Consider the following 72,089-nt stretch of genomic DNA (forward strand, 5'->3'; position numbering starts at 1 on the left):
AATGAAATGTATCACAGAAAACTTTCTTTGTAATTCAAAAATCTTGAAAAATAAATGGTTTAAGTACAAAATTAATCACTCAAATACGTGTCCTATAGCGGTAAATCTGCGTCTTGCTGTAAGATAATTCTGTGGAAATGTCGTAATTATCGTCCTCCGAAAGCTAATTTCTGCAGAAGTCAATGTACTTACCTCATGATAAACAAAAGTGAAATGCTTTGAGTATAGATATCTTAGTTATTACGCTTATTGCCGTGATGAAGAAAGTACTGTGCTGTAACATATTGTTGTGCTACAGAAAAGGCTGTCTCCTTGTGGCTATACCACAAAAGTTACTACTAAAATATGTTTTACTTTCCAGAAGAATTCAGAAAAACTGTGCAGATATAAAACAGATACACCGCAAAAGCAATAATATAAGTTGTGTCACTCATTAGTAGCGATGTGATATAATCGTGTAGCTGCCAAATAAACTAACCACTGTGTCATCTGATATCTCCTAGAAAGTACTTTAAATCCAGAATGTATTTTCAAGTAAACCAAAATGTTGCATTAAAATCTCATTAGCAGTACTGGTAAATGTTCTAAGTATGTGAGCCTTATAGTCGTTACATAATCGTGCAACTAACAAGCAAGAATGCACACACACAATAACACTGTGTCGTCTCTTCACAATAACAATGCATTCGTAATTTCTGTTTAAATAAGTTCTCTTGGTTCTTGACTGGATATTTAACTTCAAACATTGTTGCATGTTAAGAGATTCTAAGTCTGACAAAGCATACTAGAAATGTGAAGCGAAAAATTTTATGGCAAAGACTAAGTTAAAAAGCAGATTATCTTTCTATAAACGGTTTTACAAGTGAAATGTGGTGTAAACCTTTACTCTTCCTAGTGCACAGAGTTTCAACTTCAAAGCAATTATCATGTTGTATACATCGGTAAAGAATGCTAAAATTTTTCTCAAGGCTAGCGTCTTATGTTATTTTTCTCGGAGCCAGCGGGCACACACGGCTGCCTGCTGTGCGAGTCATTGTCTGTCTCTTTGTTGGCGTGCGCCGTTATTGGGATTAGGAGACCTAACTTCTACAAATTCACTCTGACGAGAAGGCCCTGCCCTGTTTGAATCCCGCCAGTTCTGATGCAATTCAGGTCTGTCGTTACGATCATATCGTCTGTCGTCATGTCGGTAGATTCCATAGTTTCTTTCTTGTCGGTCACGTGGTGGAGGATTTCTCCCTGAATCGTAACTGCGCGCTGGACCGTTGCGTCTAAAGTTATTCTGTCTCCCGTAATAATAATTGTTTTGGTTCCCATATTGTCTGTTTCTCTGTTTGTCTCTGTGATAGTCATTACCACGGAGAGGTGATCTTTCCCTGTAATTATTACTACTCTGCCAACGATTGTCATACGGGTGGTGTCTGTTTTGGTCACGATATGTGTTGTGAGAATAGCCTTGTCATGTCCAGTTATTATTTCTTTCATCGCGGAATTGTGATGAATGTGATCTGTAATTGTTGTACTCCTGTTTTCGGGTTCCGCGATTGTCAGTGTCAATTTCCAGTTCTTGTAACAGTCCCTGAAAAGCTTCAATGTCGTCTTTGCAACGTCCTGCTAAAATAATATGTCGTAAATGTTCAGGCAATTTGAGTAAGCAAATGCGGATGAGTTCTGAGGGGCTGTATGGGTTTGAAAGATACTGATTCTTATGCAACATGTCTTCAAAATATGTCACAAGACTGGAAAATTCAGATTGTTCGAAATGTTTCATCATTATGATGCTATGTTTTACTCGGTCTTGTGTAGCTTGAGACCAATATGCTGAGAGGAAGGCATGATAAAAATCTCCTTCACTGCGACAATCGTGAATGACCGACCACATTCTTACAGCTGGTTCATTCTCCAAGTAGCCACACATAAATTCTAACCTGTGCTCCAATGTCCAGTTGGGAGGAAAACAATGAGAGAATTGATGAAGCCACGCTTGTGGATGAATGTTGTTGCCAGAATTCTTAAATGTTTTGAATTTACGTGTAGTAATGAACAGCTTACAGTCAAAATCATCGTGTCGGCGAGTCGCATATCGGTCATTGTTAGATCGTGTCGGCGGTTCCATCTCAAAATTCGGTGCAAATTGCCAGTTTCTTTCGTAACTTCCGAAATGCCCTGTGTTATTATTTTGCGTCTTTTCCGTATTTTTAAGTCCCTCTTCCCGTGTTGAAGCGCGAATGTCCTCTGAAATTTGTAATTTTTGTATTACTTGTGCCAACTGATCTTGTACTTCCCGGATTTCTCTTTTGTGCTGTATATTGATTTGATTTTGATTGAATTTACTAATTTTTTGCACTCTTCTGTGTCATTAAAGACTACCGGTTTTGTGTCATTCAGATTATCATCTACCTTCGTAGATAAATTAGTGAACTGATCCGAAAGTTCGGCTACTTTCTCCGATAGTGTACTTATTTCCTCAGTGTATTTTTCTGAACCAAGTTTCAGAGTATCTACTGTGTCCTTTAAGTTTTCCTGAGTTTTTGCAAGTTGCGTAACTGAATCGGTAGATGCAACTGAGTCAAATTTAGCTTGCAAGGTCTCATGATTTTCATGAACAATAGTTTGCAGTTCTTTTATGGCTGCTTCGTGATTCTGTAATGCATTTTCATGCCGCGAAAAAATAGGTTGAAAATGCTCACAAATTTGAGTTTTTACGTCATTACAGACTTTTTGACATTTCGATTCAATGTTATGTAACTCAGTAGTTAAATCTTCACGTGTTTGTTCAAGAGTTTGTTCCAATGAGTCTAACTTTTTAAGATTTTGTTCCACTGTGTCCAACTTTTTAAGATTTTGTTTCACTGTGTCTAACTTTTGAAGCTTTTGCTGTGTTTGTCTCTGATTTTGTTCCATTGTGTCTAACTTTTGAAGCTTTTGCTGTGTTTGTCTCTGATTTTGTTCCATTGTGTCTAACTGTTGCTGTGTTTGTCTCTGATTTTGTTCCACTGTGTCTAACTTTTCAAGCTTTTGTCACATTTGTTGCATTAATTGTAATAACAATGCACTGGTGTCTGAAACATGTTCCTCAGTGCTTTTCGGCAGTGAATTTGCTCCGGCAACATTCACATTTTGACAAGCGGAAAATGTGTCTTGACTCATTTGAGAAAACGGTGAGGACGCAAAACCTGAATCTACAGTATTTACAAAATTGTGTCCTGTCATTTCGGATTCCTGAGGCGAGCTGTTGCCGAGCGATCGATCGATAATGCTTCCCTGTTCACTACCTATTTCACTGTCTACTCCATTGTTTGCAGCCCACTCCATTTCCCTATGCACAGTTACCAAATTACTACTCTGAATGTCTGTTAATTCATTACACAGTGGTGCTGGCAAGCTACGCTCATCGTCACTATTATTTCTCAGTTTACTTTGGAGCGTAGTGTTACGTTTTTCACACGCCATTATTGTCACAATATTTCACACGATAACACAGAAAAACAAAATTTGAAGAGCAAAAATAAGAGAACACATTAACATAGCACTGAAAATAATATGTAGTTAATTGCAAGCGCAGCTGCGAAATACTTGGTGCAAATTAACATGCATGCCACAACAACAATGAAAGACTGCAACTACAAAGGAGATTCTCTCTACAATTACGCGCTAGCAATAAACAAAAGCTACACTAATTACACAAACTACAAGAAAAAATCAGAAGATTCCAGTGAGGTATCCTCGGCTAAGGGTCGACATATGAAACGTCCCCTTAGAACAATTATACAAGACTGTGCTTAAACTGACACACAATATTTTTTTAGCGCAACGCAATCTGACTTTCAATAATCCCTACAAAAGAATGGCCCTGACTAACATTAAACTATACCTTTCACAAATCACTTACCTCACAAAAATCTTGGTTACTCGAACTACTGCAATACAGCGAGCGCCACTACTGCCAGCTAAATAAAAGATTCAAACTACGGAAGGCACTAACTACTGATATGCATAGCAAATGAAAGATTTTAATAGAGAACAAACAATGTATTTACCTTAATAGTCATAATATATATAGCAGTTCATGACAGTCTTACAAATTTCAAAACTCCGCCATCTCTCTCCCCACATCCATCACTGCTGGCGGCTCACCTCCAACTGCGCAACGCTACGCGCTGTTCACAGCCAGCTGCCTAACACTACAATGGCGAGTATTACAACAATGCAAAGCAGCCACAGACTGCACACAGCACAGCCAGTGATTTTCATACAGAGGTGGCGTTACCAATAAAGAAAACCTAAACAGCCTACTTACAAGAGTAGCATGGAGAGCTGCATCAAACCAGTCTCAGGACTGACGACCACAACAACAACAACAACATATACACACGGGACAATCGACTGCACAATGTTAAAGAATAGTAAAATCAATCTGACTTATAGGACGTTAATAAAATTTGAGAGCATCGCTCTTGTTGCCTAGAGTAACTTTACATTACACATAAGTGCAAGCTACTGCGCCCAAACGAACAATGAGTGGCAGTAGAAATAAACTCATACAGTGAGTGCAGCTATCGAACCACCAGTGCTTAACATGTTGGGTTCATTTCACTTTAGGGAACCGAACCAGTGAACGGCCGCCCGCGGAAATATTCAAGATAATAATCACAGTGAAAAAATGATTGCAAGGTGAAACAGTATATCAGACAGGCGTCGCACAACCTACACGAGCGCTCTGACCCACTGTCGCTTGAAACAACCAGCCATCAGCAGATTCAGGGGTATGAAAATAACATACCAGCAGAGTACACTAGCCGCTCCCGAGGAGACACTCTGACAGGTCTCGCCGGATGTCCACAGCACAGGCGCCTGTCGCTCATTGGTGTTGGTTGCTCACCCTTTACCATCCGGAGCCACTCCTCCCAGCTGCACGAGACGGCCAGCAGATGGAGCTGCACGCAACGGAAGGATAACGCAAAGTGCTCACTCCGAGAAATCTCACGCGAGCCACGCGGTTCACCTACACTTTGTTTTCTATGGTCATTCCACTTTAGATCTCTCTGGACGGTTACTCTTTCGTATTTTACAATTGCTACTGTTTCTGATTCTTTTTCATCAGTAGCACAGTCGAGCGGTAATGGGTCTCTTCTCCTGTTTATGATCAATACTTTGCATTCATTTACGTTCAGAGACAACTGCCAGTCCCTGCAACAGTCATCGATCCTCTACGCGTCATTCCGCATTTCGCTACAGTCTTCTGTCGTTGCAACTTTCTTATAGACATCATACTCTGTGAACAGCTTCGAGTAGCTTCCCATATATGCTGGATGGCTCTCAAAATTACTTTAGATCTGTCGATTTTTTCCGACTAAGCACTAAGAATAACGTGTTGAGTTCTGTCTGCTGGGATGTCCTGATTCCAGTCACTGATCTGATGCAAAGCTAGATAAGCTCCCATTTTGCTTCCTAAACAATAGTACGCAACTGTATCGATGTCCACCAGAAGTCAAGGAACACGCCATAAACCTGGGCGCCTTTGTCTATGATGCTATTGATTTAATACATGTTTTTCTCGTTTTGATGCTTCGTGAGATCTGAGTAAAATCTTGAGCTTTGCACCATCACCTCTGCTACTCCCCAGAATGATATTCGAGGAGGATGTGAAAAAAGCGATCACTGGCCAGCGCCAGCCCCATAGCTGAGGCCAAGGCAGGCAGTATCTAGATTGGAGTGCAAGCAAGGAAGAACGGCCAGTGTTTCTCGTAGAATGGGCTGACTGCCACACACCACCCGAGCTGAAGACCGAGGTGCCGATACAGGAGAGTGACCTCACGGAGAAAGGACGGCACGGAGAAGGGAGCGTAACGTCATACCACACACACTGAAATAACAATGCTTTTCGGCACACACGCTGCAGAGGTAACCAAACTGAAACCGTGAAGAGAGGAGATGGGACACGGCGCCGTGGCGTAGAGCGCTGACAGATCCAGAAAACTACGCCACATTCACACATTCTTGCCACACGATAACGTCACAGTCGTAGATCGACCGGTAGAAATACATATACCGAGTGGTATAAATACTCTGACTTCCCAAACGAAGTACTCATTTTGTGGACATGCAGTTCTGAGGTGGGACCTGCGACGTACCTTCCATGGTCTGCCAAGATAACTTTGATCTACGATGCAACAGCAACCTGATCCGAATGACTTGGCTGCCGAAGGCTGCTGCCACTTCGTTTTCGCCTTTGCTGGTGAGAAGACTTGGGTGTCTCAACTACCAGGACCTCTGGAGGCCTATCTGATGGTACCTGGTGACCTACCAAACTACGATCCTCCCAGATTGAGCGCAGCAGCTTCTGGCACCTAACCAGCATTGCTGACCTTTCTTTCGCTGAGAGGCCGTGCGTAACACTTTATGATTTCGGTCACCTCATACAGAGCGGTGCGGTCTCTTTTCGGGGCATCCTTATACGAAGTCAACCAGAGTACCATGGTAGCCTGCTAGTCTGCTGCAACCGCCCGTGACGTAGCTGCCCACTGTGTGTGCAGTTCCATCACTGCAACCACCTAGACTGCAAGGCCGTCGGTGCATACCGACATGGCTAGCGTCCTCATGTTCACTACTGGCAACCGCGGAAGAAGACAGCTGTGTAACCATGAATAATAAATGCGTATTCTGTTAACAGTGTCTTACTAGTGCGTCCATACGTTCGGCAGATCCTCATTACCGCACTTCGCTCCACGCTATCCTGGCAATAGTAGAGGCCACAGCTCCTGTCTGCTATGCGCCCTTCGTCGTCGCCAGGAACCACTGACTGTCCTAGCTCTCGCTGCTGTTGTAGTGGCCTCTTGCAGCCCACATAGGATTTGCGATTCGTTGGCATACACCATAATTACTTCATGCCGCCGAAGATTCTGCAAATGTCTGCGTCGCTTCATGTATAAGCATGGCACAAGATAAAGTTTCATACAACATTATTCTGTGTTCACTGTGTTTATTCGCTAAGCTGTGCTCAGTAACTGCGAATTTCTCAAGATCTAGGTTTCCAGTGTGCCTCTTTTTTATTGCATGACACGGAACTATCTGTATGTTTTTTATTATCACCATTAGTTCTCATTTTAAATCCTTCTGTTTGTAATAAATGCACGCATCCAGGCTCAATGGAACTGCAACTGTCCAACATAAAAGTGACTAACAGTTTGTTTGTAGTACCAATTTCGACATTACTCAACTAGTGAAGTTTAATGTTTTAGTATCTCCCTTTTTCTGTCACTTTTTCTCTTTCAGTGCAAATATTTATGCGTAACTGTGCAAGTGATCTATGTGTATCAAAGACTTACTACGATTGCAAGAGATACATTGGCTCTGACTCGTGATATAAACACTCTGTGGATATAATGTGGAACCTTATGTGTACTGTGGACTTACTTACTTCTGATTTAGCAATTGTTGAGAGGAGGGTCGCAGCGGAACTGTAATTGTCCGCATTGTTGTAAGCTGCAAAAAAAAAAAAAAAAAAAAAAAAAAGTGGCTCTGAGTACTATGGGACTCAACATCTCTGGTCATCAGTCCCCTAGAACTTAGAACTACTTAAACCTAACTAACCTAAGGACATCACACTCCTGTCTGTTACTACTGTACCATAACCTTAAAGCTGGAAACAGGTTTTGAAATAAAACTATTTTGTTATAGCAATTATGGTATAAAGCAACAGAGCAGTGTTACCCTCTGAGAGGAATTTTGTCATGTTGACCGTGTTATTCCAAACGGAGGTGGCTTATCGGAAATGAAAGTCAGAATTACGTAAATAATTAAACAGTGACAAACAAAATTTTGCCTAGCTACACTGTTTAATTGATAAAGAAAACGGTCGCCACCCTAATTAGGCTAGAGAAAGGTTAACGTTCTCGTTTATGAAAGTAGGTATAAGTAACTATAATGGGTAAACACAACCTATACTTGACCACAGGCGAGTGCAATTAACTCTGGCACATACATATGTTTACGGTAAGGTTGAAACTAACAGTTAGAGCAGCACAAACTATTTGCCAAATTATAACAGCTACCGAAACACACTATTACCTTCAGGGCTTACACAAAGTGAGTGGTCTTTATACTGTTAATATGCACACAAGAGAGACAAACGCTTAGTAATCATGAACATATAATTTCCTACTATGCAATTTTCCACTTTTACTACCCTGAGACATAAAATTAACATTTATGTAAGATACTAACTCACTTTCTGCGATTAACAACAGGTAGTAATGTGATCATTTACTAAGCAAAACTTTATAAGTCTTGGTCTTAAGAACTTTTACTTTGAAGTTGGCAACAACACATTAATAAGCATTTTTACTAAGAAAATTATTTTCAGCAAGCAACATTAACTCTAACTCACTCTCTTGCCACATTAACTTTAACTTTCACTTTACTATGTTCAAGAGGCACTAATTAGAAAACTGGGTTTTAACGTACTTTCATTAAGGACAATCGGTAATCACTTTAGTTCAAACGGAGAGGACCCTAAGAGGTGTTATGATGAGAAGAAAAGTCAAGGTAGGTACATAAATTCAGATATAAATTACCTTCTATTTCAGCACATTAGCACATCCATCAAGCTGATCCTTCACTGTACATCATTATAGTATTACATTACAGTGATTGCGCAACGTGGTGGCAACTGCATGTTGGTAGGTGGATTCGCAGACTGAATTGCTGGACTCTGTCATTTCTTGGTGGCGACGACAGATACAAATTCCAGAATAGTTCCAACTATTTATCCATCCATCCGAGGCCTTGGAAAGAAGCAGGAAAAGCCTCTCTCGGAATCAGCACAATATGCATCTTTTACATAGCAGTGCACGGACTCATAGCTCGTCTCCGACTCGTGGCTCGTCCCCGACTGACTTTCAGTTCCACCTTTTCCACATAGGCCAACCACAATTTGCGCGCGCTACACAGTTCCGTTCCCGAGGGGAACCACTACACCTCTTATACACAGAATACTAAGAGCCCTAAGTGAGGATCAGCAATTTACATAACAGTAAACAACCATTTTAAACAAAACAGAACATTTACACATATAGACATTTCTACAAAAAATTATTCACACAAAATTACAATTATATACAGTAAGCTTTGTTCCCTCCAAATGGGACAAAGAATATAAATTGCAGATACACTACTTTGCATAGAATCAAATCACGACATCAAAGGTTTGACAAAGAAAAGAGTATACAATTTTGTGTTATCTGTTCAATCAAACACATTTACAGATACTCAATGTTGTAACATTAAATAAAACAAAACAAAAAAAAACAAAATAAATCCATACAGCATAAGAGCTGTGGTGTTACACATGCTCCATATTTCGTTGAAGTTTCCTGTAAGGGATACTTCAAGGAAACATCAATAACACCTAAGTAGCGTTGTTTGCAAAAAAAAATTATTCCATCCAACTTTAGTTGGGACAAAAAAAAAACAAAATACACGTATTACAAATAAATAGTATATACTCTAAGAAATTTCATACATTTTTTTTCAAAATTATGACATTTACAGTAATTTTCATGTCTACACTGGTTTAAGGAGACTAATTTTGCATCTTTACACAAGATATCTTTAAGCATGTTCATTTCATACACATACAGTTCAAGTAACAGACAAACAGTACACAAATAATCTGCATATTAGTAGAATAGGTATAGCCTTCTAAAAAAATAAATATACATACACAACAGCACAATAACATTCTAAATCAACAAAACACAAATTAGACTCTCAATATTTTCAAAGAAAGTAAATATTCACACACATACAAGCATGTTAATGATCATAGTACATTTCACTAGGTTCAGCAATCAATGAAATATTGAAAATTTCATTTTGCGTCCACATATGCACAAATATTTACACAAAACAGCTATGAAAACCTTTTCCAACTAACTCTTTAAATACAAATTTAACTTTTCAAGGTTTTTTCAAAATAATTAACTTTAAACCTGCCCTTCATTGGTAGCAGTCCAAAATATTTGTTGCACATAAACATATTAACCTATTCATACCCTATCTTTAATCATCACTGCTGTGTTTTAAAACAGTCCAAAACTTTAAGTTATTCCAAAAAACCTAGCATCAAAACATCTACATCCATTTGAATGAGAATGCATATATATTTTTAATACATTTTCATTGACTTCAGAAAAATAGTCAGTTCATAATACATTGACCAATAAATCTAACTAAGTTCACTGCTTGCCTCAGCACTAGCAGTCCATGTTACACATTCTGCCCGCTATTGGTTTGGCAGTCTTTATAATCATTTAGGCACAAAAACACAATTTAGATTAAAAACACTAAAGAAAACACATTTTCAAATTGACACACTGCCCCATCCTCTGGGTTTGGCAGTTCATGCCCACTTATCAGCTCCTTGCCCCATAATGGCAAGTCCTTTGGCTATTGCGCAACACAGCATATTTGGTAGCCCTCAACTTCAGGACCATGGCATTTTTTGGTTGTTTTGTCTTGTTTTTCTGCCCAACAGCATATTTTTGAGCAATTTATTGTCATCATCTCCAAGTTTTCCATCATTATGTCATATCTTTGTTATCAATTGCATTAATGGTATAAAACATAAAATCTGCAACTTTGAAACAGTAATTAGACACTGGCAGCAAAACTATTTCTTTTCAAATGACAACATCACAAAACATATAGATTAGTCAAGAAAATTTTAAATGACATTTTTGGCATAATGACAATATTCAGGGGTTATTTGAGTCCCTGATTTGTGGTTTTTCTCCCCACTTCCTTACTCAGTAATATTTCTTATGAAGTCAGTATTTAGTTTAATTATTTTTTCACACATTTAGGTCATCAGATATGTCAAGATCAGAACAATAACTTTAAATCCTACTGTGACTTCTGCCTACTCTTTGTGGCACTGGACACACATATCTCATATTTACTTTACACACATTAATCAGGTTTCTCTCCTCAGTTTTGACACAGAACATTTTTCATCACCGTTCTTACCCATTTCTGTACAACCATCTTTAGACATTAATCATATTAGATTATTCACTTTAAACGCTACCTTTATTCACACTTGCATCTTTCTGCATAGAACCATTTATTCATTTACTTTAACTGCATGTTCCTATTCCTTTTTACTGTACCCACTATACTTTCATTATTCCTGGCCATTTTCCAGTGTACCCATATTATTTATCCATTTACTTGTCCACAAGCAATACACAGTATCGTACATTATTTCTACACTTTTCAGATTATTCTGATAGAGAAGAAGGAAAGAAGATAGTAAAAGTTCTGAATGATGAAGAGGGAAGGTTGGCAGCACGAAAAGAAATGGAAGTAGTGCTGGCAACTACTCGGGTCCCTGGTGCTCGTCAGGCACCTGACAATGCAAAGAGTGCATGTCCCCTGAGGGTTACTACATTTTATTCATTATTGGTTTCTGTGGACATACAATTTCAGGTCGACTATATTTCTACTCCTAAAGGCTTCCTTGACCTAGGGTACACAAGAAAATAAGCATTTGCATGTGGAGTTCCTTGCACTTCAAAAGGCCCATTGTAAATGTATTTGAATTTAGAAATTTCATTATTAATTTCACTAGATTTTTCATGGGTCTTCACTAAAACATAATCTCCAAGCTTAAATTTAGTTGTTTTGAGATTATTATCATGCCTTTTAGATCTAGCAGCCGCTTTCTCTTTCATTCTTTTCTTAACTAACTCTTTTTTCTCATGTAGGTTAATTCCTACAATAGGTGGGAATTGCAAGATCTCTTCAATAATACTTTTACTTTTACGGTCCAACAGAATTTCTTCAGGGGTAAATCCGGTGGTTTCATGGTATAAGGTGTTCATGGTCTTTTCAAAGTCATTTACAAATCTGCCCCAAGCCTTATGGTTATGGTGACAGTAGGTTCTACCTAACCTTCCTAATTCACGCATATATCTTTTGACAGGGTTACTAGCTAGGTGGTAAGCTGAAATATATTTAACTTGAACACCATGTTGCTTCATGCCTTCCTTCCAGATTTTTGAGATAAACTGTGGTCCATTATCAGACAAAACTGCTTTAGGTTTACCAATGGTGTTAAATTACTCAGTCATCTCGCTAAAGACTGCTTTAGCAGTGGCTTTCCTGATTGGATATAATTTAATAAATTTAGAGAACACTTCCAACACTACAACAATGTAAGACCAATTACCTGAGGTTTTAGGTAAAGGACCATACAAATCCACTGACAGTAATTCTAATGTGTCCTCTGGTACCGTATTCTGCATGAAACCTTGATTTACTATATTTGTTACTTTTGCCCTCTGACATACATCACAAGATCTTATTCTCTCAGTAATTTTCTTAGTAGCACCTACATTAATCGCAACCACATCAGTTAACTTTTCAATACACTTCTTGGGACCACAATGCCCTAAGGCAAGATGAAAATAATCAATCACTTCAGTCTCAAATTGCCTAGGCCAACACACCTTCCATTCTTCAGTGCTGGTATTCTTTCTCCTATATAAAATTCCATTAAATATCTTGTAAAATCTACAGATTTGTGGGTAATTTGGGTTACTAAAATTAACTTTCACTGACTTCCATATTTCATCCTCATTCTGATGGAACCTCATGCTTTTACAAATTTGCTCTATTCTTTTTCCACCTGGAACCTCCTTAATATATCTTATATGAAATTTGCCATCTTCATTACATTCCCTTGGTAAGTTGTTCATACCCTCAGGCAATCGTGATAAAGCGTCAGCTACATAATTGTCACTACCTTTAATGTATAATATCTCATAATCAAACTGTTGTAAGTACAGGGCCCATCGACTCAACCTGCCGGTAAACAGTCGACAGTTTTTCAAAAAGGTTAATGCTTTGTGGTCTGTATGAATTATGGTTTTATGCCCCCATAAATAAATCCTAAATTTCTTTAATCCCCAAATGATTGCTAAGGCCTCTTTCTCTGAAATAGTATAGTTTTTCTCATATTTAGTTAAAGTCCTACTAGGAAAAGCAATGGTATTATGTTCTGTTTCCCCAGATTCTGTGTTAATATTTCAACACCAATACCATAAGCACTACTGTCTGTAATCATGTGGAATGGCTCACTTAAAACTGGGTGATGTAAAATGTTTTCCCTTACTAACTCAGTTTTCAAATTTTCAAAATCTGTCTGACATTCAGATGTCCAAACATATACAGTATTTTTCTTCAACAAGCTATTCAAATGTGGGCTGTTAAAAGCTTGCCCCTTCACAAATTTGCGGTAAAACCCACACAGACCTAAAAACGCTTTCAGCTGTTTCCTGTTCTTTGGAGGAGGGCACTTTTCAATAGTATTAAGCTTTTCTGGGTCCTTGCCAATCCCAGATGTGGTTATTATGTGTCCTAAAAACTTAATTTCTTGTCTCACAAATTCACACTTTTTTAATTTTAAAGTCATGCCCCCTGTTTGAAGAGCAATAAGGGTTTTGTTTAATAGGTCACAATGTTCCTCCCACTTATCAGTAGCAATCAATAGGTCATCTACATATACAGTCAATCTGCCACAAAGTTCTTTTCCTAATACAGAATCCAAAGCCCTAATGAAAACAGAAAGAGAAGTGTTTAAACCAAATGGTACAACTTTGTATTGGTAACATTTTCCTGCAAACAAAATAGCTGTATATTTCCTAGAATCTTTGTGTAATGGGATCTGCCAATATCCAGCAGTGAGGTCTAAACTAGTTAGATACTTTACGTTATGGAACTTTTGTAATAAATCATCTAAATTTTCAGGCCTGTCTACTTCTCTCCTGACAATTTTATTCAATGTCCGTGCATCACTGACTACTCTTACACCTCCATCCTTTTTATTGACTATAATAAGTGGACTATTGTATTCACTATTGCTTCTTTCTATTACCCCCATTCCAACATTTTATCAATTTCAGCTTGTACTGCATCTTTCTTAGCTATAGGTATTGGATATGGTCTGACAAAGAATGGTTCATGTTCCAGGATATCCATACGGTATTCAAAGTTATTTATGACACCTGGTTTATCAGAGAAACACTTTATTATTATTATTCAAGATATTAAATAAATCATCTTTCTGTTCACATGATATTTCTTGGATAACATCAACAATTTCCCTAAAACTGTCAGTTTTTTGATCATCCTGCAATAAACCTCTCACATGGTATATTTCATATACACTCCTGGAAATGGAAAAAAGAACACATTGACACCGGTGTGTCAGACCCACCATACTTGCTCCGGACACTGCAAGAGGGCTGTACAAGCAATGATCACACGCACGGCACAGCGGACACACCAGGAACCGCGGTGTTGGCCGACGAATGGCGCTTGCTGCGCAGCATTTGTGCACCGCCGCCGTCAGTGTCAGCCAGTTTGCCGTGGCATACGGAGCTCCTTCGCAGTCTTTAACACTGGTAGCATGCCGCGACAGCGTGGACGTGAACCGTATATGCAGTTGACGGACTTTGAGCGAGGGCGTATAGTGGGCATGCGGGAGGCCGGGTGGACGTACCGCCGAATTGCTCAACACGTGGGGTGTGAGGTCTCCATAGTACATCGATGTTGTCGCCAGTGGTCGGCGGAAGGTGCACGTGCCCGTCGACCTGGGACCGGACCGCAGCGACGCACGGATGCACGCCAAGACCGTAGGATCCTACGCAGTGCCGTAGGGGACCGCACCGCCACTTCCCAGCAAATTAGGGACACTGTTGCTCCTGGGGTATCGGCGAGGACCATTCGCAACCGTCTCCATGAAGCTGGGCTACGGTCCCGCACACCGTTAGGCCGTCTTCCGCTCACGCCCCAACATCGTGCAGCCCGCCTCCAGTGGTGTCGCGACAGGCGTGAATGGAGGGACGAATGGAGACGTGTCGTCTTCAGCGATGAGAGTCGCTTCTGCCTTGGTGCCAATGATGGTCGTATGCGTGTTTGGCGCCGTGCAGGTGAGCGCCACAATCAGGACTGCATACGACCGAGGCACACAGGGCCAACACCCGGCATCATGGTGTGGGGAGCGATCTCCTACACTGGCCGTACACCACTGGTGATCGTCGAGGGGACACTGAATAGTGCACGGTACATCCAAACCGTCATCGAACCCATCGTTCTACCATTCCTAGACCGGCAAGGGAACTTGCTGTTCCAACAGGACAATGCACGTCCGCATGTATCCCGTGCCACCCAACGTGCTCTAGAAGGTGTAAGTCAACTACCCTGGCCAGCAAGATCTCCGGATCTGTCCCCCATTGAGCATGTTTGGGACTGGAAGAAGCGTCGTCTCACGCGGTCTGCATGTCCAGCACGAACGCTGGTCCAACTGAGGCGCCAGGTGGAAATGGCATGGCAAGCCGTTCCACAGGACTACATCCAGCATCTCTACGATCGTCTCCATGGGAGAATAGCAGCCTGCAATGCTGCGAAAGGTGGATATACACTGTACTAGTGCCGACATTGTGCATGCTCTGTTGCCTGTGTCTATGTGCCTGTGGTTCTGTCAGTGTGATCATGTGATGTATCTGACCCCAGGAATGTGTCAATGAAGTTTCCCCTTCCTGGGACAATGAATTCACGGTGTTCTTATTTCAATTTCCAGGAGTGTAGTTGGGATAAACCATCACTTTCAGATTCTATTTTTAACAAAATGGGTTCTACATTCACAGCTTGGACCTGGTTGTCACCTTCAAATTTAATTTCTATTGTTTTGGTTTCCCTATTAATCTTAACAGTTCCACTACCACAATCTAAAATTACGTTTCCTTGTCTAGGCAATCAATACCTAGAATCATTTCAGCACTTAGTTCAGGGATCACTAAAAAATCATGTTAAAATTTTTGGCTTCCTATTTCGAAGTCCATCAATACTTGTTTTTGAATGGGCTTGCTGGACCTACCAGTAGCTCCTATGCAGTTCGGTGTTACAAACATTTACAGGTATTATAGTTTGTTCAATAATTCTCTGTTCCTTTTCCTCCTGTTCTTCCCATAACAAATCCTGCTCAACCATAATGTCTTTCCAGGAAATATTACCTACTGATTTTAGTTGTATATCAGGTGGCTTTTTGGGTTTGTGGACCTCTACATCTTTACAGATCTTTAACAGTTCACGTTCTACTATATTTATCTCTGGACATTCTTTAGGTTTCTGTAAATCTATTTCTGTCATTACATTAAGTAAAGCCCGCCCTAATATAGTGCCATCCGGCGGCTCTTTCGGTTTTGTTTCAGTTACACATTCCGGATTTTGTTTCGAAAAGATGTTGTTAATTTTTTCGTAACCTCTTTCTGTAAAAGTGTAAGTATGTTTGTCTACCTCCGAAAACTCATCTGTATCTGAATCTGTCGTCTCTCCTTCGTCTGAGCTATCACTAGGTTCTATTTCGTTATCAGATTCGAGCAGTAAGGCAACTTTTAAACAGTGAGGCAGATTATCACTAGATGTTTCAGCCACTTCGTTTTTCGACTCATTTTCTACACAATGCACACCGTTTGGACAGTCAGACACTTCTGTTATATCACTCTGAACGATTTCAGCCTTAACTTCATATTTAGTATAATCGTCATATATTTCGATAACTTTCATTTCATTTTCCCCTTTGTTATCATTCTCAGGTAATCGTGCAAAATACATACTAGACCCTTCTGCATTAGAATCATAAAACACCTTTCCATCAACAACAATTTTGTCTGCACTGCTTATAATGTCATGTTCACTAACGTCCTCCTTTACATCATTTTCACCTAGTTTTAATTGTGCACTCGTCTTTTGCGTGGCATATTCTACCTCCCTTTCCTCTTTATTCATCATAATCTCCCCCACATCTACGTCTTTTACTTCATACACATCATTAACAGTGCCAATATTTCCCTTTTCACTCGCCTTTTCTGTCTCCCTTTCATTCTTTAATAAAGTCTTTTCGCACGATTCCGAAACTGAGTTATCTTTATCATATGACATATTAACTTTATTTTCATTTCTACATTCATCTACTACTGAAACCGGCCATCGGAAGTGTCCGATCCCGCCTCTCCTGTTTCTCTCTACGGCAGCCATCTTGTTCTGACGTCTGCCATTTGTGTCTGCTGCCAAGTGCAATGTATGCTGCTCCGGCAACCGCTGGCCCGAGCACGAACGGTCACGTGACTTCGCACTGTGAATGCCACTATGTATCACTCCGCGCCCGTCTGCTATGGGCGCGCCCTTAACCTTCCTGCCCCGTAGTTTACATCTTTCCTTCTCGAATCTAATATTTGACATCTTTTCTTTGGGCCCAAAACCGGTTTCCGCGTGAATGCGGCCCGTAACACACGCGGTTTTCAGTTTTCCATTTCTTCTCTGTTTTGGAAAATTCCGCGTCATGTATCCTCTGCCGCGCGTCGTGTAATTTCCTCTACCTCTCCCGCGACCTCTTTGAATCGTATTTACACGAAATCTATCATTTTCGTGTCGTTCAGCTTGGTCATTACTTTCTCGCGAATGATTGTTGTTATTATGGGGACGGTACTCGCGATTTCTTCGCCAGTGATCTTCATCCTCTGCCCTTTCCAAGAACGCAGAAAAACTTCTGTGGGTACTTCCAACATATCGTTTCGAATCCTCAGGCAATTTCTGCCAAAGAACCCAAACGATCTCGGCTTTAGTTCTTCTTGCTTTTAGGTGTATTAGTTTTCTGTACCATGATTCGCAAAACTCTTTCATGGTTTGCCTACCTCTGACATCATACAGTCTGGCCATTAGAAATTCACGCCACAACTGGTCTTGTTTTTGTTCTCACCAGTATTCGTCAATAAATTTTTGTTTAAAGGTTTCAAAAGACATCTGGTTAGTATCAAGATTCAACCCCCACCTTTTTGCTTCTCCCGTTAGTGCACTAATTACAACATTAATTTTTTCCTGGTCAGACAAATATTCAGGAAAATTTCTTTCGCAATTCTTTACATAGTCTAGGGGGTGCCAACCATTATGTCTTCTTGCTGGGTCGAAATTTTCCTCGCCCTCTAATATTTTACTGAAAGGCATTTTTTCAGCAAAATGTATAGGTCCTGATTGTAATTTTCTTTCCAAGTCATACATTTTGCCTTGGATTTGTGAAGTGTTATGTTCACACTTCTTTTCGCAAGTAACAATCTGTTTAGTTAATTCTCTACTTGTTTCTATTACAGATTGTTTAATCTGTGCAAATTCCACATTACATTCTGTTTGTATTTCGGATTTAATACCGAATACCTTTTCATCCACTTTAGTACAGACTAAGGGTTCTATTTGATCTTGAATTTTAATTACTTCCGTGTCAAATCTTTCGTTAATGTCATCAACTTGTCCCTGTATATTGGCAATATTGCCATTGATGACAGTAATTTCGCTTTTGAGGTTTTTAATTTCATTACTCTAAATGTCTACTTTTACATCAACTTTCTCAATCTGTTTACTAATATCACTACCCTGTGTTGTAATTAACTGCCCCTGTGCTGCAATTAGCTGTCTTTGTTCTACATTTTGTTGCCCCAATGCTGCAATTTGTTCCTTAATATTGTCATTTTGCGCAGACAGTATTCTAAGGAAGTCAGTCAGATCTAGTGTCTTTTCACTTTTGGTTTCTACCGCATTTTCAGGTTCAAGTCCTACTTCCCTCTCAGTTTCTGGTGATTCGAACATATCCCGCGATTCATTAACATAGCCACCGTCTTCCACAACATCGCTCATATTGTCTTGCTTAGTACGAGCGACATTCATAGCTTCTATCTGTTTATTTACTTCGGCGTGGTACCGTACGTAATTTAACTCGCGAGTAATGCCATCTGTTGGTGTGCTCCCTGAACTGCTCTCGATTGCTTCCTGTTCTCGCGTGTCTAGATTTATTTCTAATTTCCTGTCCATTTTAATTGCTATTAAGTACTGATACCTTTTATTTTCAATTTAAGCTGAACTTACACTATCCGTTCTGTGAACTAATGTACAGGTTCCTGCCGCTGGACGTTTTATGTTCACTTTATGTTTGTAAAATGCTTACTACTTATAATTTTTTTTTCCCGCTTGTAGGATTTAAATTGAACAACGTCCTGTCACGCGGCGCCACGTATAACACTCCTGTCTGTTACTACTGTACCATAACCTTAAAGCTGGAAACAGGTTTTGAAATAAAACTATTTTGTTATAGCAATTATGGTATAAAGTAACAGAGCAGTGTTACCCTCTGAGATGAATTTTGTTATGTTGACCATGTTATTCCTAACGGAGGTGGCTTATCGGAAATGAACGTCAGAATTGCGTAAATAATTAAACAGTGACAAACAAAATTTTGCCTAGCTACACTGTTTAATTGATAAAGAAAACGGTCGCCAGCCTAATTAGGCAAGAGAAAGGTTAACGTTCTCGTTTATGAAAGTAGGTATAAGTAACTATAATGGGTAAACACAACCTATACTTGACCACAAGCGAGTGCAATTAACTCTGGCACATACATATGTTTACGGTAAGGTTGAAACTAACAGTTAGAGCAGCACAAACTATTTGCCAAATTATAACAGCTACCAAACACACTATTACCTTCAGGGCTTACACAAAGTGAGTGGTCTTTATACTGTTAATATGCACACAAGAGAGACAAACGCTTAGTAATCATGAACATATAATTTCCTACTATGCAATTTTCCACTTTTACTACCCTGAGACATAAAATTAACATTTATGTAAGATACTAACTCACTTTCTGCGATTAACAACAGGTAGTAATGTGATCATTTACTAAGCAAAACTTTATAAGTCTTGGTCTTAAGAACTTTTACTTTGAAGTTGGCAACAACACATTAATAAGCATTTTTACTAAGAAAATTATTTTCAGCAAGCAACATTAACTCTAACTCACTCTCTTGCCACATTAACTTTAACTTTCACTTTACTATGTTCAAGAGGCACTAATTAGAAAACTGGGTTTTAACGTACTTTCATTAAGGACACTCGGTAATCACTTTAGTTCAAACGGAGAGGACCCTAAGAGGTGTTACGATGAGGAGAAAAGTCAAGGTAGGTACATAAATTCAGATATAAATTACCTTCTATTTCAGCACATTAGCACATCCATCAAGCTGATCCTTCACTGTACATCATTATAGTATTACATTACAGTGATTGCGCAACGTGGTGGCAACTGCATGTTGGTAGGTGGATTCGCAGACTGAATTGCTGGACTCTGTCATTTCTTGGTGGCGACGACAGATACAAATTCCAGAATAGTTCCAACTATTTATCCATCCATCCGAGGTCTTGGAAAGAAGCAGGAAAAGCCTCTCTCGGAATCAGCACAATATGCATCTTTTACATAGCAGTGCACGGACTCATAGCTCGTCTCCGACTCGTGGCTCGTCCCCGACTGACTTTCAGTTCCACCTTTTCCACATAGGCCAACCACAATTTGCGCGCGCTACACAGTTCCGTTCCCGAGGGGAACCACTACACCTCTTATACACAGAATACTAAGAGCCCTAAGTGAGGATCAGCAATTTACATAACAGTAAACAACCATTTTAAACAAAACAGAACATTTACACATATAGACATTTCTACAAAAAATTATTCACACAAAATTACAATTATATACAGTAAGCTTTGTTCCCTCCAAATGGGACAAAGAATATAAATTGCAGATACACTACTTTGCATAGAATCAAATCACGACATCAAAGGTTTGACAAAGAAAAGAGTATACAATTTTGTGTTATCTGTTCAATCAAACACATTTACAGATACTCAATGTTATAACATTAAATAAAACAAAAAAACAAAATAAATCCATACAGCATAAGAGCTGTGGTGTTACACACGCCCGAGGCAGGATTCGAACCCGCGACCGTAGCGGTCACGCGGTTCCAGACTGAAGCGTCTAGAACCGCACGGCCACACCGGCCGGCCGTAAGCTGCCATTTTGAATGTTGTGTTACTAGAGGAGGCCGAAATGCACGCGTTTTAGCTCACGGAGGCTGGCGTGAGGAGGGAAGGACTATACTGACATGAGGTCTGGAACATGACAAGGAATTAGAATTCAGAAAGCGGACGTAATTAGTTTGATACTTAACTTTAATTCATTAATGATAAACGTCGATCTTGACGGTACATGATTCACAATATTATCTGTTCAGAATACATTCTGGAAGTAACTGAATATGGCGCCTTGCTATGTCGTAGCAAATGACGTAGCTGAAGGCTATGCTAAACTGTCGTCTCGCCAAATGAGAGCGTATGTAGACAGTGAACCATCGCTAGCGAAGTCGGCTGTACAACTGGGACGGGTGCTAGGGTGTCTCTCTAGACTAGACCTGCCGTGTGGCGGCGCTCGGTCTGCAATCACTGATAGTGGCGACACGCTAGTCCGACGTATACTAACGGACCGCGGCCGATTTAAAGGCTACCACCTAGCAAGTGTGGTGTCTGGCGGTGACACCACATTGAATATGTAACGAAATTTGAATAAGTATAACATTTTATGTTATACAACGGGATGACGAATCCTGAGATACAGCTATGAAGAGCATTTATCGAAAAATATAATTTCATGGATGGGAAAGGTACTTTTAAGTCTCTGGTTATTTTAACTTCTCCCTTGTCTGTGGCTCGGAACATTATATGGTGTTTCGTGACTCGTAGGGAGCTTTGTGTCCTGTCGTTTATGCTCTATATTGATAGATTAATTTCTCGACTTTTATCCTAATTGATATATAACTTGCACAGTGATTCCCACGTTGCAGAGTGAGTACATCATAACATCCAAGATAGCTTCCCCACGGCGTACAGTTGGGCCTCTGTCTATTTTAGGAACCCTCAGAGTCGACGATCGCCGGAATTCTGTAGAGCCACAGAGATTTTGTTCCAGGTGCTGACTTCGACATGGAGAGGCAGACAGAGGATGATTATAAACTGTAACGGTCTAATCATTTTCTTTTCTACTCTTGAGAATTCAAAATAGGTACTCAGTTTATACCTGGGAATGTGAGAGATATTTGTGTTAAAATATTGTGGAAGTGATTTCTCTCGTCCAAAAGTTTCCATTCAGGTAACTAGATATTATTCAATGTCACGTCTCCTTTTCTCCCCAGGCACTTAACTTTATTTCATCAATGAGAATACACTGACCAAAAAAAGTGAAACTTCCGTTACCTCGAGCTCCGTGTTTTCGTGACGTCTCACGTGCCTCCACTGCAGCAGAGATGTGCGACGTGCGGCGTGTGAAACGAGCTATGAAACATTGTACACAGATGATTAGTTACGAAAACATTTATGACGAGCCGCGCGGAGTGGCCGCGCGGTTTGAGGCGCTGTGTCACGGATTGCGCGGCCACGCTCGCCGCAGGTTCGAGTCCTCCCTCGGGTATGGGTGTGTGAGTTGGTCATAGCGTAAGTTAGTTTAAGTAATGTGTAAATTTAGGGACCGATGACCTTAGCTGTTTGGTCCCTTAGAAACTCACATACATTTGATCATCTGAACTTATGAGGAACCCGGATCTGTTCTCTTCTCTTCGTCGCCGATGAGCAGCAGTCAGCATTGTTGCATGAACTAAGTGCCTGTTGCGGATGCCAATACGTGGAAACATTTGCTGAACGGTAGTTGAGGAGACACAGTTGGTTCCGTGGATCATCCGGGCAATCAGTTGCTCAACAGTCACTCACCTTTCCGCCCGTACATATCTCCGAAACCGCCGTTCATCCCTGTCATCTAAGGACCGTGGTCCAACACAGTTGCCTCGGCGACGGTTTTGGATAGCGCCATATTGCCGTACCCGTGTGTACTTCAGCTATGGTGTCCGGTGAATAGTTTATAAATTTAGCCATTTCGCAAATAATTCCACCTTTCGGCCGAAAGCCAATAGTCATGCCTATTTGGACGTCGAATCGCTCCGTTTCTTTATAACAACGACTGCACGGTTTTCCACACCCTCTGGCACGTTTCATATACCTCCACTGCTGTTACTGCCACCCCCTGTCTGTGAGTTGTTACTGCGAGTTGATGTGGAACGTAGGTTTTTGTCACACTACTGTGACAGGACCGAGTGTAGCCTGCACCAACGAGGGCTGCTGATCCAGTGCCAGATTTAGTGAACTCTCGTCTAACCACGAAATTCCAGAATGAATTTGCACCCTGCGGTGGAGTGTGCGCTGGTGGAAATAAAACTGTTAAGACAAGTCTTGGATTGGGCTTGGATAGCTCAGCCGGTAGAGCACTTGCATTAGAAAGGAAATAGTCCCACATTCGGGTCCCGGTCTGGCACACAGTTTTTCTCTGTTAGGAAAGTTTCAGATTCCGAAATTTTTTAAGCACTGATGTTTTTCAGCGATCCGATCCTGAGAATGATTCACTTTGGACTCAAATGTGGACATTGACACCGGTCACCCTCCCCTTCCTCCAATGATAGTGCTTGTGCTCTTTTTGTATTATTCTTCTCTCAGCTAGATTAACAGTTAAGGAAAAACTCTGATCGTGACTGTACACATAAGGTATGTCTCTACTTCCAGTTTATCAAATTGCAAAACGTTTGGAAACAATGAAAATAAGCAAATACTTCTGGTGTAGACCAAATTCCCATTTTTTAGATGTCTGAGTTTTTGTATTATTCTTTCCTCTGTTGACATAACAACACAAGCGGGATTCTGTTTACGACTAAGCACTTGCGTTTCTGTTTCTTTACTCAGTGTGTCATACTACCCCTTGGCGACGATGAAAAATAAACAAATAGCACCCATTTACTGATGAAGGTCGATATTACAACTTTTTATTTACATCGTTGCTTAGCTGCTACAACCACACAGCTTACAGTCGACAGTGCGAATCAGAACATGAGCAAAGCCTGTTACTGTGACCGAAATTGTCATTGATCCACACCGTATTTCACAACTGGCTCCGTTGCGTGATCTCCAGTCGTAAACAGTACGTGGCCAGTAAATTATGCGTTCGTGCCGCATACTTCCACTAATCAAATGTACGTGTGTTATCGTGATGACACATATTTCTCGCACTGTGCCTTTGCCACTTGCGTGTTGATATCAGATTTTCCTTTTCTTGTTTACTAGTCTTAAAAAAGAAAAAATCGTTCTGATGATATACTCTCAAGGAAAAAAGCGCGATACATATTAACATAACTAAAATATTCTATTAAATAGAGTTTTAGAGATCAGTTTATCGACGTATGGCGTCTTTTTTTCAGAATTCTGCTGGATTATAGAACGGTTAGTACCTCCCTCAACATTTGTGATTTCACAATGTATCACGAAGTGTCACATATGTCTGCTACTAAACTCCGTGCATTTCTGTTTACGCATCGTACGAACTATGGGACGTACCTCGCCACCATCTGTTCAAATAATATGGAAGGAGTCAATACTGCTTTGTATTCTGCTTAGTCACGTATTCCACTCTATGCGGCACATCAATTTGCACTTTTGTAATGAAATTTGCTAAAGAGGCTGTCAATTCCATTAACAGTTTGTAACTATTCTGCTTCCTGATAAGGGAAAGCAGCCTATTCAGTAGTATCATGGGCAACAGTCTGGATGATTGACTTATCCAGCCTTGTAACATTAACCAATTTGAAGATGCTATGTTCGTACTGCGGATCACAAACAGTAAAGAGGAACTACATCCGCTATACTTCACCTAAAACATTCAACCCTACTGTATGATTTAATGATAACAGCAGTGGAATACTTTTGGGTAAAAAATTCCAGAGGTAATATAGGTCCCCATTCGATTAGGATCTCTGAACGGAGACTATCGAGGAAGATACAAGATGTGGAAAAAGTAACCGTCTACGCAAAGCGTGTAATGTTAGTTTCAGCTTCTTAATGGCGTAGGTAGGTTAGAGAACTTGAAGAGAAAAGTGGATACGTTGAAGCCATAACGAGGATTAGTGAATTGTTATAGCAGCTTCAAGAGGATTTCTGGCCAGATGAGAACAACGTCATCAACATAAAATCAAATGGTGGTAAGACAGAAGTAGGTGTAATAATTAAACAGATATAGCAATACTGTTAAATTAATATGGGCAGTATGGCCAAAGCGTTATCGTATCCAAGACAAATTCAAAATAAAGACCCACCACGCTAGTACAGGTCCACAGGCTACTAGCTCCGCAGATCATTACTAGATTGAAAGAACATAACGTGATGTAAAAGAAATTATTCAGTTCAATAAGACAGATGGGAATTTTATTGTGGATGGGGACAAGAAGTCTATAATAGGCAAAGGAAGAGAAGGTGAAATACAATGAGAACATGAACTGGAGGAAAGGAACTAAAGGGGACTCTGCCTGGCACAATTATGAATAAAGCACGATTTAATCTTCGCCAACGCTGGGTTTAAGAATCATTTAAAAAAGGATATCTGGCTGGAGACACTGGAGGGTTTGTGACAGATTACATAATGTTAAGACAGATTTCAAAAAGAGATTTTGTACTGCAAAACATTTCTAGGGGTAGATGAGAAATCTGACGATAGTTATTCATTATGAACGACAAATTAAGGAGATGGGACTTGTTTATGTTGAAACAATCGATTTTTTTCAGAATCAAAGCGAGCATTAGGCAATGACCGACGGAAGTAGGCTACATAAATACAACTAAAAACCAATGGTTAGGTTGGAACATGAACTAGAGGAGATAGCAGAGGAACAACTAGGCAAAAAGCGACGGTCCAGTAGGAATTCTTGAGTTACACACGAGATACTAAATTTGAGTGATAAAAGGAGGTGATAAAAAGTAGCAAATGAAGTTGGCAGGAAGGAATACAGAGTTTTGAAAACGAGACTGACAGTAGATGCGAAGTATCAAGCTGGAATGGCTGTAGGAACAGTTCAATTCTGCAGAAGCGTGCAGGACTTTAGAAAAGGTAGATGCCAAAGGGCATAAAATTAAAGAAACCTTTGAAGGAACGAGAAGCAGCTATATAGAGGAGAGACACTTGAAGACAATGTTACAGAAAGGGAACAGGACTGGATAAAGTTAAGATGGAGGATGTAATACAGCGAGAATAATTTTACGTAGTACTGAAAGGCATAAATCTAATAAGACCCCTAGAGTAAACGACACTCCCTCAGAATAGCCCTGGGACAACAAGAGATGGCAAAACAGTTCCATCTGGTATGCAGGCTATATGAGACAGGGGAAACACCCTCCGACGTCAAGGAGAATTAATTCCAGCAGCAAAGACGACAAGTGCTGATAGGTCTGAATAGTGCAGAACTATCGTTTTTATGAACACTAACAAGAATTATTTACAGAAGAACGAAAAGGCAGGTAGATGCCGACCTCTGAGAAGATTTTATTTCCAGGAGAAGTGCAGCAACAGAAGAACGAAAAGACTGGTAGATGCCGATCTCTGAGAAGATTTTATTTCCAGGAGACGTGTAGGAACACGTGAGCAGTATTGACTCTTCGACTTATCTTTGAAGATCGCCTGACGAAAGGCAAACCCACATTTACAGCATTAGCAGATTTAGAAAAAAATGTTTCACATTGGTGGCTGGAACACGCTCTTTGGAAATTCGGAAGTGTTAGGGATAAAATATACAGTTTCAAAGATCATTTATAACTTGTATGGAAACCACACAGTAAACACAAGAGTCGAAGAATATGGTACGAACAGACGGAAGTGAGACTGGTTCGTAAGTTATGGCTCATATTATTCAATCTATACATCGAGCGAGCTCTAATGAAGACTGAGGAAGAATATAGAAAGGTAAAAAAGTTCTGGGAGAAGAAATAAAAGTTTTGAGGCTTGATAATCCCAATTCTGGCAGAGACGGTAAAGATCAGTTGAATGGAACAGGAATTATCTTAAGTAGAGGTTATAAGCTGAGTACCAACAAAAGTAATACAGGGTTAAGTTGGATATGATATTGCGACAAATAAATTGGTAAATGTGTCTCTAAAAGTAGTATACAAATTTTAGTATTTGGGCAGCAATATAACTGACGATGGCAGAAGTAAAGAGGATATAAATGCAGACTGGCAGTGGCGGAGAAAACTCTTGTGAAAAAGTAAAACCTTTAGTATCAGATAAAATCTAAGTGTGAGAAGTATTTCCAGAAAGTATTTTTCTGAGTTGTACTGATATATGGAAGTGAAATTTGGCGATAAACATCAGAGACTAGAAGAGCACAGAAGCTTTTTAAATACGTCGTAAATGAAGAGCGCTAATCGTATCATGGCTAGATAAAATAAACACTGGAGACGTACTGAATCGATGCAGAGGTAAAAGATCTTTATGTTATCATGGATAGGAGAAGTAGATAAATCCAGACGATAGCTACCTCCGCCTAAAGATTATCTCTAGCAGTCTAAAAAGTTCTGAAATAATCACTTGCAAGATAGATTCTGACACACTATATGACACACATACTAAATGAAAATAGAGTTATCGGAAAAGTAATACGGGACATTTCACAGACTTAACAGTCCTTCAGCAAAATATACAATAAAAAAAGAAATAAATAAATAAAATAAAAGACACCAGTCTGAAGTTGAGGTCCAGTATCGGAGCTGCACTGCTCTGAGCACTGCTATACAGACACAGCGATCACCTTCTTGGTGGTGTCAACTCCTCTTAATTCAATAGTTTCTTACCAACCATTTTTATGTGTATATCAATTACCCAGTTGTCATCTGGACATTTTTTTCGATAAATTAACAGAAGCTCTAGAATGAAAGTACAAAAATCAATGTAGTTTTATGTGGAGACATGAACATAAAGACATCAGAAAAGAAACTTTTAGCACCCTCATAAATATCCTTCGGAGTTTTGGCATGTTCCTGTTGGTTAATAGCACATAAAGGGTTACTACGATGGCTGAACCAGTAATCGACCCTGTGGCCACATATATGGACAGGGAAAAGTGTTGTGTAATAGTAAAGGATCTTGGACTATCAGATCATTTCTGCCATATAATAACAGTAAACTGCAGTCCCAAAAAAACGTTTATCAGAAATCAAAATACGAGATGTGAATCGAGAGACGTAACAAACCAAAGATGGGATGAAGTGTACAGAAAACTCAATGTAAATGTGAAATTCTCTAAATTCTCACACTATTTAAGTTGAACTTTGGAAAGATATTTCCAAAGGTATCCACATCAGTAACAATGTGTCACGAAAAATGGATAACATCAGGTATTAAAAAACTCTCCCAGTATATTAAGTACCTCAGTTTCATGAAAAAGGATCATAATGAGCCAGAGGTCTTAAATTTCTATAATAGGTACAAAAATACTTGTAGGAAAGGGCTGATTATTGCAGAAAAGCCAATTAAAAACAATATACAGTACGGAGAATAAAAGCAAAATGGTGTGGGAAACAGGGAGAGGCAAACAAAGGAATAATAACGTACCGGTACTGCAGGAGGGATAAATTAATAAATGATTCACACTACCTACCAATCTATGTGAATGAATGTTTTCTAAGTATTACAGAGAATTTACAAGACAAGTTCCCAGAAGACAATATAGCACTTGTAAATAATTAAACATCAATAAAATGGTGTCGCAGTCAGCCATAGAGCATGAAGTAAGTAAAAGTGTACAAAACCTAAAAAACAGTCATATCACTCGTAAGTAATTATACATTAATACAATGTGATTACTATCAGCCACAGAGCATGAATTCAGTAAAAGTGTATAAAACCTTAGAAATGAAAATTCAGTAAGCGCTGATGAATTTCCAATGTGTGTGCTAAAACAATGCATACAAAGATACAAGCTCCCTTAATAAACACAATAAATGAATAATTCACATGAATTCTGGAGTATTTAAAATAAACAAGAGTTGTACCTCTGAAAAACAAAAGTAATGCAGAAGACATAGAAAACTACTGGCCAATTTCTTTGTTGTCATCATTTTCAAATAAATACAACCTTTAAAATGAATCACAGTTAGTTTTCTGAAGTAGTAGATGTCCAGAATAAGCAACTGCAAAATTCAAGAAAGTGGTGCTTGAGTCATTTGACATGGATGACTATGGCTCAGGTATACTTTTAGTTCTGTTTAAGGTTTTTGATATTGTTGATAATGTTCTACTAAATAAGGTTTAGGAATAAGAGTAGTAGTTTCGATCATACCCAGCAGAAACGCTGTAAAGTATGGAGATAACAAATACCCCAAATAAGCCTAAACTTGAAGTAAAACACTTATGAGAACTAAAGTACATCAATGCAGAAGTTCCTCAGTGTAGGATTTTAGGCTCAATACTGTTCCTCATGTACATAAATGACTTTGCAATAGTGTAAGTTTCGGGGTAAAATATTTCCTTGCTGATGACAGTGGTATTATAGTCAGTGATAAAACGAGAACACCTTGTAGAAAAAGCAATTGAAACCTTCAAGGAAGTTTCCAAATGACCAATATGGAACAAAGTGAAGCTGAACATAAAGAAAGAGTTCAAATGACACTGTTAAATTAAATACAGATGGCACCTCTATATACTACGTAATAAACACGAAATTTCTAAGAATGATAATTGATTCTCAGCTGAAGTGGCACGATTGCAATAATAATGTCATCAGTTTTTTATGCCCTTAGAGTCCTGTCATTAGTGAGTAACATCCAGTGTCTTTTCTGGGGAACAAATGCACAACATATGAAAACAGTTTTCAAACTAAAAAAAAGACCACAACAATACTAATATAAACTAGTTGTTAACCTGTTCAAATAATTGCAGATTTTAACTACATGATGTGAGTACGTTTGCCTATCAGTTGTGCACATTAAAAATAACATTGATAATTATGGCACAAACAACTCTGTCTATGATCATGGAACAAGAGTTTGACCTACTTATGTTAATCAAGAAAGAATAAACATAAATCACAAAACAGCATTTTCTACCAAGTAATAAAACTGTACAATAACTTGCCCGGGGTGACTATAGACATTAATAAAACAAACTTATAATACATTGTTTTTGTAAAAATGTAATACAAATTAATACTATTAGCAGTAACATATAGTTAATAATGTTACATAACATGTTTTTCAGTCTGCACTTTTTACTGGAAAGCTTACTCTCAATGCTATGCAATATATAATACTAACATATTATCCTATTTCTGATATCAACATAAAACTTGTTACAGATGGTTGCTGACTCAATTTTTCAGCCTAGAAAATTGGAAGTTGCGGTAAACAAAATGGAAACCAGACACCATCGTTTGTCACGTCAGCTGACAGTGTGTGTTATGTCACAATATGAAACAATGTGAATCTATTGCGTGCAGTTACTGTGAGTAAGAACTGAATGAACAGTGTAGTTCTAGTCTATTACAATATTAAATAACTTCTTTGTAAAAAAGTTTGTGCACTAGGGATCAACCAAATGAAGTAGAAATGTTAAAGAGTCTAGGCAGGTATTCGGTAGTGTGGGGGCTCCATACTACATCCTGTCATCCTTATTTTGGTGTTCTGTGCTTTACCTAAATTACGTCAAGCATATGCTGCGATGGTTCCCACTATAATACCACACCCAACTACGTTCCATCATCATCAAGCTGGGGTTGTAAGTATGCAAATGCCTTTGTATATGAATTATGTTATTTTTATTTTTCTTAAATTGTAATACCAAAACATGTACAGTATCCTTGTAAACTGATCTACAGTAAATACTACTACTACTACCACTAAACTACGACTACTACTGCTACTTCTACAATGCCACAACTTGACTAAAAGATGGAGAGATTCACAGGACACACATTAAAGCATCATCATGTAGTTGATAGGGCAAAACACGTGAGCGAGTTGGATGAAAATTGTACGAATAGTCCAAGCTGGATATGCAGTCACACGAAAGAATAACGTAAGTAAAGGTCCAAGAGAAAAATGAGGAAATGGTACGTATGAGGATAAAGGATCTTCACAACGTCTTCTAAATGCGCCGCTTTTTCAACTATAATTCTGTGTTAGTTTTTAACATTATCATTTTTTTTCATGCGCCTTCACTCCCATTCCAGACTTCTTTTCCATTTTCCATATTTATTCACCGACAGAAAAATTAAACAACTGTGCAGATGTCATGCATCCAGATTATCATTCTTCGTATCTTTAGTTTCTCCATCTTTCAGTTTGTTATACTCAATCGATTTTCATCTGTAGTGAATGAAGATTACTTCATTACTTCTTCGATTACTGATGACAGCATCACGATTGTTTCTCTGACACCCATTCCAATTTTTATTTAGTGTAACTGATGTTCGACAATTTTCTCAACTATGCTTTCTCTTTTATGATACAGTATAACAAGTTTCAAGTGTTCTCGTCAAACGTTGATCCTAACAGATAAAAGTTGCTGGACGTAAAAAGATCCGTATTCGACCTCAAGTGTAATACATGTTTCTTCTGCCTCAGTGAAACGGTACGCCCCAGTTCCCAAAATCGTGAATAGTGAACTGCTAAATAATATGGTTCATATCATTTTCGTCAGGCAAATGTCTTGAACTGGTCTACATCCCTGTACAGGTAACAGACGATTGTTGGTCAAGACTGCGGGAATGCATGTGATCGCTTACACAAAATAATACAACTCAGCAAATGTGGATAAATAATCCTGTAATAAACTAGATATAAGAACAACAATTAAATATTGAAAATTAATTCTAATAAATGTATGTAACTAAATGTAACAGCAAAATAATTTCGGTGTTCAAGCTGCTACGAATATGAACGAATGGAGATACAACTGAGTCCATTTTACTTCGCGTTAATTATGTTTATTTGGACCATGAGTACATAAACTTCATGCTTCTATTGTCATTACCACATTTTTGAGCCCATAGCAGCCAGGAGCACAATTCATTTGGCTACCTTCGCAGTAGATAGTGATGCTCAAAAATTACTTAAAATTTAAGTTAAACTTCCCTTTCTACCGAAACTTTTCGAGGAGCTCTTTGCCTGGTCGATTTTTTGTTACGCGTTTTGTAAGTAGGTTGGTTAGTTGATTTGGAGGAAGGAGCATACAGCGAGATCATCGGTCCCATCGGATTAGGGGAGGTTAGGGAAGGAAGTCGACCGTGCACTTTCAAAGGAACAATCCCGGCGTTTGTCTGAAGCGATTTAGGGAGCTCACAGAAGACCTAAATCAAGATGAGTGGACGCGGGTTTGAACTGTCGTCCTCCCGAATGCGAGTCCAGTGTGCTAACTACTGCGCCACCTCGCTCGGTATATGTGGTAAGTGTTAGCGGCAATGGCTAGGAGACGCTTATTAGGGTGCACCACCCTGTCTTTGCCAGTTAGCGAGCACTGGCGGGGCAACTGGAGGCACTGAGCGACAGCAAGGTAGGAGCGGTGTGACGGTGGCTGTTGTGTTCCATGCAGGAGAGAGGTAGCTGCAGTTGAACGGGTCTAGGAACAGCGTTCCCTTGCACGAGGTCTACTCCTCAGTAATGTTTCGTTGACGATAGTGATACGTGTTCACCTGACCAGCCCTGTGTCAAGCTCTCTCAGAAATAGTGTTCGAGCAGCACTAAGTCAAAGAGCATTAAGTGAAAAATTACTCAACATGTTACTTACCATAAAAGTTTCTGACTTAAGGGGAGTTGGAACGGAAATTTTTTTTCACATTTGCGGATTCTTATCTCATAAAATTTGCAATTTTTGAATAAAATTATATATATATGGGAAGCATTTAATTTTTTTAAATACACTCCTGGAAATGGAAAAAAGAACACATTGACACCTGTGTGTCAGACCCACCATACTTGCTCCGGACACTGCGAGAGGGCTGTACAAGCAATGATCACACGCACGGCACAGCGGACACACCAGGAACCGCGGTGTTGGCCGTCGAATGGCGCTAGCTGCGCAGCATTTGTGCACCGCCGCCGTCAGTGTCAGCCAGTTTGCCGTGGCATACGGAGCTCCATCGCAGTCTTTAACACTGGTAGCATGCCGCGACAGCGTGGACGTGAACCGTATGTGCAGTTGACGGACTTTGAGCGAGGGCGTATAGTGGGCATGCAGGAGGCCGGGTGGACGTACCGCCGAATTGCTCAACACGTGGGGTGTGAGGTCTCCACAGTACATCGATGTTGTCGCCAGTGGTCGGCGGAAGGTGCACGTGCCCGTCGACCTGGGACCGGACCGCAGCGACGCACGGATGCACGCCAAGACCGTAGGATCCTACGCAGTGCCGTAGGGGACCGCACCGCCACTTCCCAGCAAATTAGGGACACTGTTGCTCCTGGGGTATCGGCGAGGACCATTCGCAACCGTCTCCATGAAGCTGGGCTACGGTCCCGCACACCGTTAGGCCGTCTTCCGCTCACGTCCCATCATCGTGCAGCCCGCCTCCAGTGGTGTCGCGACAGGCGTGAATGGAGGGACGAATGGAGACGTGTCGTCTTCAGCGATGAGAGTCGCTTCTGCCTTGGTGCCAATGATGGTCGTATGCGTGTTTGGCGCCGTGCAGGTGAGCGCCACAATCAGGACTGCATACGACCGAGGCACACAGGGCCAACACCCGGCATCATGGTGTGGGGAGCGATCTCCTACACTGGCCGCACACCACTGGTGATCGTCGAGGGGACACTGAATAGTGCACGGTACATCCAAACCGTCATCGAACCCATCGTTCTACCATTCCTAGACCGGCAAGGGAACTTGCTGTTCCAACAGGACAATGCACGTCCGCATGTATCCCGTGCCACCCAACGTGCTCTAGAAGGTGTAAGTCAACTACCCTGGCCAGCAAGATCTCCGGATCTGTCCCCCATTGAGCATGTTTGGGACTGGATGAAGCGTCGTCTCACGCGGTCTGCACGTCCAGCACGAACGCTGGTCCAACTGAGGCGCCAGGTGGAAATGGCATGGCAAGCCGTTCCACAGGACTACATCCAGCATCTCTACGATCGTCTCCATGGGAGAATAGCAGCCTGCATTGCTGCGAAAGGTGGATATACACTGTACTAGTGCCGACATTGTGCATGCTCTGTTGCCTGTGTCTATGTGCCTGTGGTTCTGTCAGTGTGATCATGTGATGTATCTGACCCCAGGAATGTGTCAATAAAGTTTCCCCTTCCTGGGACAATGAATTCACGGTGTTCTTATTTCAATTTCCAGGAGTGTATAATCTACACCGGGTGAAAATGTTAAATTTTTTACGCGCATTACTTCAAGATCTAATAAAATCGGTAATTCTTTTTATGTAGAAGGCTGTGGATTGCGGTGTTATAAAGGTTAAGTCCAGAAGAGGAAGTTCAAACAAAGTTTGAGAGACAAAGACTTTCCGATGGTAAAACCATAAGAGGCAGGCTCACAGACAAAATGACTGATGAACTACAGCAGTATTATGGTATGGTCATTAGAAATAATACTGAGGGTTTGTTGAAAATGAAGCAGTCAGTATGGGCTACCTTCTTCCACAAACTGTCAACTGATGAAAAACCAGTACACCACCTCTGCCCTCCTGAACCTGATTCATGGTGCAATTACCCCAATTCCCAGTACTCAAACAGTTCATACAGCCATAAATATTCCATCTCAGCAGCAGTCACGGATATTATTAAACCTTTTTACAGAGACTCGGCAAATCAGATCAAAACGTTGAGCGTTTCCGAAACACGTTCGAGTGGTGACCTAAAAATACGCAGAACAAAAAGCAAAGATATTTAAACTCCTCAATAAACAATATCACATCCATAAAGGCTATCTGCATATGCTGTGGAGTAAACTCTAGTTTCTGCAGGTAGTGATGTGTTATAATTTTTCATTGCGCACCTAATGGATGAAGAACGAGAGTTCTCGATCAAACCGTAACTTTCTTAAATTCCTATTTTAGCCATTAACTAGCGATCTTCACCAGACCCCAGTTTCCACTCACTCCCTACTATGCCCATTTCTTAGAAAATATCTGAATAAAAAACTCTGCGTGTACAGTTTTCCTCATTGAAAAATGGATATGCCAGTGTTAATCACTTCTCTTCTTAGCCCAATATACTTCAACAAGTATCTTTTCAAGATATTAAATTAGGCAAATATAAGGACAGTGTCCTGACTGACTGACTGACTGACCCATCATCACCCACCCCCAAACCGCTAATGACAGAAACTTGAAATTTGAAAGAAGTGTGGATCTTATACTGTAGGCATCATTTAAGAAGGGACTTTTCGAAATTTCAGCCCTAAGGGGATGAAATAAGGGATGAAGTTTTTTTTGAAAAATATCAGTATTAAGGCAATTTTGAAGCTATGCCTACGAAAATTGGTATTTGGATTCTCTGTCACAATACGTGTATCAACATTTTTGGCCAATTAACCCTATGTGGGTGAAATAGTGGGCGATTTTTTTTTCAAAATATGTTACTAAAGAACTAATAAAGTATTTTTAAAGCTACAGCTATGTATATTGGTATTTGACTTCTCGGTTACAAACAAAAGAATACATGTTTCAGTGTTTCTGAAAGTTCAACCCGAAAGGGGTTGAAATTGAGGAAGCGATCTTTTATGAAAATATCGTAATATGAAAGCAGTTTTAAACATAAGTCCATGAAAATTTAAGTTTGGCTTCCCAGTTAGAAATAAAAAAAATACGTGTTTCACTGTTTTGGAAATTCAACCCCTTAGGGGAGGTGAACCGAGGGACGAAAGTTTGTATGCGAATATTTCATTGTGCAAGCATTTTAGAAGCTAAATCAATGAAATTTCATATTTGGCTTTTCTGTTGTAAGTAAAGAATGCGCATGTCACTGTTATTGGAAATTCAACCCCTAAGGGGATGAAATAGGGGGTGAAACGTTTTATGAAAATATTTCACTGTGAAAGCGTCTTTAAATCTAAATCTTTGAAAATTGCTGTCTGACTTCTCGGTAAAATACGTCTTCCACTGTTTCTGGAAATTCAATCCCTAAGGGGTGAAATATGGCCATGCTGATTCGCTGACTCATCATCGCGCAGCCCAGACAGCTAAGGATTTGGAGAGGGTATGGATCTTATACTGTAGGCATCATTTAAAGAGGGATTGTCCGAAATTCCGCTCTTAAGCGGGTGATGTAGGGGATGAACGGCTTTTTGGAAGTATGTCGCTATTAAGGGAATTTTGAAGCTAGAGTTACGAAAACTGGTATTTGGTTTCTTAGACAGAAAGTAAAACACAAGTGTTTCAGCATTATTGGAAATTCAGCCACTAAGGAAGTAAAAACACTGGATGAAAGTTTTTTTGAAAATAAGTAATTGCAAAAGGACTACTAAAGGATTTTTAGGGTTACACCTATGACTTCTCGGTTAGAAGTTTGCAAAAAGGTGCTTCAGCGTTTCTGGAAACTCAATCCTTAGGGAGTGCAATAGAGGATGAAAATCTTTAAGAAAGTATTTCGTTACATTGAAAAAGTTATAAAGCTAAATTTATGAAAATCGGTATTTCACTTCTCGGTAGGAAATAAAGAAATATTTCCTAGGGTATGAAATTTGATATGAAAATATCTCCACAAGAACGCAAAGGAAAGATGAATAAAAACTTTGCACTTCAGCTACTAGAATCGCTTTTTGGTCAGAAGTACCTTCGGAAAAGACCATACTTAAGTGGCCTTAATTAGCGTGAAAGGCTTAGAAGGTGTTGCAATTTATGAACAACGCAAAAATTCGATTAATTAAAAACAAAAAAGGCTCTGCAGGCCATACAGTGTTCACGAGTGAAGAAGCGGACCTCATTGTATGATAACACAACAAATTCTGAGCGAACTGAAGATACCTAGAAAAGAGTAAGTTTAGAGAATTAAGTATATGATTTTGTTGCAAGGGGTAGCTGTAGAGCAGATCTGTTTTTATATAGGTAGCAAACGAACAGTTGAGTTGGTACGTGGGAAGGAGTGGAATGTGGGAGGATGGCGGTAATGATTAGGCCCATACGGTTGAGTAAATGATAAACACGCTGGAGATGAGACCATGGCTGTCAAGAGGAAAAGAAAGGAAGGAATGGGGAGGGACGTCAGACTCTTGGGATGAGAAGGAAAGTAAGGACTGGGTTGGATCCGACAGGAATCTGTCCGACTGGCAAGAATTCACCTCAGAGAAGGAAGATTAGGATTTAGCGTCCCATCGATTACAAGATCGTTAGAGACAGAGAAAATACTAGGATTGGACAACGGCGACGAAAAAAATCGACTGTGTCTTGGTATTTCCAAAAGCAATCCCGAGAAATTATAAATCTGAATAGCTGTGCGATTCGAATCCTACTCTTCGTGAATGGTAGTCCAGTGCCTTATCATTGACTCTCTATTGATCTCATCGCGCTGGAGAGGGACTCTGCTGAAGTTACAGTGGCACTGGGCAGAAAGAACTGTTGAGTCAGTGCTATACTGTGATACAGACCATATTGCATACTAAGATTGAAAATTAGCAAAATTATGAAAGGATAGATGCCTACTCAGATCGATGATGCCACTTTGGGTCGAAGACAGGCGTAACGAAAAGACTATTCCTCACTGAGCTTTCGGCCGAACCATTCTTCACAAAGAAAAACGCACACACATTAACACAAGAAAGCACACCTCACACACACATGACAGCTACCTCCGGCCGTTCCGGCTTCTGAAAACGGACTTGGTACTCACTGTCTGTCATCCATGAGACTAAGTTTAGTGCCAATGACAGCCTTCACACATGACCAGAATTTTCTGGGGATTTGTGGGAGATCTTTCAACAAGATTCGCCGAAAGGAATTTTTCTACAACGTAATTATCTATCCACTGATTTGATCCATGATTCCTTTACACATTCCTTTGTTTTGAGATCGTCTTTGCGATCAGACACTATTGTTTCTTTTTCTAGTTATGAACATGTAAATCTTACTATTTACCTTAGTCGTCCTTCATATTTTATTAATTATACTTTTCGGAGCTACCCTACGGAAACTGATACCATTTTCAATATGGTTATCCTGAAAGTAGTTTGTTTGTTTCTGTTGGATCTGTTTCCGCCACGTGTATTCTTCCGAATTACACGATGTGATCCAAAGTACCCGGACACCTGGCTGAAAATGACTTAAAGTTCGTGGTGCCCTCCATCGGTAATGCTGGAATTCATATGATGTTGGCCTTGATGACAGCTTCCAATCTCGCAGGCATACGTTCAGTCAGGTGCTGGAAGGTTTCTTGGGGAATGGCAGCCCATTCTTCACCGAGTACTGCACTGAGGAGAGGAACTGAGGAGAGGTATCGATGTCGGTCGGTAGCGCCTGGCACGAAGTCGGCGTTCCAACACATTCCAGAGGTGTTCTATAGGATTCAGGTCAGGACTCTGTGCAGGCCAATCCATTACAGGGATGTTATTGTCGTGTAAGCACTCCCCCACAGGCCGTGCGTTATGAAAAGTGCTCGGTAGTGTTGAAAGATGCAGTCGCCATCCCCGAATTCCGCTTCAACAGTGGGAAGCAAGAAGGTGCCTAAACATCAATGTAGGCCTGTGCTGTGATAGTACCACGCAAAACCACAAGGGTTTCAAGCCCCTCCATGAAAACACGACGACACTATAACACCACAGCCTCCGAATTTTACTGTTGGCACTACACACGCTGGCAGATGACGTTCACTGGACATTCGCCATACCCACATCCTACCATCGGATCGCCACATTGTGTACCGTGATTCGTCACTCCACACAACGTTTTTCCAGTGTTCAATCATCCAATGTTTACGCCCCTTACACCAAGCGAGGCGTCGTTTGGCATTTACCGACCTGATGTTTGGCTTATAGCAGCCTCTCGACCATGAAATCCAAGTTTTCTCACCTGCCGCCTTACTGTCATATTACCTGCAGTAGACCCTGATGCAGTTTGGAATTCCTGTGTGATGGCCTGAATAGATGTCTGCCTATTGCACATTACGACCCTCTTCAACTGTCGGCGGTCTCTGTCAGTCAACAGACGAGGTCGGCCTGTCCGCTTTTGTGCTGTAAGTGTCCCTTCACGTTTCCACTTCACTATCACATCGGATACAGGGGACCTAGGGATGTGTGGAAATCTCACGTACAGACGTATGACACAAGTGACCCCCAATCACCTGAGCATGTTCGAAGTCCTTGAGTTCCGCGTAGCGCCCTATTCTGCTCTCTCACGATGTCTAGTGACTATTGAGGTCGCTGATATGAAGTACCTGGTGGTAGGTGACAGCACAATGAACTAATTTGAAAAACGTGTGCTTTTGGATCTGTCTGGATATTTTTGATCATATAGCGTAGCTACAGCGTGTACCCTCTCTTCTCCCTTTCATGTTCTGACACAAAACCTAGATCCTTGCACGACCGCCGTTACCTGTTAATGGCCTCGCAGTCCGAGACGGGTGCACTCAGATGTATTCCGTATAAGCGAATATATTAATATAGTTTCAAATTAGCTTTTTTTAAAAAATAAGAATTTCCTTCAGAAGCACACATCCTCGTCTATCCTGGCCAGGACCGTCTCCGGCTGTCAATAGAGATGTGAAAGGTATGCTGAGTATGTGTGAAGAAGACATGAGAGAATAAAGTCAGATACATAGTGGCATGTGTAATGATTAAACTTTAGATGAAATTATTAAGGAATATTGACTGGGCAGGAGAATAACACAGCGGTCGCCGTCATGTGCTGGTGAGCAGTACCGATTACGTCTCAGATCGTCAGAGGTCCGTTATCTGTGTGGTTTAGGACGTTTGGATGAAGTGAGAGGAGTGGAGGGAGTATGATGTCAAGCACTTGAGGCGAGGAGAAGGTGTGCGCTATTGACAGAAAAGATGTTACACTGCTCTCACGACTCGAGCGTTAGGGTTTGGCTTTAGCGTGCGTGAGAAGTGGACGTGGTGTAAAAGTGTTCGGTTGAGCGATAGCGGAACGTAGTTGGCAATGGGAATACGTATCTCGGATGTTTCCCTTGATTATGGGGCTGCATTTGTTGAGGAATGGTCTTTGAATTGGGTTGATATTTTGTAAAATGGTGAAGAGGAATTTTATAATGTCTTTAGCAGAGAGGGGCGTACAGTAGGAACTTCTAGGATAAGTGGTATTACCAGAGAGGGATAGCCACCGTTAATCATGACGTACGAGATGGGGGCTTACATTAAGCGGGAAAGATGGCATAAGATTGTTTTCAGGTACTGCAAATCGAAGAATGAGGGTGTTTGCTGTGATGAGGTAGGTGGATTTTCTACAGTGATAAATGAGACACCGTAAAAAGGGCATGCTTTGACCGATTTTCAGATTCAAATGTGATTATCTTGACTGTGTTTTAACTTCTGTGATGTTTATGTTAGTGAACACAGAGGCTTGTATGAAAGGACTACATACTAATTAGTACAATGGATTTTCTAAAATGCGGAGGAGGTAATGGAAAAACATGTAGGTGGTCAAAGTTAGCAAGGATTTCGTGATTCACTGACGGGCCTGTACTTCCATCACAGCTGTCAGCTACCATCCCATTTGTGGTAAATATTGCAAGAAGACAATGAAACTTTGAGCATCCAGAAATAAATGAAATGATCTAAAGTTTTTTAAAGTGCTTTCTTAAGCCTCATAAAAGAAAAAAAATCTAGTATGGTACATAAATCAATGTGTTACATTATCAGAGTTATAAATGTAATGAATGATGCTAGGATGAAGTACCACACACAGAGCTCTAAATTTAGCTGAGCCTAATACCTTCAATTTCACACATGTTAGACCTAAATCATCGTTTCAGTATATCCATCGTAACTAGAATTAAGATTATCTGCTGTTCATTTACCTAGACATTATCTGACACTTGTGGTCAAACGAACTACATTCCTTGTTTACAAAGATATGTGTTATACGCGTATTGTACCCGACTCACTGTCTGAACCACAACAGCTTACTATTTGAGTATTATGTGACTGACATCTGTTTTTTCGTTAATTGGAGGCACTTCATCAATTACAAATGATTCTTCGTCTTTATACCGATGGTTAATGTATGTATTCCTTAGTTCCACACTGTCACTGGCATCAACACTGTTTAGTGAACCGTTTATCTGTAATCCTGAGGTAAAAAATCTAGTGGTCAAAGTAGCCCCGAAACAGAGAAATCATCCACATGGCCTCTGAAATCGTAATATAGTGGCAGATATACACAAGTGAACGAAGAAGTAATCATTGATATGTTTTGAGAATTAATCGAGTAGTACACATGATATATTTGAAAATATCGACTACTTCGCAGATAAATGATATCGGTGTATTTTGCACAACCTGATTTTAACACACGTATACAATTAAAAGTCGTAACAGGTTCGCCAACAGTTGCGCAACAGAATCGGTACTACATGGCAGCATTTAGCGTACATTGATGGAACTTCATCGCAAAACAGTATATACCAAACACCAACCAGAGCCACAGGAGAATCGTAAAACTTCAGGTGTATGAGTCGTCAAAGTAACCACGGCGGTCAACGTAAACCGAGTTTTTGGTACTCTTTATTCATGAGATACGTTTAGCAGTATTAGGAGTGACAATGTAATTTCTGGTATTCTAATTTATGGCAGGGTATTTTCTACTGCCAACATCACTCCCTACTTCGTTTCATATTCTCTGTTGATACATCGTGGATAAGGGACAGGGGTTGGTCGGATATTTACCAAAGATCCCTGTGTGTTAAAAACGAATATACCTGTAGTGTATTCAAGGTATATCACATTTCACATTACCGAAAATGAAGCGCGATAATAAAAGTCGTTAAGACCTACAAAATGCAATTTGCAGCGTGCACATAAAGGACAACAAAGCAGAATGTGTGCACATACTGGTTAGCATCGAAACAACTATTTTGACATCACAGAATTGTAATAGAAGATGTGAAAATAACAAAAAAAGCAATAGACCAAATTAGAAGTGCAGACGAATAAAGGTTGTATAGTTTCTCCCTTTTTCTTTCTCCTTATTACTACGCTTTTTATGTTGATTTCCACACTCACACACACACACACACACACACACACACACAAACACACACACACACACACACACACACACACACAAACGCGCGCGCGCGCACGCACACAAACGTTAATGTTAATCTGTTCCGTTCCCATACTACCTTTTGCGATACAGCTTGCTATGTTTCACTTCCAATTTGGACGGGATTCATTATTTTTTAAGTAGTTCGATAATATGATACCTTATATTCTCAAGGGAATGGGAATTACATAATCAACTGAGATTTTCAATTGACTCCCCTTGGTTAATAAGGTATTTGGGATCCTTATTTGGTCCACGGTAGTGTTTGCCCGCCGATTAATTGATATTTAAGGGACACTAAGTCACATCTCTTTACTGTTTGGTTAATGCATAACATTAAGCCCTCTAGGTATTTTGTGAGTATTTCTCGCAAGTTCTTTTCTTATCGTTCGTTATTCACTTAACAATTTGTCGGCCGTGGGATTTTGCCTCTGGATGCGTTTTTTGATGTTGCGACGACTAATTCTGATATACTACTATTGGTGAAGTACTTAGGCGATAGATGTGCATACTATTGTGTACTCCACAGGTTATATTTTAATTTGAGTGAGGATGCATGTCCTAAGAACTAGGGTGATTGTCACGTATAAGAATTACGAAGGTTTTTACATAAAAAATTGAAAATTAAAAATAAAATTAAGTATAATAACAAAAGGAAAGAAAAAGGGGAAAAACTAGATAAGCTTTATTCGTTTGTCCTTACGATCTTAAATCTTGTCTATTTCTTTTTTTTTTTTGTAGTGTTTAGCATGATCTATTACAGCACCGTGATGGCAAAATAGTTGTTTCGGCGCTAACCAGTATGTGTAGATATTCTGCACTGTTGTGCTTTATGTGCACAGGTACTTTTCTTAAGGCTGCAAATTGCGTCTTGTAGGTTTGAAGGACTTTTATTATTACGCTTCATTTTCTGTAATGTCAACTGGGTATAGTTTCATATACAGAACAAGTGTACCCTTTTTTACCACGCAGAAGCCTGAAGATGGCAGTAATGAGATGTCGAAACTGGTTGTGTAAATAAAATAACTCTGAAAATATACTGCTGTTTGGCGATTTTTCTGTAATAAAAATCGTTTTATATTGGTGGGTCCTGTAACGCCCCAAGGACAGAAAACCCCAATTAACAAACTTTGTGAAAACTTAAAGTAGGTAAGTGAGTCATCTTGACAGTGACAACAGCTTTTGGTGATAAAAATAAATTGATTACACTGATAGTGTTTTGATTAACAACTAGAACACTTAAATACTGAGAGTAACATACAAAAGAGGAGGTAAAAGGAAAGGGTTGTCATACATTATCTTTTAAACATTTGTAGAATAAATTTAAATCCAAGGAGGTAATTTGGCCAAAGATAATATTTACCATGGAAGAGAGTTGTAGCCGTAACGAAAAGGAAATTCAATGCGTCTACAATGCAACTCGGATATGGAAATGTTTAGTTAGTTGCTTTTGAGTCACTCTAGAGTACTATTGCGATAGTCTTCTGGAAGCAAACGCTATTAGATTGTTTTAGTTGTGAAAGTTCGATAGTTCGGGAGAGAGAGACTACAGCCGTACTCAGTCATTCGACTGAATAAAGTAATCTTCACCGTTATTAACGCGATGATGATTTTAATTGAGGGATACTGATTTACTAGACTTAACCTTCGGACTGAAGAACAGTTGCGAACTTGATAGTAATCGATCAGTGACACAAAAACTATTCGCAGTCTTGAGTGGGACACAATAATACAAAGTCATGAAGAAAAACCAATACGCCGTTCAGTCAAGAGTTGATGTCAACGTCACGATTACTGGACTGCTGAGAAGTTAATCTTAAATGACATATCGGCGTGTGTGCGTGATAGGGTTCAAAATGGTTCAAATGGCTCTGAGCACTATGGGACTTAACAGCAGTGGTCATCAGTCCCCTAGAACTTAGAACTACGTACTTAAACCTAACTAACCTAAGGACATCACACACATCCATGCCCGAGGCAGGATTCGAACCTGCGACCGTAGCAGTCGCGAAGCCCGGACTGAGCTCCTAGAACCGCGAGACCACCGCGGCCGGCTGCGTGATAGGGACAAACAATTAATTACAAAAAGATTAATAAACAATTAGTCAAGAGATAAATCAGATGTGTGGCCTACATGATTCAAGGAATAATATTACGTATGTTCATGCTAGTGATTAAGTCTTTTAAACATTGTAAGTGACTGGTTGAAGACAGGAATAACAGACAGTGAAAGGTGAATAATATAAAAATAAGCATTACGGCGTGTTACAACGACGTTATTTCAACATAAGTGATCTCTGAGTTACGTTGGACCGTTGTTAATAATTTGACGTAGTAACGGCATAACAACGGAATTACGAGCAGCAATTATTAATCATCGCTAAGGATGATGTGAAAAACGACCGTAATGATAGGATTAAGAACCAAGATTTCATTGCTCAATGAAACTAACAGGGCGTAAGATAAAAGATAAACAATTAATCAGTTAAGGCAAACTGATAAGACAGTTATGGACGAACAATAGAATATTTCTTAGCTACGCGAGGAGCTGTGTTTGATGAGAGTTACAGGTGCTGTTCCACGTGATACTGACGGGGACGAACATCATTACGGTCGCGTCTCATCCCGACGAGTCCAGAAGGAGGGAAGGGACATCACAGTCCGTCTGTAGTAACATCGCGTGGTCGATTCAGCGTTACATATATGTGTCTGGATACTTTGGATCGGTTAGTGTGTGTCCCTGCAGTGTACACTACTGGCTATTAAAATTGCTGAACCACAAAGATGACGTGCTACAGACCGAAATTTAACCGACGGGAAGAAGATGCTGTGATATGCAAATAATTAGCTTTACAGAGCATTCACACAAGGTTGGCGCCTGTGGCGACACCTACAACGTGCTGACACCAGGAAAGTTTCCAACCGATTTTTCATACACAAACAGCAGTTGACCGGCGTTGCCTGGTGAAACGTTGTTGTGATGCCTCGTGTAAGGAGGCGAAATGCGTACCATCAAGTTTCCAACTTTAATAAAAGTTGGAATATACCCTATCACAATTGCGGTTTATCGTATCGCGACATTGCTGCTAGCGTTGGTCGAGATCCAATGACCGTTAGCAGAATATGGAATCGGTGGGTTCAGGAGGGTAATACGAAACACCGTGCTGGATCCCGACGGCCTCGTATCACTAGCAGTCGAGATGAGAGGCATCTTATCCGCATGGCTGTAACGGATCGTGCAGCCACGTCTCGATCCCTGAGTCAACAGATGGGGACGTTTGCAAGAGAACAACCATCTGCACGAACAGTTCGACGACGTTTGCAGCAGCATGAACTATCAGCTCGGAGACCGTGGCTACAATCACCCATGATGTTGTATCACAGACAGGAGCTCCTGCGATGGTGTACTCGACGACGAACCTGGGTGCACGAATGGCAAAACGTTATTTTTTCGGGTGAATCCAGGTCCTGTTTACAGCATCACGATGGTCGCATCCGTGTTTGGCGACATCGCGGTGAACGGACATTGGAAGCGTGTATTCGTCATCGCCATACTGGCGTATCACCAGGCGTGATGGTATGGGGTGCCATTGGTTACACGTCTCAGTCACCTCCTGTTCGCATTGACGGCACTTTGAACAGTGGACGTTACATTTCAGATGTGTTACGACCCGTAGCTCCACCCTTCATTCGATCCCTGCGAAACCCTACATTTCAGCAGGATAATGCACGACCGCGTGTTGCAGGTCCTGTACGGGCCTTTCTGGATACAGAAAATGTTCGACTGCTGCCCTGGACAACACATTCTCCAGATCTCTCACCAACTGAAAACGTCTGGTCAATGGTGGCCGAGCAACTGGCTCGCCACAATACGCCAGTCACTACTCTTGATGAACTGTGTTATCGTGTTGAAGCTGCATGGGCAGCTGTACCTGTACGCGCCATCCAAGCTCTGTCTGACTCAATGCCCAGGCGTATCAAGGCCGTTATTACGGTCAGAGGTGGTTGTTATGGGTACTGATTTCTCAGGATCCATGCACCCAAATTGCGTGAAAATGTAATCACATGTCAGTTCTAGTATAATATATTTGTCCAATGAATACCCGTTTATCATATGCATTTCTTCTTGGTGTAGAATTTTAATGGCCAGTAGTGTACTTGCTTTCATTGAGGTATTAACAGCGCGGCCCTTGAGAGCGAGGCAGCTGTTGCGCCCTCTGATAGCTGCGTCCAGTGTGCGGTCATCCGAGTGGCGTGTCGGAGGACTCGAGGTGGGGGTTGAGGTTGAGGTTGAGGTCGGCGGCTCCTCCGGCCGCCTCCACCGGCTCGGCGGCAGTTCATCGCGGCGCCCTTAACTGACAAGGCCGGCTGACGGCCGCCGTCCATCACGTCGGCGAAACAAAATGCCCCGCACATTGCTCACAATAGGTGCGCCGGCGGGCCGCAATATTTCACAGCTACTGAGGCGGCGCCGCTATGAATGGCTGAGCGAACGCGGGGTGCTCAGGAGTAAGCGGAGAGGAGTCGCGCGAGGTGGGAGGAGGCGGAGGCGGCGGGGGCGGCGGCGGCGGAGGCAGAGGGCTGCTTTAACCCTCGGCTTCTCTCCGCACCGCGCCGCGGCGGGCCGCCGGCACACAAGATAAATAACCTCCCAGTAATTGCGTGCGGAGCGATACCATATTTCATACGCGCTATAAGCCATAACTTAGGAGGCAATTACGCTGAGTACATCATTTATCATCTGAGCTGGCGTCGGCGGTGGCGGCGGAGGGGTGGGGGGCGGCCCCAGGCGGCAGCGGCGGCGGTGGTTCGCGAGGGATGTTTTTATGCGAGCCGAGCCGCGGGGTACACAATCTCGCCCGGGCTGCGGCGGCGGCGGCGGCGGGCGCTAATCCCTCTCCACGCAGCCACGGCCCGCGACGCGCCAGACAGCCGCTGTCAGCGCGGCATACGCGCCGGCGCTGAGTGGCGTCTCGGCGCCCACGTGTGAGCGCCCGCGGCCGAGGCCTGCGAGGGGCGGCCCCTCTGCTGCCCTGAAGAGCCGAAACATTAAGGCAAAATGCGATGTTGTAGCGGCTGTGATGTTCTGAAGTATGATGCATGTCCAAAGAAACAGGCGAATTGTATTCGCAGTTGCGAATGTGGGTGAATATGGAAAACCATCACTCGTCTGGACTTAGACTCGAACCCGGATTTCCTGCTTATCGCGAGCGGTTGCCTCGCCATTAAGCTGTCCGAGTGCACTTCACGGCCAGGCACATGACTGACGATTGAGGGAAGTCTGGGTCTGGTAGTGAAGCAAGCTCGGATAGCTTAATGGTAAGGTCACAGCTCGCCATAAGCAGGAAATCCGGGTTCTTTGTATTCATTCCATTACACAGCTACACACTCGTAACTGCGAACGCATTTCATGCTAAACTGAAAGTCTTTCACCTGCCTAATGAGCTGAGCCGCCTACGCAAGGTCTTCAAGTACAGCCGCCACAGCGACCAACAAATAAAAGAAGTGATTTGAAGAAAGAATCGCATAAAGACTACAAATGAGGAGCGGGAAAAAACATTTTTTGCCGCTCTATGGCTTCTTCTTCTTTTTCATTTGCCTTTATGGAGTAACTACACTGAAGAGCCAAGGAAACTGGTACACCTGCCTACTATCGTGAAGGGACCCCGCGAGCACGCAGTACTGCCGCAACACGACGTGGCGTGGACTCGACTAATGTCTGAAGTAGTGCTGGGGGGAACTGACATCGTGAATCAAGCACGGGTGTCCATAAATCCGTAAGAGTACGAGGGGGTGGAAACTCCTCTGAACTGCACTTTGCAAGGCATACCAGATATGCTCAATAATGTTCATATCTGGGGAATTTGGTCGCCAGCCAGCCAGGGTTTAAACTCAGAAGAGTGTTCCTGAAGCCACTCTGTAGCAATTCTGGACTTGTGGGGTGTCGCATTGTGCTGAGGGAATTGCCCAATGCACGTGAATGGATGCAAGTGATGAGACAGGATGCTTACGTATGTGTCATCTGTCAAAGACGTATCTAGACGTTTGATTGGGCCCACATCACTCCAACTACACACGCCCCACACCATTACAGAGCCTTCACCAGCTGAAACTGTCCCCTGCTGACATGCAGGGTCCATGGATTCATGAGATTGTCTCCATACCCGTACACGTCCATCCGCTCGATACAATCTGAAACGAGACTCGCCCGACCAGGCAATAAATTTGCAGTCATCAACAGTTCAGTGTCCGTGTTGACGGAACCAGGTGAGGCGTAAAGCTGTGTGTCGTGCAGTCATCAAGGGTACATGAGTGGGACTTCGGCTTCGAAAACCCATATCGATGATGTTTCGTTGAATGGTTCACACGCTGACACTTGTTGATGGCCCAGCATTGAAATATGCAGCCATATGCGGAAGCATTGCACTTCTGTCACGTTGAATGATTCTCTTAAGTCGTCGTTGGTCCCGTTCTTGCAGGATCTTCTTCGGGCTGCAGCGATGGCGGAGATTTATGTTTTACCGTATTCTTGATATCCACGATACACTCGTGAAATGGTCGCACGGGAAGATCCCTATTTCATTGCTACCTCCGAGATGTTGTGTCCCACCACTCGTGCGCCGACTGTAACACCACGTTCAAGCTCATTTAAATCTTGTTAACCTGCCATTGTAGCAGCAGTAACCGATCTAACATCTGCGCCAGACACTTGTAGCCATATATAGGCGCTGCCGACCGTAGCGCCGTATTCTTCCACTTTACATACCTCTGTATTTGATTACGCATGCCTAGACCGGTTTGGCCGGCCGCAGTGGTCTAGCGGTTCTAGGCGCTCAGTCCGGAACCGCGCGTCTGCTACGGTCGCAGGTTCGAATCCTGCCTCGGGGATGGATGTGTGTGACGTCCTTAGGTTAGTTAGGTTTAAGTAGTTCTAAGTTCTAGGGGACTGATGACCACAGATGTTAAGTCCCATAGTGCTCAGAGCCATTTGAACCATTTGAACCTAGACCGGTTTCTTTGGCGATTCTATGTATTAGGGGTCATCACGGTTATTATTGGATTTTTCATTCTTAATATTAGAGGATGGTGCGATGCCATTCCTTTCGCCAATCCTGTGTCCCTACTTTCTGTATGTAGTGTCGTCCATATGGAAGTGTGTGTACGTTTTATAAATGTTTGCGAGTCGTGTAACTGTGGCGGATCGTGGGTACTAGCCCGTTATTCACCTGTTAGGATGTGGGAAACCGCCTAAAAACCACATCCAGGCTGACCTACACGACGGCACTCGTCGTTAATCCACCGGAAGGATTCGATCTGCTGCCCGAATCCCGGAAGCGGTATGCTAACGTGCGCGGTTATCCGGAAGGGTCATTCTGTTGCTCCGTGTCGGGCAACTTAAGCCGCCTGCTGAAAAGACACAATACAAATCGCTCTTAGGCTCCCATCAAATGTCCGGCAAATGACGAGGCCAATTAAAGACGTAAAATCTCTGAAAATACCTGGGTCCTACGAAATACCTAGCAAATGTGACCAAACTTACGTCGACCAAAAAGTACGCAATGTACAACATCGCACCGTCAGCACTGGACCTCACAGCCGACAGCAGAATATATCAGGTGTCTCCGTAAGAGCGTGCAAACATGTAACAGGGCACGGAGGATGCTCCACTGAGTAATTTGAGGTAGGGAACCTGGGGTCAGACGAGTCAGATTAAAGAAATACGGAAGTAAACCTGTGTATCACATTTCTAGCTTTACTGTTTCCCAGCTTGTTTACAACTAACATCCCTAGAAGTGTACACGTACTGTGCTATTTATTTACATGTACATTCTTTATTTCCTGCAAGGAAACAAGGAGGACGAGCCTGATTACGAGGAAGTCATGAAACAGGTTTTGTTTACTTTACTCATCCATAAGGTAGCTCTGTTCAATCTTGCATTTTCTCACGACAGAACGTGATATGAATGAACGACAGACCCATTTACTACTCAATGCTATTCAGAGACGTACTGTATAATACGATGGAGCAGTACCGGTGCAGTTTCGCCGGACTCACTGACGTGCTCCTTATGTATTGGTATGTACGTAGCAATGATTTCGCTGCTGAAAGGCTGTACAGTGGATGATTTCATAACAGGCATCATTCGTCACGACGAGTGTTTATCTCTCTCGATCGACGAATGCGGGAGACTAGTTCATTGGAAAGAAGAAACGAGGGACCTGGCGACACGAGGACCACTCGCACGCCGGCCGTTGTGGCCGAACGGTTCTAGGCGCTTCAGTCCGGAACCGCGCGCCTGCTACGGCCACAGGTTCGAATCCTGCCTCGGGTATGGATGTGTGTGTTTTCCTTAGGTTAGTTAGGTTTAAGTAGTTCTAAGTCTAGCGGACTGATGACCTCAGATGTTAAGCCATATAGTGCTTAGAGCCATTTTTAACGTACAGTACAAATGATACTTTCATTATGTGAATGACGGTATTTGCAGTTAACTGTAATTAATGTATGTAAAAAAATACTCACTAATGTGTATTCCTACTATCTTCTTAAGTTAGATTCTCCGACCCCAGGTTACATACCTCAAGTTAATCAAAGGAGCACCCTCTATGTCCTGTTACATTTTTGCACGCTATTACGGAAACACCTTGCATGAGAGCGTACCATCAGCCCATCAGCACATTCCACCTGACAGTGGCCAAGGAGTACTTGGTAGAAATCTCGTAGGGTTCTAATCACTTGGTTCGGGTGGTCACTGTAAAACATTTTAGTCAACTCGAAAGGAGAGTGTTTTATTTTTCTTCCTTCTATCATTGGTCACATCCTGCCATCATGCTTCTCCTCCTCTTACTCCTTCTCCTCCTAATATTGCTACTAATTGAGACACCACGAGTTTCTTTGTCATTACGGTCGTTGTACCTAGATCCTAGGCATACTACTGCACTAAGTTCTTCCAAGCGAGAATCATGCAGTTCTTAAACGATCATAACGGGTGTTTCACCAGTAAGTTTTAAATGACATGACTACATTTTGCACCTGGACTGTTATTAAGCTTGCTTATTCACCACGATCAAGATATCGGTATATTACTACATTATCAAGAGACATCTCACTATGGCGTGCGTCAGTGCATACCATTGCTTTTAACAGAATACTGTCCTCATGTTCAAATGGTTCAAATGGCTCTAAGCACTATGGGACTTAATATCTGAGGTCGTCAGTCCCCTAGACTACTTAAACCTAACTAAGGACATCACACACATCCATGCCCGAGGCAGAATTCGAACCTGCGACCGTAGCAGCAGCGCGGTTCCGGACTGAAGCGCCTAGAACCGCTCGGCCAAAGAGAAGGGTTGTTCTCATATCAACAATTTGTATAATAAGGAATCTCCCATTTATGTACGTTCATTTATATAAATGACGAAGACTCCTTATTATACACGTGGAATATAAAAACGTGGTTGACCGTCAGTGTGCGTGCTGTCCTTGTGCACAATGGCGAAGGCGTGCGATCTGTCTGAGTTCCCTAAGGGCAGATTGTGATGGCACGGAGGCTCAACACGAGCATTCCGGAAACTGTACGCTTGTCGAGTGTTCGAGGAGTGCTGTGGTGAATGTCTTCAACACGCGGCGAAACCAAGGTGAAACCACGTCCAGACGTCGTGGGATTGGTCGGTCACCTCTAGTTACAGATGTTGGGGACGTGGGCTGGGCACATTGGTAAACAGGACAGCGACGAACTATGGCAGAAGTAACATCAGACCTTAGTGCTGGTCAGCGTACAAGTGTGTCTTAACACACAACGCACCGAGCACTCCACAGGATGGGCCATGCGTATGCCAATGTTAACACCACGGCATCAGTAACTACGACTGAAATGGGTACGTGAACCACAAGCATTGGACGTCAGCGTACTGGCAGAGGGTTGCGTGGTCTGATGAATTCTGATACCTTCTTCATCATGCGGATTGGAGACCGCGAATTTGTTGTCTTCCAGAGGAACAGGTACTTGCCACATATACTGCGCGATGGAGACAAGCTGGCGTGGGTCCCATTATGCTCTGGAGAGCATTCACGTGGGCATCCATGCGTCCATTGGAGCTCGTGCGAGCCACCATGACGCCAAGGACAATCAAATGGTTCAAAAATGGTTCAAATGGCTCTGAGCACTATGGGACTTAACATCTGTGGTCGTCAGTCCCCTAGAACTTAGAACTACTTAAACCTAACTAACCTAAGGACATCACATACATCCATGCCCGAGGCAGGATTGGAACCTGTGACCGTAGCGGTCACGCGGTTCCAGACTGAAGCGCCTAGAACCGCACGGCCATATCGGCCGGCCAAGGACTATCGCACACTGGTTGCAGACTACTCACACCTCTTCATGACTATCATGTTTCCAAACGACAGTGACATTTTTCATCAAGATAATGCACCATGTCACAAGGCCAAGAGTGTGCTGCCCCCCCCCCCCCTCCTCCCCTTATAGCCACATCTGAACCCGATCGAATACATCTGGGATCTGACAAAACGTCCGTCAGAGCTCATTGGCCCACCTCTCCGGAATTTACGGGAATTAGGTGACTTGTGTGCTCAGATGTGGTGCCAACTCCCTCCAGCAACCTACCAAGGAGCCATTGCTTCCATCTCAGACACGTCGCCGCTATTATCCGTGCCAAAGATGGATAAATCGGCTATTAGGTACGTGGTAATAATGTTCTGATGATGATGATGATATTGTTTGGTTTGTGGGGCGCTCAACTGCGCGGTTATCAGCGGCCATACCGATTCCCAGCATTTGATCAGTCCAATCTGGCCACTTTCATGAATGATGATGAAATGATGAGGACAACACAAACACCCAGTCATCTCGAGCACTTGAAAATCATAATGTTCTGGCTGATCAGTGTATGTGTTGACTTGGCAGTGATCAGGGCCACATTGTGTAAGAGAGGGGGAAATCTATGTGCCTGATGCTTCCAGAGTTTAAGGACTTTGCTGTTCAAACCTCGTGATCCATACCGCAGCAATTTAAGCGCTTTGCGTCATTTTTGTAAAGCTTATATTTCGTTTTTGTTTATGTTGGCATTTGTTTTTTCTTTTCTATTATACACGTAGCCTGGATTCTAGATGGGCCTCATCTCATCGGTAATTTTCTTCATCAAATTAATTTATGTGGTACTGTGCTACCATCTTAATGGCGCCTAGTTGTGTTTCGTATATAATTTGGAATAACACTAACAAATGTTTACATTATGTATTGGCCAGTCTGTTTTGTAACCAGTGTAGCCCAACTACCTGAGACACAGAGTGAATCAGAACTCCACCGAGAAACTTTCAGAGGTGATAGTACGGACGAAAACAAGAAAAAGTGTCCAGTAAATGTGGGTTTAAAACGCACAGATTAAGAGCTATGAGCACTTGTTCAGTGGAAGAGACGAGTTTAACAGTAGCGAATATGGACAAGTGCTCATATTTATTAACGCATGCATTTTAGAGATCGCGTTCACTAGACACTTATTTTGTTTTGGTCCACACTACCTCTTCCCTAAACATACAAAGCAAAGAGTTTGCAGCAGAAAAGAACTTTCTCGAAGTATCGAAGATGAACAAGAATCTATGTAAGCCTTTTGCTTCAAGGACATGCTGAGGGGGAAAAAATCAGAAATATTAATAGTCTGCAACAGTTGCGGCCCCACAGCTGCGCAGGCTCGTACGAGACATCTCACTTAATGCTTTTGCCAGCCTTTAATCGTGCAAACACAGTGTGAGATACCATGACGTGAAATGAAATGTTCTAGAAGAAAATGAAGAAGGAGTAGAAAAAAGTTCAGCCTCCCCGTCCGACGAACGAATCACCATCAAAAATTTCACTATCAAAAGTCTCTTCATGAAACCTTGCAGAGAGGTATGAAACTGTAGTCCACGATATTGGCGCAAAGTTAGGTGTTCTGGAACGTTGCAACACATCTCCTTCCCTCCTCCACCAGCCAACAACAGGTGGTACACGCAGGCGGTTACCCATCCAAGTACTGGCCATGCCCCATGTTACCCAACATCGCTGATCTAACAAGGACCTGTGTATTCTATGAGGCAAGGCCAATGGTAATTTTGCATGGAGTGACTTTAAATATCTATGAAGTTTATTCTTATTTCTAATGTTGGTTCAATGAAATGAGCACTTGGCTTCAAAAAGATACACATTACTTATGACAATTTTCATTAAGGAATAAATATTTGGGAAGCGATAGTTAGTATCCCCAGTTCCACTAATATGTCTCTGCCGGACGTTTTTGAATCCACATCACAAATAATTCCTATTACACTATTTTAGTGTCGGAAAACTTTAGCTTGGCTTGTTGTATCCCAGAATGTTCCCACATGATAATATGTAATGGAAAGAAACGAAATATGCTAGCTTCTTTTAAAAAATTGAATGTAATCTGTGTCTGACAGCTTTTGAACTGCTAGGCTCTTCAGCAGTTCTGTTTTTATGCTCTTCCCAATGGAATTTATTATTAAGTCCACTAGGTATTACAATTACGAACAACTTAAATTGGAAGGAACACACAGAAAATGTTGTGGGGGAAGGCTAACCAAAGACTGCGTTTTATTGGCAGGACACTCAGAAAATGTGACAGACCTACTAAGCAGACTGCCTACACTACGCTTGTAAGAAGCGTTTTTCGTTTCGACGGAATCTTCTCACGAAATTCCAATCACCAACTTTCTCCTCCGAATGCGAAAATATTTTGTTGACACCGACCTATATAGGGAGGAACGATCATCACGATAAAATAAGGGAAATCAGAGCTCGCATGGAAAGATATAGATGTTCATTATTTCTACGCTTTATGAGACTGGAATAATAGAGAATTGTGTAGGTGGTTCGATGAACCCTCTGCCAAGCACTTAAATGTGATTTGCAGAGTATCCATGTAGATGTAAGTAGTAAGTCCCCGAATTGGACACTGACAACCTCTTCACAGCGTACCTGAATGGCCAGTCTGAGGTGACAACACCTTCGTCTCCAAAACATTGTGTCATTTCCGCATCTTTGTCTAGAAACTAGCACACTGACAATACTGTATCCAGAATGATAGGATGTACTATACCAGTGTAATGAACCCGTCGTATCAATAAGGAGGGATTTCAACAGGAGTCACTGCGTACCTGCAGAAGCTGATTGATACTGACAAAATATGTCACATTTTGTAACAGGACAATTTTTCCAAACTTGCTCCGCAACCTAATTAATAATCACCTATCGAAATCAGGCTTCCCAATTAATTCAAATTACTAATGACGCATGGAAGTACAAAAACTAATGATTGTGAATCTAATAAGTACTTCTCAATTTCATTTCTTGTAATGTTTTTCCGTAGGCTGAGTCCGCTGGCTGATTGTGGGAGAGTGAAGAGTACAGGGATAGAATTGCAAGCGAGTCACAAAAGCGTTCCCCACTGAAAAGCGGACCAGGTACACACTGGAGACACAGGCTATGTCAGAGACAGTGTGCCACGTCCATATAAGAGCTGGAGGTGGCATTTGGCAGGCTTTAAACTTCCAATATGAGGAGCAGCGTAAAGAATGTTTTCTAAAAAGACAAAGATCTGATAGGGGATGTGAAAATACGACACTCTCAAAGCGAGAAGAAACTTTTAGACTCAGAGGAGGCCAACTGAATCTGATATTCAAGTTTTGTAATTTAATTCTAGATACGTTCACCAAAATTATTTTTGTAGCTGTGATGAAGACTCGGTAGAGCTTACATCCAGCCGATATTATTTGCTGAAACGTGAAACCGCTCTTACAGTGGGAACGAATTTCTGTTTTCTGCCCCCCCTCTAAGAGGGAAATCACAGCAGATTCTTTAGGAAAACGGAGACTGTTGCTATTGTTACTAATTTTTTAATTCCCCATAACTTGGAAGGTGCACAGCGATTGGCTAACGAGAATCCGGTGCTGGCAGATTTTGGGAAATCTCCTGAGGGGGAACTTGTTCGTCTTGGACCGTCAGAGAGGGAGATGCCATCAGTTTCCATCACTCTAGAGATGGAAGAATTCGTCATAGAGCTCACCACAGATGGCGGGACTAACCTCATGATTCTCAACTATCACTGCAGCCATCCCCTGTACATGATTTTTCAGAGCGATGATAGACGTGAGGGACATTTGCATGCACTGTGACAAGGGGACCGTGGAGTCGTTTGCTTCAAGTTGGAATTCTGCTTTCCTTGATTCATTCATGCAGTCAGCTATCTGAACTCAGCAGGTGCTTAGACAGGGGACTAGTGTTTATATGTACTTTTATGGCGTTTTCTTTAAACTGTTGTCTAATTTAGCAACAATCGGGGCTTACGTGGACATAGCTAATTGTACCACATCATTTCCAATTCCAACCATCTGTGCTAAAGTATTATTGAGTATCTTTCATAATTCATTTGAATCTTTGTGCACTTTGTAATTGCTTACTTTGTCTATTTAATGACTGAAATCAAGTGAATACATCTTAGGATTAAACAGGAATTTTTTCTGACCTTTGCTTTAATTTCGAAGTTCGATGAAACGCTATTCTCGTTATTTGTATGTGAGCTATGGTACCCATACTTCATATTTCATTGCATCACTCCTCTTTAAATTCAGATGTTCAGTAGTTTCCATTACGTGACTTTGTCATAATATTTTACGTAAATTTGTGGGGAGCGTTCTGCTCACTGCATAGGTCATAGGGTCCAGATCTTTTTAGTATCACAGAGATATGGTGAACACTCAGTCGTAGTCTCACAATTGTATTAAACGTAATTCAGAGCTTACATCAACAACTTTTCGTTCCTTCCTCCCAGACAGACATCAGAACCTTATGATCGATTTCAGTAGAATAGAACATTGCTTGGAAAAATATATATCACAAAATATTTGCCATTACAACATCGTCAGAACAAGCGACGCGTTACAGAAAAACGTAAAAGATGTTCCTCGTACCTGATCTATAGTGTAAATCCAGGAACCTTAGGCATATATCATACTGCCTGATTGCTACTGCGAACAAATAGCATGTCAGTCTAGCAGTCATTTCTGAAACCTGGTTAACTGACAATGTGATCCCGAAGGACAACCGTTTTAAAATGTTATTTTCATAGATATTCTGTCGTGTGACGTATTGAATTTGCAAAACATTTCAAAAATTACAGCTATACAGTTAAACTGTCTCCCTCTTGCCCAAGTTCCAGCAGCCACATAGTCGAGTACATTTAACTAGCTACCGAAGAAATGTATGTTTGGAAGAGCTTGCAGCGATCGTTGTTGCATGTGGGACGACCAATTAAATGATTTCCAGCGGTAATGAACTAGCGAACTCCATCGCTTAGTAAGATGCAGTTTCACCAAATGTAAACAACTAACCAAATCAGGCATTCCATCTCAATGCCCATCCTCGCAAGATATTGGACTGTAGAATGTTCTCATGCAGTCACCAAAAGATGGCTTTTAATCACAATATCCGACATATAATAATTTTGCTGACGTGAGGAAGAAAGCGACCAAAGCAAAAAAGATTACGCACGAAGCAAAAAAGGAAGGCTGGATTCAATTTTGTTCCAAACTTGGACCGAGTGTATCAGAACAAACACTCCTGACAAGAGCAAATTTTTTTTAAAGAATCGGCTCTCGATCGCAATATCGCCCCGGCAGATAAGGACTGCGCAGAGTCATTCGAGGAACTGTTAGCATCAGCTTATGTGCGACCAAGTACCGATGTGACGTTCACCTTCCAGCAAGGAGATACACCTAATTACAAATCACAAATGTATTATTCCTTTAGTATAAATGACTTATAGCTATGAAGAAGGAAGACATGACGTTAGACTCGAACAAAATTCCATAGTCTATGATTTTTAATCCCCCCTTGTGAATAAAGATTATTGTCCTCGAACTTTTCAACGATTTCTTTCAAACTACACATATCCTTGAGCAATGATGACTTATCATAATGGTACCAATTCCCCAATCGGTATAAGATCAACAGTCAGTTGGCTCTTTCATTCTAGTATTCTAAAACTCGTGTATGTACAAGATTACGAGTAATATGATCAAGAACAGCATAAACTCGTTTGTCGAGCATATAAATTATTTCACAAGTATACATTTGGCGTCTGAAAATAAAAGTTAGCTCCGCAGATTCACTACGTACTTCACTTAGAGGTGGGCAGCTGAAATACTTTGACAATGTGTGCACATTTGCCATATTTCTAGACATAAAGTCTCCATACGGCGATGTGGATGTATGCGACAAACCGTATATGATCTGAATACATCATTTTAAGGGGAAAAGATATGAGATACTGTGATCATGCGGGAACAGTGACTACGTTTTGGAGAAAGTAAATGCAGTTTTATGTAAGATTCATTGTAACATGTTTTATAACATTTTAAACGTTTTACTGATTTTCGCAAAGGCGCTGATAACATCGTTGAGCGCCCATAAAGCACACACACACACACACACACACACACACACACACACACACTAGTGCAATAACTGATGACATTTCACCCAACTGGTAGATTTGGCATGGAGGTAGCTGAAACTAATAACGAACGCAAGTTTTCGAGGTAACTACACAGACCTAAATCAGTTCTGTGTTGAACTGATACTACAATGAATTAATAAAAGATTTGACTTTATAAGTCGATTCATACTTTGAGAAACATGTAAATAAATTTATATAAGTTTGTTTTTACATTAAAGACATTTATAGCGTTGTGGACATATTTACATTATTAAATGTAAGATTGTGATGGGTGTAAAACCAGGTAACGATAGGCAGTCAACTAGTTTATTATTAAAAATATTTAGTATTTGTAGCAGTTCTACAGTATATTCTGAGGAAAAGTAAAGCTATCTCAATTATTTTGTGATTGAATGTATGTGCAACCGCACAATTCTCAATTACTTGAAGGCTCCTTCTAACATAAATGTTTTCTTTCGTAGTTCAGTATTGTAATCAGAAAACTGAATGTTCTTGTTATGCCTCCACTGTTAAGGATTATCATTGACACTTTTGTAATATTAGAAGCCAGGTTGCCTTCCCTTCCTTGTCCCACTCCCCCTCTTCAACCCTCCCCCTCCCTCCACCAGTTGATTTTTTTAGGTCACTTTTCTTAAGAAAATACCACCCACTATTTGTAATGTGCTTCTGAATCCTATTGTTTCTTTAGATCACTTTTATAGCTGTTATACTACTTTATGTGCTTACGGTGTATCTTACGTGTATTCAGTACTAAATCATGGTTCGATTAACTGTCAAATACGTAACATAATAATTTCTTTTTCTGTAGCTGTGAGCCTACCATTACGTATATCTGTATTTATATGACCCTTTTTCCATTTGTGGACAAGTTACATTTTAGTTTGAACCATGTCAAGGTTTATCTTTCAGCTGGAAGTTTGTTCCTGTCTGTAGTTCTATTAAGTCACTAGTTCCTTTAAATCTGTTTTCTACCTTCCCTTTCGCCCCTCTCCCTCATTTCCCCCAGAAAGCATCATCCACTGCTCATACCTTTTCTCATAAATCCAATCTTATCCACTTATTTTGTTAGTACGCACTTTACAATTGTTATGCTACGTAATGAGCTTACGTTGTATCTGACGATGTGCCCAATACTAAGGTACGTTTACATACTTACATTTATTGGGTGACAGTTACATAACGTTATAATCACTCTTGCTCTAGGTATGAGCCTACCACCATGTACATGTGGTACCTACGTATAGTAACCATACATATTTGTAATATATTCGACCCTATGCCTCGTCATGTACGTGTTTTATGCTGTGGGCTGTGTCAATGTTTATTGTCCAGTTGAACTATGTTCCCGTCAATAGTTTTGTTGCGTAAGAAGGTTTAAAAGCTTATTTATGTAAATACTTGCTTAGTATAATCTTCGAAATAATCATGTACACATCGTTCCCTCAGCGCAGTGGCATCGCTGGAGGACCAATCTTAAAACGTCTTAGCGTATGCTCTAAAGCGCATCGGCTCAGTCTTCCTGAATTTTCGTCAAGGCAACATCTTTACTGATGTTCCTGTTTCTGCACCTGTGCTCCTTATTGGTGATATGGGTATTTTATTTAGCAAGTTTCATAAATTTGACAAAGTAATGTGGAGCCGTATTATTATTATTGGAGCTTGTTCTCAGTATGTCGACGAGACTGATGTGTAGCTGTATTTCTGGGAGGAGGGGTAAGGAATTTTTAATATTCAGATAATACGGTTCCTTGCGTCTAAATGTTGTACGCTCATGCGTTAACGTTAATCTATCGGTATATTGTAGATCTGAGAATCTGAGGATGTCAGCTAGCTATTTTAGGAACTGGTCATGACATAAACTATTTCACATCAAGCGATCTTGGCTTCTACCATTATAGATTACAAAATTAGATTGCCGCAACAAGATGTGAAAATTAAACAGACTATTTGTATGCACAATATTTTAATGTCTGTTAGTTACTACGAAAGTCGAGCTATTCATTTTGAAACCACGCATTACCTGTTCTAGGTACTGTAAGTGTTCAGCAGGCATACGTTGTAATTATAACTATGTACTCAGAGGTTATTAGATACCTCGGTTTCTTATTGCTCCCGCGTTCATTGACACCCACTGTGCGGTACCGTGCGCCACTTCGTGCGAGAATTAGACGCTCGCCAAGAACGTAGCACCTCAGTTATTTGGGAGCGCCGGCCCTGTTTCGCGGCGGGAGAACGTACGATACGGCGAGGGGATTCGCGCACATCCTCACACTTTAGTGTGACCTCAGCAGCAATTATTACTTGGGCGCGAGGGAGCAGGCGGCGCACCCATTGTGCGACGGCGGGCGGCAATAACAGGGCATTCCGGCAGCCGGGATAGTTTATTAGCTGATGACGCGCCGCAGTCCGGCTATTATTCCCAGGTCGCTATTGTTGCGGCGGGCCCACCGCATTAATCCGGTGGCCGCCTTGGCGCCCCGCAGCCCGCAACCCGCAAACCACCGGCCGCCGCCGCCGCGGCAGCAGCAGCAGCAGCAGCAGCAGCAGTGCGCATGCGCCGCCTGTCCTCGCCACGCTGAGACTACTCGTCTTCATTTCGGTAGCTTGTGCCGCCAGCAGGTAGTGGCTGATGGTGCGAGACGTATTTGAAAAGTAAATGCTGTTCAATTACACTGACCGAAAGAAATTGTGACACCAAGAAGGAGTTGTGCGACATAAAAGAAAGGTTGGTAACAGCGTATCTACACGTGAAAGATGACGTCTATCCCAATTTCGCGCCAGTCGCATAAAGAGTGGCGCTAGTAGTGCCACTTATAGGACGAAAATCAGGTTTACTTAAAACACACATTGAAATGGTCGGGTGCATTTGTTACCTTTGAGATTGGGTGTGATGAGATGTTGCCTTTAAGGCGACAAAGACGCTATCATCAACACCTCACTGAGTTTGAAGGCGGTCGTGTAATAGGGCTGTGGGAAGCTTCCTGTTCCTTCTGCGATATTCCGGAAGACTTGACAGGAATCTAGCCATTGACCATGGCTGCTGGCAGCAATGTCCCGAGAATGTACAGTCGCAAGTAACCTGGCTCCGAAAGGTCACGTGGTACTACCGTGAGGGAAGACCATCGTGTTCAACCTGTGGTTCTGGGGCATCATACTGCGACTGCAGCAGAAATATGAGTAGCCGGTGATGCCATGTGATACAAAGAACTGTTACAAATCGGTTACTTCAAGAAGAGTTCCGAACCGGACGCACTGTAGCGTGCAATCCACTGAACCCAAACCACTGCCATTTGCGACTTTAGTGGTGTCAAGCGAGAGCTCACTGGAGGGCAGGGTGGAGGTCTGTCGAGATCGCTGGCCTGCAAACAACCCTGTCTGCGTGCTGGACACAGTGGACCTACACCTGGAGTTATGGTGCGGAGTGAGATTCCGTATGACAGCAGGAGCACTCTCGCACTCACGCACCCTAACCTAAAACTGAAAAGTACGTCAATTTGGCGATTCGACCTGTGGTGCTTCAACCGTGATTTATTTTCAAAGAATATTCTTAAGAATTTATTTTATTTACTAGCGATTCATCACGAACATTAACACATTTAATCACACTATGTAAGCATGGATGTAGTTGCCAGGGAGTAACTGATGAAATTATAACCAAATTCCTTTTAACAAATGGGAATTTTATTCACTTTAATAGTGCCTAAAAGCATTTTTTAAATGAATCAGATTTAAAATTATAATCAGAAAGCACCCTCTAAATGTCAGAGTTACAATTTATTCAGAGGCAGAAAGAAACAAGTTTTGACTGTATGAGCATTCGGGCAGTGAACCTTGCCGCTCCCTTTTGACACGGCGCTAGTTACGACCGCTCACAACAGCCTCTGAAAGACCGGTGGAAATCTGCAACACACCAGATAACTTTAAACTAAGAGTTTTAACAATTTATACAAGCACACAAACTATGCACTCCATGTAGGAGGGATGGAAATGGTACAAAACACTAATAGTTAAAATATTAACCTTGCCACCGAAGGTGCAACTTGATTTTAACTTCCAAGAAAAGTCTTACGGTGAAAGGGTGGCAACTTTACATACTAAAATGATCATTTAAATAAAAGCCCATGAAATGTAATGTTATATAAAATTGTACAAGATTGGCCAAATAATAGTTAAGATGCTCTACAGTACACAGATACCGCCTCTCAAGATCATAGGCAATAATATGAAAGTTTCCAAAGATCAAAACATACACTCCTGGAAATTGAAATAAGAACACCGTGAATTCATTGTCCCAGGAAGGGGAAACTTTATTGACACATTCCTGGGGTCAGATACATCACATAATCACACTGACAGAACCACAGGCACATAGACACAGGCAACAGAGCATGCACAATGTCGGCACTAGTACAGTGTATATCCACCTTTCGCAGCAATGCAGGCTGCTATTCTCCCATGGAGACGATCGTAGAGATGCTGGATGTAGTCCTGTGGGACGGCTTGCCATGCCATTTCCACCTGGCGCCTCAGTTGGACCAGCATTCGTGCTGGACGTGCAGACCGCGTGAGACGACGCTTCATCCAGTCCCAAACATGCTCAATGGGGGACAGATCCGGAGATCTTGCTGGCCAGGGTAGTTGACTTACACCTTCTAGAGCACGTTGGGTGGCACGGGATACATGCGGACGTGCATTGTCCTGTTGGAACAGCAAGTTCCCTTGCCGGTCTAGGAATGGTAGAACGATGGGTTCGATGACGGTTTGGATGTACCGTGCACTATTCAGTGTCCCCTCGACGATCACCAGTGGTGTACGGCCAGTGTAGGAGATCGCTCCCCACACCATGATGCCGGGTGTTGGCCCTGTGTGCCTCGGTCGTATGCAGTCCTGATTGTGGCGCTCACCTGCACGGCGCCAAACACGCATACGACCATCATTGGCACCAAGGCAGAAGCGACTCTCATCGCTGAAGACGACACGTCTCCATTCGTCCCTCCATTCACGCCTGTCGCGACACCACTGGAGGCGCGCTGCACGATGTTGGGGCGTGAGCGGAAGACGGCCTAACGGTGTGCGGGACCGTAGCCCAGCTTCATGGAGACGGTTGCGAATGGTCCTCGCCGATACCCCAGGAGCAACAGTGTCCCTAATTTGCTGGGAAGTGGCGGTGCGGTCCCCTACGGCACTGCGTAGGATCCTACGGTCTTGACGTGCATCCGTGCGTCGCTGCGGTCCGGTCTCAGGTCGACGGGCACGTGCACCTTCCGCCGACCACTGGCGACAACATCGATGTACTGTGGAGACCTCACGCCCCACGTGTTGAGCAATTCGGCGGTATGTCCACCCGGCCTCCCGCATGCCCACTATACGCCCTCGCTCAAAGTCCGTCAACTGCACATACGGTTCACGTCCACGCTGTCGCGGCATGCTACCAGTGTTAAAGACTGCGATGGAGCTCCGTATGCCACGGCAAACTGGCTGACACTGACGGCGGCGGTGCACAAATGCTGCGCAGCTACCGCCATTCGACGGCCAACACCGCGGTTCCTGGTGTGTCCGCTGTGCCGTGCGTGTGATCATTGCTTGTACAGCCCTCTCGCAGTGTCCGGAGCAAGTATGGTGGGTCTGACACACCGGTGTCAATGTGTTCTTTTTTCCATTTCCAGGAGTGTATTTCAGGTATTAGGCCGTTACACTCCAAGCAATAAATCTCTTAACACACAGAATACGACAAACATGACAGAGGGAGCTACTAACGTACGGTAGATTGATAGGGAGATTACCGAGCAACTCGAACCGCAGGTTGCTCTAACCCACCCCTACGCCACAAGGGAAAAACGGACAACCCAGTTAGTATATAACCACCTTCCCGCGGGTGGGCAAACGGAGAAGAATGGTGGGACGACCCCAAAGCAAAACGGCTGGTGACCTCACCAAGAAAACAAGTAGAATTTAACCAGAGTAAATCAAACAAGCTATCACCAATCACTTAACGTCTAATAAACTGCGATTTCTCGAGAAGACTTGGCGCAGCACCCCCAAATCGCTCTCCCGAACCGTCCGCTGCCAGCCGCTTCAACGGACGCAGGAAGGCGCGCCGATCTCCCGTCTCACGGCGTCGCAGCTCGCACCGGCCAGACTGATGTCGTGGGTTGACTCCTGTTGCTCTCGTGTCGACCGCGAAGTCACTACCCCTCGCTATACGCCGCGGCCCTTTGCACTCACGTGGCGACCTCACATGCGCCGACTCTCAAGACGGACAAGTCGTCTTGTGTCTCAGTGCGCGACCGACCAACCGATCGATCCAACCGCCAATGACCATTGCCTGAGCAAACTCTAGCAGACTGGCGGCCTAACGCGCAGACTCAGATGCAGGAATTAAGAGCCCCGACCGGGTGACCACTCGCTGAGTTCTGTTACTGGCGGAGTGGAAAGACTCATTTTGCCGGCTTTAAAGGTTGATCCGAACGACAGACAGACACTAACTGCCTAACAAATGCGGACGAGAGACTGATCCAGACTGACCGACTGGCGAGCTCATAGCGCCCCTTAAATGCACGTGAACAGGCAACCTTTCCCTTTTCCCACCAGAGGGAGACACCAAAGCTGCGACTGCCACAGCGGCGCCACCGCCAGAAACGGAGGGCGACTGCTTCACACTATGCGCTGCAGCGCGCTCTTCAAAACAAAAATTTTTACCACGGCTCAGTGCTACTATTCAGTTTCATCCGAAATTGTTCTGAATGCTTTCTCAGAAAATTATTTTGAACAATTGGTTCATGAGCTCACTCGAAGCGTAAATGGTTGCGAAAGCATACTTGACCTCTTAGCAACAAATAATCATGGACAAATAATGAGTATCGTGACGAATACAGGAATTAGCGACCACAAAACAAGTTGTTGCTAGGCTGAATGCCGTAACACCTACAACCATCAAAAAGAAATGCAAAGTAAATCTATTTAAAAAGCTGATAAAAATGCTCTTAACGCCGTTTTAAGAGACAGTCTTCACTCCTTCCGATCTGGTCATGTAAGGGTAGAAAAGTTGTGGAATGATTTCAGAGAGATAGTATCGACAGCAATTGAGAGATATATACCACATAAATTAATAAGTGACGGTACTGATCCCCCATGGTACACAAAATGGGTCAGATCGCTGCTGCAGAAGCAGTGAAAAAAGATAGACAAATTTAAAAGAACGCAAAATCCCCAAGACTGGCAAATTTTTACAGGAATTCTAAATATAGCGCGTATTTCAGTGTGAAACTCTGTCTCGAAATCTGGCAGAAAACCAAAAGAGATTCTAAAATTTTTGAAAACATTATTATCGATTTTTAAAATTAAAATTTAAAAACAGTCTTGATTGCAACTTTTTATTTTTATTGGAGTGACCAGTTTCGATTCTATTTAAGAACCATCTTCAGACTCCAGAACGGTGGGTGGACTCCGTGGTGCAAGTTGCGCCGACCCTCGACGCTGGAATAACTGCTCCGGTGACTACAATAAAAATAAAAAGTTGCGATTAAGACTGTTTTTAATCTTTAAATTTCAAAGAGATTCTGGTCATACTTAAAGCACACCAGAGGCAAGACGCAATGAATACCTTAACTGCGCGATAACAATGGTGAAGCCACTGATGACAGTGTTACTAAAGCAGAGTTATTAAACACGGTTTTCCGAAACTCCTTCACCAAAGAAGACGAAGTAAATATTCCTGAATCCCAATCAAGAACAACTGTCAAGATGAGAAACACACAAGTAGATGTCCTCGGTGTCGCAAAGTAGCTTAAATCACTCTTAGTAAGGCAAGGCTTCTGGTCCAGATTGTATACCAGTCAGGTTCCTCTCAGAATATGCTGATGCAGTAGCTCCATATTTAGCAATTATATACAACAGCTCGCTCACAGAAAGATCCGTACCTAAAGACTGGAAAATTGCTCAAGTCACACCAATACACAAAAAGGAAAATAGAAGTAATTCGTTGAATTACAGGCCCATATCAGTAACGTTGATTTGCAGGGGTGCTTTTGAACATATACTGTATTCGAACATTATGAAGAATCTCAATGAAAACTATTTATTAACACATAGGCAGCACTGATTCAGAAAATATCGTTCTTGTGAAACACAACTAGCTCTTTATACTCATGAAGTAATGAGTGCTATCGACAGGGGATGTCAGATTGATTGCATATTTTTAGATTTCCAGAATGCTTCGACACCGTTCCTCACAAGCATCTTCTAACCAAACTGCGTGCCTATGGAATATCGTCTCGATTGTGCGACTGGATTCGTGTTTTCCTGTCAAAAAGGTCACAGTTCGTAGTAATAGACGGAAAGTCATCGAGTAAAACAGGAGTAATATCCGGCGTTCGCCAAGAAAGTGTTATAGGCCCTCTATTGTTCCTGATCTATATTAACGACATAGTAGACAATCTGAGTAGCCGTCTTAGGTTGTTTGCAGATGATGCTGTCATTTACCGTCTTGCAAAGTCAACAGATGACCAAAACGACTTGCAAAATAATTTAGATAAGATATCTATGTGGTACGAAAAGTGGCAATTGACTCTGAATAGAGAAAAGTGTGAAGTTATTCACATGAGTACTAAAGGAAATCCAATAAATTTCGATTACATGATATGTCACGCAAATTTGAAAGCTGTAAATGCAACTAAATACTTAGGGATTACAATTAGAAATAACCTCAACTGGAACGATTACATAGATAATGTAGTGGGTAGAGGAAACCAAAGACTGCAATTCATTGGCAGAACACTTAGAAGGCGCAACAGGTCTATTAAAGAGATTGCAGCCCTACTCTGGAGTATTGTTGTGCGGTGCGGGATCTGCATCAGGTGGGACTGACGCATGACATCGAAAAAGTACAAAGAAGGGCTGCTCGTTTTGTATTATCGCGAAATAGAGGAGATAGTGTTACAGACATGATACGTGAATTGGAGTGGCAGTCATTGAAACAAAGTCGTTTTTCGTTGCGACGGGATCTTCTCATGAAATTTCAAACATCAGTTTTCTCTTCCGATTGCGAAAACATTCTGTTGGTACCCACCTTCATAGGAAGAAATGATCATCGCGATAGAATAAGAGAAATCAGGGCTCGCACAGAAAAATTTAAGTGCTCGTTTTTCCCGCGCGCCGTTCGCGAGTGGAACGGTAGAGAGACAGCTTGAAGGTGGTTCATTGAACCCTCTGCCAAGCACTTCATTGTGAATAGCAGAGTAATCATGTAGATGTAGATGAAAAAAAAAAAAAAAACATTGCAGAGGCCGTTTTCCAATAGGGAAACTTCGCCCACACACCGCTTTTGTAGCCCAACATACGCTATTGAGGTCGACATGTTGCCTTCGCCGGCTCGATCTCCAGATCTGCCTCCAATCGAGCACATGTGGGACATCTTCGGAAGACGAGTCCAGTGACATCTATAAACAATATTAACCATCCCATTATTGACCGACCATGTGCAACAGGCATGGACCTCCATCCCACAAACTGACATCCGACATCTGTACCATATAATGCATCTACGTTTGCGTGCTTACATTCAGAAGTCTCCATTATTGTAAATTAATTTGTTTGTTGTGTTTTTTTCCTCCAGTGCATATTTAAATCTTCGTAGTGCAATTTATAGCGTGTTCTCATTTTTTTGCTAGTAGTTATCAATCCATCTTTCTGAAAACAGTCATTGTAACTTTCAAGGTGAATTGCTTTATTCATTTTGAAAGTAATCTGAAAGTAAGCACCAAGTGCTCAGAACTCTTTTAATTAGAATGGAAACAACTGCTATCTCTCGTTTACATCTATCAATCCCAGACCAGAAATGGATAAAATTTCCAAATTTCTCATTTTCTTGTCCCTATATTTTGTTTGAGACAACGAAATTACGTCGAAGTTCAGGCGACTTATTTCATTCTCTATTTCAGTGCATTTATTTTTGACGCTCTGAACATTCCATGTGCCAACTCTCAATGTCTTTTTTCATTATCAATAACTCTCCTATGTGTTTCCATCCACGTTTCGAGGCATCGCTATAGACTCACAAGCCTTAGGAAGCTCTTATGGACAATGGGGTACTGGCCCATTGGGCCAACGCCCAACATGGTAAGCCAGGATTAGACATTAGGTTTTACTCTACTAGGGGAATTAGCTTCACTACACCTGAAGGGAACCTCTTTCCCTAGTTGGAATACATTACGTCTGGCTGCTCTCTTGAGGCCTGTCCGACTTTGGTGGGGCTGCTGGTAGCTACGCTACCGCCGACGCAGCCCTCAGTTTAACTGAAGCACGCAGACCCTCCCGTCCGGTACTGAAAGTACTTTGAGCACATCAATGAAAGAATAAAGAATCACGATGTGCGCATTCAACATGCCCTGAATTAAGAGATAGAAGATAACAGGAATACAGCGAAATACTGTTATTTATTGATACTTGTATTATGATCCCTGGCATGCCTGATCAGTCTTTGAAAGCACTCAATCAGATGCCTAACTACATGCTACTGAAGCACAATGTGAACCGTACATTAAATGGATAACGTATTCAAATTGTAGTACGTGCACGAAAAAAATAACAGAAATATCAAAAGAGCATCGGCAGAGAGACGCGAATGCCTGCATGGACAGCATTCAATTTGAGCTACGAATCGTTAGACAATAATATTCATCATAACTGCCTAGCACGTGATCGTAAACTATCCACAGCTGTCATTTGGCCAAATTATAAGCACGGAAAGGAATCATCATACTTACGAAAGGTATCTGCGCCGTCAAACACAGAATAACTTCCCAGGGCACTCCTTTTCTTTACCGACGAGCGGCGTGGACAAGGACTCAGGAGAAGCAAGACTCCTTTTATGTGGACACATCTATGTATCAAAGTAGTAGCAGCGGCGACATATGGGATTTTAGAAATAAGTATTAGCGTGGACCAAAACAAGACAAAAATACCCAGTAAACGTGAGCTCTAAAAGGCATACCTAATGACCTGCGAGCCCTTGTTAATCTTCGCTACAATGAAACACATCCTTTCTGCTGCAGACTCTTTGCTATATATATGACCTACAGTATACGTAAACAGATGAGGCCACATTCCTGTGTTATTGTCCACGAATACAGCATTTGTTAGTCTTATTGGAAAGAACCTTATTCACAGATTCGAGTAATCTTAGCGCATAAATTAGTTCTAATAGAACAAGTTTATATGTTGATAAATTAATGAAATGGTTTTATGTTATATTTTCTCTTTGCAGTTACTAGCATAGATGAAGCCTATCAGTGGGGACACGTGAATTTGGTGTATGCATGCCACATTAATGAAGTACGACACTACAGGAACGAGTCATTAGTGCTTGCCATCGCATAGGTGACCAACCTGGAGTTTTTCAGAGAGTGAGCGATTCCCTAAGACGTCGAACAAAAGCACGCTTTACCATATAAGTGAACACCATATTGAAATCCTTTAGCGGTAGCTCACAGGTGCAAATCGTGTGTAACAGCAAGCACGTTACATTGGAAGTACAACGACAGAAAAAAGTGTATTCATTCATTGGTTCAAATGGCTCTGAGAACTATGGGACTTAACATCTATGGTCATCAGTCCCCTAGAACTTAGAACTACTTAAACCTAACTACCCTAAGGACAGCACACAACACCCAGCCATCACGAGGCAGAGAAAATCCCTGACCCCGCCGGGAATCGAACCCGGGAACCCGGGCGTGGGAAGCGAGAACGCTACCGCACGACCACGAGATGCGGGCTTTCATTTATTGATTCAGTTGTTTATTGCATTCTGCAGGTAGTTCAAAATAGCAAACATTTGCACAGTAGCGAACAGGTGCTCACAGCTCTTTAAGGCACACCTTTTAGAACTCACGTTTATGGGACTTTTTTCTGGTTGTGGTCCATATCACCACTTCTGGGAGACTTTTCTTTTAAGAATCTGTAAATGTAGGAGCTTCAGGCAGTAACTTACACGTATAAACCCCCCCCCTCCCCCCCTCCACGCGTTAAAACCATTGCGCATTGTCAGAAGTGTGCCTGCAGACATAGTTCTGTTGTAGTAAGGACAACAGGTGCATCGCAGTATGCGAATGAAGTGGCTCGGCAACTGGAAATATAAACGAAAGTTGTAGTACGTTAGACAGTACGATTCTTGTGGGTAAAATGTCTAAATAGCACACAGATTCATCGTGAAATTCTAGCAATGTATGGGCAAATGCAATGTTGCGCCGAATCGCAGTGAAATGGTGTCAACAATTTGACAAAGGTCACACAAACGTGGGTGACACAGATCCACCATGCAGTCCAGATTTTTTGATTACGAACTTTTCGGAAAGCTGAAAGGACATCTGTGTGGCAAAGAGATTTTCCAGTTATGAGGACGGTTCCACACAGTGGTTCTTGAACGTAGCAGTTCTCGAAAGACTCCATGACGAAGCGGATTTATGTCGTCGAGGATTTGACCGATGAGCGATTGGTAGAACGTTTAGGCAGTTGTTTACAGAGACTTGGAGACTACATACAAAAATAGTGTCATGTATCTCCGTCACTTTGTGTGTGTTGCAGCATTCAACAAAAGTTACTTGACGAGTCATAATAATGTACAACTTACTTTTTGAAGTCCACTCGTAAGTCGCTGCTTATATACTATCTAAACAAAAGTATCCGGATACCCTCAAAACATACATTTTTCATTTTAGGTGCATTGTGCTGCCACATAATGCCAGGTACTCCATATCATGGACCTCAGTAGTCATTAGACAGCGTGAGAGAACAGAATGTGGCGCTCCGCGGAAATCACGGACTTCGAACGTGGTCAGGTGACAGGGTGTCACTTGTGTCATACGCCTGTACGTGAGATTTCCACAGTCCTAAACATCCTTAGGTCCACTGTTTCTGATGTGATAGTGAAGTGGAAACGTGAAGGAACAGGTACAGCTCAAAAGCGTACAGGTCGACCTGTTCTGTTGACTGACTGAAACCGCCGACAGTTGAAGAGGGTCGTAGTGTGTAATAGAACTCTATTCCGCGTGACATAATCACGGTCGTGGTTCATGTGCGCAACACGCACTGTCACTAATGGTGTCTGTTTCCTATCTGTAGTAAAGGCACAAACGCAATAGCAACACTGCACAAAGCCGGCTGCCTTCACACCCACTCTCTACCACCTGAATAGCTGTACCACTGACATCAAATGCGGTCCCATTTGACTGCATTTGTCGGTATTTTGGATATCATACTATTGCACATATGTCGTGCACAACTATTCCAATCAACAATGTTAATTTTCCTGCGAATATCAATGCCTTTATAATGATTACCACTGCATTAGTAACCTCTTCAGAACAGGCGCAGGAATTTCAATAAAATTATTGTTGGTTTTGTAAGACGTGTGTATTTCTATTGTCTATTGTCAAACCACAATTTATGAAAGATGTTTATATTTTATTAATAGGATTAAGTAGGAATAATTAATATTTGTCATGTTGGAAATAATTGTGGTAGCAGGGAATGTCTGCACCAAAGTGTTGTTGG

This window comes from Schistocerca piceifrons, chromosome 4 (assembly GCF_021461385.2).
Source record: "Schistocerca piceifrons isolate TAMUIC-IGC-003096 chromosome 4, iqSchPice1.1, whole genome shotgun sequence".
NCBI lineage: Eukaryota > Metazoa > Arthropoda > Insecta > Orthoptera > Acrididae > Schistocerca > Schistocerca piceifrons.